This window comes from Neovison vison, chromosome 7, assembly GCF_020171115.1.
Source record: "Neovison vison isolate M4711 chromosome 7, ASM_NN_V1, whole genome shotgun sequence".
Lineage (NCBI taxonomy): Eukaryota > Metazoa > Chordata > Mammalia > Carnivora > Mustelidae > Neogale > Neogale vison.
The window spans coordinates 104,656,321-104,728,409 of record NC_058097.1 but is presented as its reverse complement, the minus strand read 5'-3'; the positions used below and the strand labels follow the sequence as shown (position 1 = coordinate 104,728,409).

At 40.4% G+C, this 72,089-nt stretch overlaps 4 protein-coding genes across 4 annotated transcripts; 2 read left to right on the top strand and 2 right to left on the bottom strand.

Annotated features, from left to right (window-relative positions):
* Positions 1-9,448: 9,448 nt before the first annotated feature.
* Positions 9,449-19,558, bottom strand: REXO2 (RNA exonuclease 2). The gene is made up of 7 exons (XM_044257885.1): positions 19,359-19,558; positions 18,301-18,384; positions 15,144-15,221; positions 14,439-14,550; positions 12,945-13,053; positions 11,567-11,620; positions 9,449-9,904 (listed from the first exon to the last, which is right to left on the bottom strand). Exons 1-7 carry the CDS (start codon positions 19,503-19,505, stop codon positions 9,775-9,777), a joined length of 714 nt encoding a protein of 237 aa, XP_044113820.1. The 5' UTR covers positions 19,506-19,558; the 3' UTR covers positions 9,449-9,774.
* An 8,053-nt stretch (positions 19,559-27,611) lies between these two features.
* On the top strand, positions 27,612-29,950 carry LOC122912303 (heat shock protein HSP 90-alpha-like). The gene has a single exon (XM_044257884.1). It carries the CDS (start codon positions 27,665-27,667, stop codon positions 29,864-29,866), a length of 2,202 nt encoding a protein of 733 aa, XP_044113819.1. The 5' UTR covers positions 27,612-27,664; the 3' UTR covers positions 29,867-29,950.
* Positions 29,951-40,975: 11,025 nt separating this feature from the next.
* RBM7 (RNA binding motif protein 7) lies at positions 40,976-58,993 on the bottom strand. The gene is made up of 5 exons (XM_044257881.1): positions 58,815-58,993; positions 57,581-57,743; positions 56,872-56,959; positions 53,154-53,244; positions 40,976-42,498 (listed from the first exon to the last, which is right to left on the bottom strand). The coding sequence occupies exons 1-5, from the start codon at positions 58,908-58,910 to the stop codon at positions 42,145-42,147; spliced, it is 792 nt and encodes a 263-aa protein (XP_044113816.1). The 5' UTR covers positions 58,911-58,993; the 3' UTR covers positions 40,976-42,144.
* Positions 58,994-59,037: 44 nt separating this feature from the next.
* On the top strand, positions 59,038-59,687 carry C7H11orf71 (chromosome 7 C11orf71 homolog). The gene has a single exon (XM_044257883.1). The coding sequence runs from the start codon at positions 59,243-59,245 to the stop codon at positions 59,636-59,638; it is 396 nt and encodes a 131-aa protein (XP_044113818.1). The 5' UTR covers positions 59,038-59,242; the 3' UTR covers positions 59,639-59,687.
* The last annotated feature ends 12,402 nt before the right edge of the window (positions 59,688-72,089 follow it).

The window sequence follows — 72,089 nt, the reverse complement described above, 5'->3', positions numbered from 1 at the left end:
AGGTGAATTCTAGCAAACTTTTAAAGAAGACTTCATGCTTATTCTTCTCAAACTAACCCCCCCCCCGAAAAAAAAGAAAGAAAAAGAAAAAGTAAAGGAAAACTTCCACATTCATTTCACAAGGCCAGCATTATTCTGATACCAAAACCAGACAAAGATACTATAAAAAGAAAGACTACAGGTCAATATCCCTGATGTAAATGGACACAAAAATCCTCAAAAAAATATCAGCAAACCACATTCAACAACATATTAAAAGGATCACTCACCGCGACCTAGCTGGATTTATTCCAGGGATGCATGGGCGGCTTCAATTTTGCAAATTGATATGATGTATCACACTAATGAGTAGAAGGACAAAAACCACAGGATCGTCTCAACAGATGCAGAAAAAGCTTTTGACAAAATACAAATCCATTCATGACAAAACACTCAACCAGGTGGGCTTAGAGGGAACATAACTCAAAATAATAAAGGCTACATATGAAAAACCCAGAGGTACCATCATACTCAATGGTGAAAAAGTGAAAGATAATCCTCTAAGATCGGGAACAAGAGAGGATGCCCACTCTCACCACTTTTATTCAGCATAGTACTGTAAGACATAGCTGCGGCTATTAGACAAGTAAAAAAGCAAAAGGAATCCAACTTGGTAAGCAAAAAGTAAAACTATCACTATTGAGGGCAGATGACATATTACTCACAGAACACCCTAAAGACCTCACCAAAGAAGAACTATTAAAATAAATAAGTACAGTAAAGTTCCAGGATACAAAATTAATATACAGAAATCTCTTGCATTCTATATACTCACCGCAAAGTAAAAGAGAGATAGAAATTAAGAAAACAATCCCATTTACAACTGCACCAAAAAAAAAAAAAAAAAAAAGTCATAGGAATAAATTTAACTAAGAAGGTCAAAGATCTATACTCTGAAAAGTCCAAGACAATGATGTTGAATACAACAAATAAATGGAAAGATATACCATGCTCATGGATTGGAAGAATGTCACTAAAATGTCCATACCCCCAAAACAATCCAAAGATGAAATGCAACCCCTACCAAAATATCAATAGCATTTTTCACAGAACTAGAATAATCCTAAAATTGGTATGAAACCACAGAAGACCTTGAACAGCCAAAGCAATCAAAAAGAACAAAGTGCTGAAGACAGCACAATCCCAGATTTAAAGATACACGGCAAAGCTGTAAAAATAAAAATAGTATAGTACTGGCATAAAAAATAAACAGATCAATGGAATAGGACAGAGAACCTAGAGATCAACTCACAGTCATATAGTTAAATGAGTCAAGAACAGACAATGGGCAAAAGACAGTCTTCAAAAACTGATGTTGGGAAAATTGGACAGCTACATACAAAAGAATGAAACTAGACCACTTTCTTACAACATGCACAAAAGTAAACTCAAAGTGAATTCAAGACCTAAATGTGAGATCTGTAACCATAAAACTCCTAAAAGAAAGCAGAGGCAGGAATTATCGGCCTTAGCAACTTATTTATGAATGTCTCTTCAGCAAGTGGACCAAAAGCAAAAAATATTAGGACTACACCAAAATAAAAAGCTTTTGCATAGCAAAGGAAACCAACAACAAACAAAAAGGCAAACTACTGCATGGGAGAAGGTATTTGCAAAAAAGATATCCAATTATGGGTTACCATCCAAAATATATAGACTTTATATACATGTACAACTCAACACCAAAAAAGGGAATAATCCAATTAAAATACGAACAGAGCACCTCAAAAGACATTTTCCCAAAGACATACTGGTGGCCAAGACACAAAAAGATACTCAACATCACTAATAAAGGAAACGCAAACCAAAACCACAATGAGACATCACCTTACATCTGTCAGAATGTCTAGCATCAAAAAGACAAGAAATAACAAGTATCAGCAAAGATGTAGAAAAAAGAGAACCCTCGTGCAGTGTTTGTGGGAATGAGAATTGGTACAACCACTGTGTAAAACAAAACAGAAGTTCCTCAAAAAATTACAAATAAAAATACCACATGATCCAGTAATTCTACTGGATCCCAAGGGAAATACCCACCCCCACCCCCACCCCCAGAAAAAGAAAATACTAATCTGAAAAGATACAGGCACCCTTATGTTTATTGCAACATTATTTACAATAGCCAAGATATGGAAGCAGTTCAAGTGTCCACTGACTGATGAATGGATAAAGCAGCTGTGGTATGTTTATACAATGGAAAACTAATCATAAAAAAGAATGAGATCTTGCCATCTGCAAAAACAAGGATGGACCTAGAGGGCATTATGCTAAGTGAAACAAGTCAGAGAAAGATAAATACCATGTGATTTCACTTATATGTGCAATCTAAACAACAAAATAACCCCCCAAAACAGACTCAAATACAGAGAACAAAGTAATGGTTGTCAGGTGACTTGGGTAGGGAGAAGGGAAAAAGAGAAAAAAGGGATTAAGAGGTACAAATTTCCAGGAAGTCTGGGAGATGATATGTACCCCATAGGGAATATAGTCAGCAATATTATAATACTACTATGTGGTCACAGATGACAACTGTACTTGTGGTGAGCACTGAGAAATGTATTGTGGAAACACTTATGTTGTACATAACACTGTATGTCAACTCTACTTCATAAGCAACCAGCATGATCAGAATCTTCAAAAAATGTATCAAAATAAGTGAAAATAAAGTTTTAGTCATAACACTGTTATTTTCTATCAACTAAATACTATCTAACTTAATTCTTCAAAACTATGGACATTAGCCATCACATTTAAGTAATTTATCTATTTTCAAAGAAGAAAATCCCAAAGCACAACCATTCTCCCACTTAATTTTAGAACCTTTTTTTATCATGATCTCTAACACTGCATTTCCAAGGGTCTTTCAGGAGCTCAGTATTTAAAAGTATGTCATTCTTTCCCCCCCAAAACCAGTATTAATTATAGGAAACGTACCTATATCCTTCAACCTTAAACTAGATTTGGGATTTAATTCAGGTGAAATTATTTTTTTTCCAATTTTCAGACTTTATCTGAAACTCTAAAATAATTTTAAAACTCGTGCCTGTCCCCTTTCCCCACCCATCCTCAGAAAGCTGGTGTTGGAACATCGACAACTTCATAGCTAAAAGTCACGCAAAACCAATTTCGGAATGTCCAAACTGGAAAAAGAGAGCTTCAAATAACCTAGGAACCCACAGCGTTCTTAGAAAGAACTCTGGAAAGACTGTACAGGGTCAACAATAGTGTGAAACACATGGACAAAGCATGTTGTTTTGACACTCTGGTCACTCGCACATCACACAATTGCATCTCAACCAGAACCACAAGGCTTTCATTACTTATCCTCCAGCTCCTCTCGTTGAGTAACTGTCAAGAAAGAATTACTTGGGTAGGAGAGAATGGATTTTCTTTCTCTCCTCTTCCAGGAGTGTTTTGGAGAGATGACCCACCCCAAGCATAAACATACCACAATGATTCCCGAACTCCAGTCTGGGGACTGATACAGGCCCAGGATGAAGATGATGTGTTTTTTTTTTTTTTTTTTTCAATGTGAAGTGCAATGAAAATCAGGACACAATTTTCTCACAGCGCTAAATGTATTCCACTTCAAGTACCTATCCCTTATTCTGAAACTACATACCTCTGTATAAGTTTTTGTTTTGCTTTTAAGATTTCATTTTCTTAGAGAGAGAGAGAGAGAGAGAGATCACAGAGGGAGAAAGAGAAGCAGACTCCTCGCTGGGCAGGGAGCCCGATGTGGGACTCAATCCCAGGTCCCTGGGATCGTGACCTGAGCCAAAGGCAGGCGCTTAACTGAGTTACCCAGGCACCGCCCCCCCCTTTGTTATGTTTAAAAATGTCTTTTATGAAATAATGGTGATAGAAGATGGTATTTTTAACATCTTTCTTTGGTAAAATAAACATTGGTAATCTCTAGAGAGTATCCAAATAACTCAGCATTTTTACTATTTATAAAAGGCAAAGCTGTGGAAAATGAACAGTGATAATCCGGGGTAGAAACAATTTTTCTAGTAATAGCAGGCCTGGAGCACATCATAAAAACCCCCATATTTCTGGAGACTTATGTTGAACATAGAGTCAAACAAGAGCCACCTTTCCTCCTACTCCACTCTAGGGACATCTACAAATGCCCTTCACGGTGTCTCTAGTATTGGTCCTGCTTTTCTTCCGACATGGTTTCTTTTCTGCTAGTTATCAAATGTGAACATAAAAATGATGGGGCGATCATGTCAACATATTTCGCGAAGTGCTCCAAGGACAGAATAAGAAGGTACAAGGTAGAATGAAATTATTTAGGACCACTAGAATAGTAAAGATGAGTGTATAAGAAAAATAAATGAATGACTCAGAGGAACTACAACCAAGGAGAGTGAAAGTATTTACTACATACGGTCTCTAACTTAACAATGGATCCTATTAACCGGTAAAGAGAGCGGGCGAAGTAGAATGGAAAATGGAGAGGTTTTCCCACAGAAGCAAAACAGGCCTGGATGGCAAGGCAGCCTTCCTGAGCCAGTTAACCTAGATTATGCAGGAAGTACACGTGATTCAGAAGTCAGAAGCATGTCTCCCCCACCTCCTAGAGCGAACTTTAAGGTAGGAAGAAGGCTGAATGCTCTCAAAGGATATTTGTTCAATTTCCTTTGTTAAAAAAAACAGCCATTCCTTACACCACTTTGATGCTGACGTAACAGAAAGCAGCTCTCTAAATTCTCCAAATTGGGAAACAGAAGTTCTTCTTCCCAAAGGCACAAGCAAGTGTCCCCAAGCTCAGCTCATCCAGGCCACCTTTCATTTACACATTCGTCCTAAGAGAGGATCATTCTGAAAATGGGTTGAGTCAAATTATGCATCCTTTTTATTTTGGTGGTAAAATATACCTAAAGTTTACCATTTTTTCCATTTTAAGTGAAGCAAGTTCAGTGGCACTAAGTACAGCTGACCTCTGAACAACATGTGTTTGAACTACGCGACTCCACATATATGTGGATTTTTTTCAATAAATACGTTGGAAAATTTTCGGAAATACGCGATAATTTGAAATAAGTCACAGACGAGCTGCACAGCCTGGAAATATGGAAAAAAATTAAGAAAAGGTTAGCTATGTCACATATGCATAAAATATATGTAGATACTATTTCAACATGACTACCGTAAAATATACACAAACCGACTGGAAGTTACAAATTTATCAAAACTTACCCAAACACTAATGGGCCATACAGGGCATCATCCACAGCTGAGAGAAATGGAAGCAAATATGAAGACGGAGTATTAAATCATAACTCCATAAACCATACTACTGTAATAATTTCAGAGCCACCACCTGTGCGAATATCCACTTAAAATGCTATGGGGCACTAATCATCCCTGCATGAGCACTGCAGGGAAAATGATCTCTAGAGAGTCTATTAGTAAAGTTTCGGGGCAGTAAAAATTTACACATGCAGATTTTGACGGGGTGGGGAGGCATGGCGCCCCAACCTCTGTGTTGTTCAAGGGTTAGCTGTACAATTCACATAGTTATGCACCCCAAATTATGCAAGTTCTCACGGGTCCTCGAAGATTCTGCAGGATGTTTATGGTACGTTTTCATTTGCACAAGAATGTATTTTTTTTTTTGCTCCCCAATCCTTCCATTTTCTAGAACTCATTCCTGAATCAGAGACTCCTGTTTTCTGTATCCTGGAATACCAGCGGTCTCACAACCCAGGCGCAAAATGAAACTGATTAAACTCCCCCGGACACCAGGTTAAAGCTCGGGTCTGATGCACTCGACTCGACAAGTCAGTTATGAAAGCAACGACTACATCGGTCTACAGGTTAGTGCCGTGAAGATTTATAATCCCTTCTTCTCAGCAGCCTTCAATTGAGATAGCGGACATACAGAAATTACATACTTAAGGGACACAACATAATGTTTTTACACATATGTACATATTGTGGGGAAAAAAACCATCAAGCTAAATAAGTGACCATATGTAGTTACCCCTTTGCATGTGTGTTGAGGAGATTTAAGACCTGTCCTCTGAGAACAGTTCAAGGACCCTTCTACTCAGTAGAAAAGACTCAACAAGAAGAAACTCTTCGTTTCTGCAAGCACCGTGGCTACGGTATAATCAGGAGCCGCATAAAATTAAAAGGCTTTGGTCAAATAACCCAAACTCAATACTCACAACAGATAGCGTGTAGCAAAAAACAGAGCATTAACAGCTTCTGCCTCATCAAAAGATACAGAACGAACAGCTTTCACTTTCATGAATCTGCTACAGACGGCTTATCCTAATAACCAATTTTCCACCATCCCAGCTGCTTATTAATGTCTCGAGATGTAAATGCCTGAGTGTACCTAGGACTGTCATGCACTGTAACAAGGCAATCAATATGTCAAAATGTATTTAATGACAGAACCGCACGTGAACATTACAACTAGCTATTCTTAACCTTTTTTAAGGCTTACACATACAAGAACACCACTTCTGCCAAAAGAAACCGATCAATTTCCCTGTGAATTTGTCCACTGCTTTATTAATACAGAGATCTATTGTTTTGTCAATGATAAAACACAGGGGACTCAGGCTCTGTCCTTATCTGTTATGGCTCAGCTACTGAAAAAAAGGGGTCTTTCTGGCCCACACACTCACTGTACCGGGAAGATGACAAAAAGCACTCGAGGAATGCTGACTGGGACTATCATCACTGTACTAATCTGTTCACCTTACGAGTTTAATTCAGGGGAAATTTACCTAGGTAATCCTGTGCATAGAGCTTGCAGGATAATTACAGCTCAGCCAGGAGAACTACCAACTGAAAAGCCCTCGGGAGCGCTGGAACAGCAAGTTCTGCTAAACAAACATACTGATCATTCTTAAGGCCGTGGTTATATTTAAACCAATTTGCATGGCAGCTCATTTCACAGAAATTACTTCATAGCTTCAGGAATCCCCTGTGAAATCCGTTACCAGAACTACCAATTTAAATTTCCCTTTTTTTTTTTTTTAAGCAGACTGATAAATAATGAACCGATCACCGAACCATCGTGCCTTTACACAGACCTGCCTTGGACCAGATTTGCTTATTTCACAGGTTGCCAATTATCTTGCTAAAAATTAACATGTGCTCCATCAGGAGATACTGCTCCCTTAGGAAGACACGGAATAGAGGATTAAATCAGTGAGAAGGTCGTTCATGGGACAGAAGACTTAAAATGAACACGAGGAGCTAAAATTCTTAAGAAAACCAAACGGCGGGGCAGGCTGGACAATTAACCTGATGACCACGTGGGCCAGCTGTGAGGGGGACCTCCTGCGCCACTAACAGCGGCATCCGCTTCCTTGGAACCTTTCTCAAGCCCAGTGTTCCCCTATCTATTCCCGTGTGAGAATTTGTAACATTCTTGAGAGCTGAGTAAGGACGAAGACTATTTTGCCAAATTTTAGTTGGAAGAACTAAGTCAACTCAAGGTCACACTGGCAGTGAGACAAGCCTCGGTAACACATGGTCCATCATAGGCCATTAAGTGAACGTGGATTTAAAATAATGCCCCAAACCCTCTTACACTGTTGTTGGGAATGCAAGTTCGTGCAGCCACTTTGGAGAACAGTGTGGAGATGCCTCAAGAAATTAAAAATAGAGCTTCCCTATGACCCTGCAATTGCACTCCTGGGTATTTACCCCAAAGATACAGATGTAGTGAAAAGAAGGGCCATCTGTACCCCAATGTTTATAGCAGCAATGGCCATGGTCACCAAACTGTGGAAAGAACCAAGATGCCCTTCAACGGACGAATGGATAAGGAAGATGTGGTCCATATTATGCCTCCATCAGAAAGGATGAACACCCAACTTTTGTAGCAACATGGACAGGACTGGAAGAGATTATGCTGAGTGAAGTAAGTCAAGCAGAGAAAGTCAATTATCATATGGTTTCACTTATTTGTGGAGCATAAGAAATAGCATGAAGGACAAGGGAGATGGAGAGGAGAAGGGAGTTGAGGGAAATTGGAAGAGGAGGTGAACCATGAGAGACTATGGGCTCTGAAAAACAATCTGAGGGTTTTGAAGGGGCAGGGAGTGGGAGGTTGGAGGATCCAGATGGTGGGTATTAGAGAGAGCACAGATTCCATGGAGCACTGGGTGTGATGCAAAAATAATGAATACTGTTACGCTGAAAAAATAAATAGATAAATAAATAAATAAAATCATGCCCCAGCCACCAGAGCTGATCGACAAAGGCACCATTTCCCAGAGATCCCGGACGAAACGAGTTCACTCTCACAGCACAACAAGGTGCTCACCGTGTATCAAGCCCTGAGCTCAGAACTGTATGGGAAGCATTTCATTCTAACATCATTCTTTAAGTCAGATACCATCATTCTCATCTTATAAGTAAGAAACTTGAGGCTTAGAGAAGTGAACTTGGCAGAGCCACTCAGTAGGTCTCAGAGCTCAAATCTGAACCCAGAGCTTGATTCAAGAGCGCTGTCCTCAACTGGGATACAGTCCTGTCTTCCAAACCACTGAAGCTGGCACATGAGCTAAACCCATTCTACTCCAGGCAGCAGAAAGAACAGTCCGAAGTCAGCAGACTAACATTTTCTCAGCTTACACCTAACTATACTTATAAATTTGAGCCTTGATTGACTCATCTGGAAAAAGTTCAAGTCTTTCTCCACTCACACTGTTGTTACAAAGCTAAAAAAAACTTAGTACATAAAATTATGCTAATCCTGATCCACAGGCTAGTGATTCCCGATCTGTAACTCTCACGCATTAGGATCACACCACTATGTCCACATAATGGCTGGAACAGGCTGCGGAATGCAATTTGAGATCCAGTGGTTCTCTAGGATAGGCAGAAGCCACCTATGGGCCTTCCCAATCCTGATTTCTTGCCTTAAGAAGACATATGTCAGAGTGAGTTGTGTTCTACAGAAAAGGGATTCTAATACACCCTCTGGCTAAGGATTCACCTTAACACTGTGCTGTAAAGTACACAAATTAGGAGTTAAGATAGACTGAAAACCTTTCTCAGATACTTACAGAGCATTACACCTGGGGCAGCCAATGTTTTATAAAACTAGCACAGTGACAGCATAAGACATAGTATCTCTTCAATAAACCTTCTTACTTACAGAATCCCTCTCATGATGGACTTGAATTTCTGGCGTGCAGTGAGAAGTAGCCATTCCGGAGCTCTGCCAGTTTGATAACCACAACAATGAGACCAAGTTTGCTTCAGTTATTCTATGCTTGACTTATAGAGCAGAACAGAACAAGTTCACCGGCTGTTTAACATATGAAGAGTTAACCCATCCCTGTGTCATCATGAGAATTTCAACATCAACCATACTGCTGAGAAAAAAGCCACCATTTCAAACTACTAAAGAACAGATGGTACAAAAACGTTTGCATTTCAATAGAACTAGCTTTATTATTATATTATTATTATTATTATTTTAAACAAAAGAAATGGTCTAAAAGCAAATGCAGATATGTACCGAGGGATGGACATGACCTGGTACTTACAGAGGAGTTGCTGTGTCATAAATGAAAACAGAATGTTAGGAGAAAAAGGGTATTTCAGGTGCTGTCTGCTTGAATAATCTGGAGACGCAAGTTAACTGAAAGAAGGTGCTGTGCCAAGCAATCAGCGGGAACAAAAAACAAAACCAAACGCAACCACCAGCAGCTGCTTCCCAAGAACTATGCGCTGACAGCATGAGCCCTGCCATCAACTCACAGTCTTCTCATTTTCCCCGTTTTCTATAATTTTCCTCTTCTTTTCATCTGTTTTCTTCTTGAAGATGTTATTTCGGTAAAACTGAAGTTCTCTGATGCTTTCGCTAATGTCATCGAGCGCCCTACAAGCAAACACATCACACTGAAGTGAAATGCCCACGGAGGAAGGAAGCCATCGACAACGTAACTTACGAGTAACAACAGGTACTACTGTAAATGCTGCTGACACGGTCTAGAAGAGGAACGTTTCAATCAAGCAAATGTAAGTGCTTTGTTTAAAAAAAAGAAAAAACTGTATTAAAAAAAATTTTTTCCCTAAAATGTATCAGATGATAAAGTCTCCTAGACTGTCCTTAAGATGGTGAAGGATTCCATGGAAAAAAAAGAATTCTAGGGTCAAGTGAGTTCGGGAAAAACTAGGGCCAGCACTCCTTTTCTGAACTTCTGTGCAAAGCATTTACTGTGCTAATGTGGGCTGTGAGTGTCCACGGGGAGGATCCACTACACACACAGTCTGTCTAAAACGTAATCAACCACGTGTGTGGGTGTGGAATAATTATTAACAGCTCTTGGAACGGAGTTTGGGGAACACTGTTTAAGATTTAATGACATCCCTGTACAAAATACACAGACCTGCTCAAACAGGACTCGTGACTCGGTCGTAATAAGCCTCAATCATCAGCCAGTACCTGGCCAGCATGGAGGCTGCGCCTCCGCTCTGAGGGAGAGGTGTGCTGCCGTCAGCTGCAACACAGTCTTCTCTAACCTGCTCGCTCATCTGTCGGGTCTGAGAAATCAGGTAAGCTCGATTCTGAGAACCGTGTGCAGGTCCATCAGTAAGCTCTGAACGAGAAGTCAAGGGCCTCTGTCCTTATGTTCCGCAGCAGAAACATCCATGTGGTTGGTCATGGGATGCGTTTTCAGAACTTGTAAGGCACGTTATAGAATGGTAAATACCACAGATACACTGTGACCTTTCTAAAGATTGAAAAATGCCGAAATCCAAAAGGCATCAAACCCTAATTGTTTCAGATGAGGTATTTGAAACCTGCATTCCTGCACTGGGGTCCATGCAATTCCAGCCCCCGCAAAGAAACACTAGCAGGCCGGGCTCTTTATAGCAGGGACTCAGTCTCTGTTTGCCTAGACTGTGCACGTAGGCACTCAGCAAACGGATGCACTAAATGCTGCCCTTAGAAGCCAGCAGTAAATCCCCAATGAAGTCTTACGTTCCTCCTGAAAGATGACCAAATTAAAAAACAAAAAAAACCCAACTTTTTTTTAAAGTAAAAGAGCCAGTACAGGACACTAGAAAAACAAAATCTTCAAATTTCTTGTGTACCTGTGGCTAAGTCTGCAGACTTAACAGAAAGGATCTGAAACACTCAAAAGTGCCAAAGGTAGGCTATGTTAACCCAACTGTTGACAAAGTATTCTAATTTTAAGTGGCTACAAGTATTCATATCCTTGCTGGGAAGAATATTAATACAGCTCATTACTAGAAAGATGAAAGACTGCTTCAACACACCTACAAACTAAGCTATCTTTTAGTGTTAAAACTGGAGTGAAGACATAAGATGCTACATATCTCAGAATGGAATATTAGAATCCTGACCAGAATTCCTAATAATCTTAGCAAAAGAAAGTTAACTTTATGCTAGCTGGCTTTTCCTTGTCCCCCCAAGAAAAAAAACAGTGGAGAACAGACACTATTTTAAGCAGTCAGGAACTGGAGGGTTACGTGTGTGTCAGATTGCCAAGCGCTTAGAAGGACCCAAACTTACCTGTGAGAAGCAGCCTTCTTTGGTGCAAATTCATATTCTTCTGGATACCAGCGTCTATACACAGCAAAAATGGAACTCTCAAAGGAAACTGTCTCAAATATACTGGATAATTACCTCCTTCAAGTCATTTATTAACACTGAAAAAGGCATTTTGGGTTGTGACTCCAGAAGCCTCCTTGCCTGGGACTGTGTCTTCACCCTAGCTCTTCTCGGTAAGCAAGCTCATGCTCGTCCACGATTCCTAAATTCACTCCACTCCAGCCCTCTCCTACCTTGTCACGGATGGCCAACCACCTGCTTCTCCGCCTACGAATCCATCAGACACTTCTAATGAACATATGTAACCTACACTTATCCTCAAGACCTCCCTTCTCCCGCCCACCCAATCTGCTTTTGTTCCTATTTTCCCCTTTATCTTTGAACAATACCATCCACTGCCTAAGTGCCGAAACCAGGAACCGTAGAATTGCTTAGAGCTCTTCCTTTCCCTCACTCCCCCATTCCAACACGGCATACCATGCCAAGTGACATCTCAAGATGCGACATTCTCCACACCCTTCTCCACCCAAACTCCATGTCCCTAGCTCATTCTTCTGTCTCCAAGACAAGGCAAAAGTGTCCCTTCTTATCGCCCTCTTTTCTGCCACCTTATGATCAGAATGACCTAATCGTATCACTGATTCTTCTACTTACACTTTTTTAAGGGAAACCGGCCCTCATGTTAACCATCTCAGCCCGCCATACAAGCCCTTCACAATTTGGTCTTACTTCCCACCTTTTCCAAGCCTCATGCCTGGCACTTTGGCACTGATGGACCATTTGTAATTCCCCTAGCTCCCTGAGCCCTCATTTCTTCATACTTCTGCTCGTTCTCTGGAATCCTCCCGCCTCATTTAAATGCCAGGAAAACATCCAACTCCTCTTCCAATCTCAACTTAAACTTCCTATGTGGAGCTTTCCCCGACTTCTCACTCCTTACTCCAACATCTCAGGGCTCCTTCCCCCCGGTGCCCCCAACAGTCAGTATGCACATTTCCATTACAGAAGTCATCATACAGTGTATGTGCAGCGCTGATTCTAGGCTATTTCAAGGCTTTTCATTTGTTAGGTTCCCAGGGCATAGGCCAATGCCTAGCACAGAATGGTGTTCAGTAAATTTTGTGAACTAATGAAATTTATACATAAGATTTTCGACATTGTTTTCCCCATTTCTCACCAGTCCAAAATCAACTAAGGACCTGTCCAAGTCAGAAAGGGAGGAAGTTACACACCCACTTGGCACCCTCAGTTCTAGCATTCTATTCAATTACTTTCCACAAATTCTCAATTAAAACATGCTAAATGAGGCAATTTAATGGATCCTAAATATAGCCCTTACCTGCACAGTTCTTTAACAGTGCTCACATCAATTATTCTATAATGAAGATGTTTCATGAACTGGGGCATGTATTTGTCAAGAAACTTCTTATCTGCATGAACTGAATTTCCTAGAAAGACACGAAGCATACCGCATCTGTGTATTTCTAGCAATATACAACAGGATATCAAAATTATTAACCGGTACTGAAATGGAGAGGATTTTTTTTTTTTTTTTATTCAAACAATTCCTAAAAGCATCTCGGAATTTCTAAATCAGGTTTGAGTGCATTTGATTAGGCTACAAATACAGACTTCTGAGTATTTATTCAGTCTAGCTCATAATAATTTTATAAATAGCCTCAATGGACAAAAGGATAAATTACACATACTTAAAATAATGCACAAATCCATTTGTTACTTTTTCAGATCATACCAGATGTGCACATTTTCTCCCAGTGTCATGAAAGCCACACTATTAACACTAAAAACTTAACCACATTAAGTAAATAAAACTTTATTCACATTCCAATTTTAACAAACTGTATCCATATTCATGTTTCCATACAGTAATTTATATTAAAAATTTTAAATAACTACTTTAAAATAAACAATAACTAAATTTTAAATAACTACTTTAAAATAAACAGCAGCCAAACTAGCTAGAGGGAAAATATACATACAACATATACTCTAGTACTTAATGTCAAAACTTTTAAAATGAAATTTAAGAAAAGTGTAAGTTATTGTATCAGTTTACATATACAAATGCAAATACACCTTCAGAGACCGTTAACTTTTCTCTGACAATGGCTGTACTTTCAAAATCCTAGTAGAACTGGCCCAGTTTAAGCAGTCACTGTCACACAGGAAAGAAAAGAAGGGAAAAACAAACAAACAAACAAAAAAAAAACAGGTGGACATTTTAGATTGAGACTCAAGAGACAAAATAACCAAATGAAATAGATGGGACTTGACGAAGTGCTGGTTCAAAAACAAGTAGACATTTGGCATGTGGACTAGATGTCAAACGGTATTAGTGAATTATTTTTAATTACCTTAAATGTGATAATGATACTGTGGCTACATGAGAAAATGTCCTTATTCTTAGGAAATACACGATGAAGTACTTAGAAATGAGGTGTCAAAATGCCTACAATTTACTTTCAAATGTCCGACAAAAAAAACAGACAAGTAAAACAAACATGGCGCAAGGTTAAACCATTACCAAATCCAACTTTCCTGTACATGTGAATTTTTTCCATAATAAAAATAAAAAGGAAAATTTCATTGAGTGAGTCTATGTACCCCAGATCCCATATCGGGTTTCAGGGAGGTTTCCCAATACTCCTGTTATAAATTACACAAGGAAACTTGAATGCAAAATTAAGATGTATAATCCAAGTGAGGGCAAGTGGAAGGCATGATGGTCTTAGTTGATCTTTCTGGAACTGCAGTCTCTCGAACCACTACAATGGAAGACTATCTACAAGGTATACATAGGATTGGATTTTACCTGCAAGTGGACAGAGCCCCGGAGGAGTCTGCTGTCGTACAAAGGACAGAAATTCATACTCTGCCTGCTGCAATGTCATTGTACTCTCCTTCACTGCCTTGGTTAGACCAGACTGCAAGAGAGAATCCCCAGCCCCCACCAGAAACACATCAAGTCAGTTTTCAAAGGCATCCAGAAATGAAACTTCACTGCTAAAATGGGCAAATATAACCACACATGGACCATTTATAAAGCTCAAGTTCAACTGAAACTGCCATCTTTGCACTGATTTTTTTCTTAAAGAATCCAGGTCAAATAAGCTATGTTCCTGATTGTTAATAGCATTTCCACACAGTCAGAAAAAGATGGTGCTCAAAGTCCAAGCTCTGGGAAGAAACCACTATTAACAGGAGAGCAGCATTCCCCCTTTTCTGAAAGTTGATGTCTAACCTTATCCAAAAGACTGATTTGAGCAATACTTGACAATCCATAATGCGTTCGCGATAGACTGAGTGCAGGAGAGGAAAAAAGAGAACATTCAGAAGATGATCTCGAGAGGTTCCAAAGATGACAGGTAAACAAGCAAGCAGTCTCCCAGGCTCGCCAAGCAATCTTCCTCTAACCCTTTTTAAAATCCCATCCAACAATGGTATAGGATTCAGATGTGGGAGCAACACGCTTGTTACTGATCCCCAAAGCAGCACTCCTGTTATTTGGTAATGTTACCTTCCCATGATGTTCCTTACACCAATCTGACATGCTGTCCAGTAACTCATCTGGCTGTTTTATAATCAGGTTAGGACCCTGTGGATGGGAAAAGCCATTAGTCATCCAGAATTGACAGGGATAACCGTGGTTTCTGTGTTAAAGTTTATGCTGCTGTCAGGATTCAATACACAGATAGCAGGAGAAAGAGATGAGGGGCCCTTTGTTATCTCTGTAAGTGGTTCTTATTCATTCTAGTGCTGTTTGCAACGGCAAAGAGGAATGCATGTGTACACACGCACACACCTACCTCTGAAAAGTGAAATGCCTATTAATAGAGAACATTGGTTGTCTGTCAAGGGTCAGCAAACTATAGCCCCAGTCTTTGGCTTTTTTTCCCCCCTCTATTACCAGCAAGCTAAGAACGATTTTTACATTTGTCAAGAGTTATAAAACTAACATGTGACAGGTATGTAGCACTCCAAGCTTAAAATATTTACTATTCAGTCTTTTTTTAACCAAGAGTTTGCCAACCTCTAATTATGAGTTCATTTTGGAAAGTGTCTATATTGCCAAGTGAAAAAAACAAATTGTAGGACAGTATATATGTGCATGTGATCTTGTGTACATGTGTTTAAAAAAACCACACACACACATTTATATATGCATGCAAAATACCAAGAAAATATACAAACTTTGGGGAGTAGGATGCAGCAGCAGAACAGGGCAAAAAACAGCTTACTCCACATACACGTTGGATAAAGTTATACGGTTTAATTTTAACAATATTTTTATATCAAAAGGTTAAAAAGGTAACTGGTAACACTTGAGGAAAACAAGAAAAAGTAACACATGGCTGTCAAATTCTCTGCTCCATTTAACAGAACACTAAGTGTCTCAGATGAGTCCCAGCTGTCAGAGAAGCCTGAATTGTGGATTTAAAACAAGTCATCGTGGGCATAGTATCTCCTTTACGATGGCGATAACAGACTGCTCCCTTCCCTCAATGGAATGTTTAACATAGGATAAAAGAAATTATAGATATCAAAGTTCTTTGAATTCTTGGAAGAAAAGTATTCTATGAATCCAAGGTATTATTGCTACTAAGTAATAAAAATAGTTCACAATCACTGAGAGGAATGGCTAGAATTTAACTACTGGACATCTAAAAACTAACAAGGAGCTTTAGCCAAATAAGAAAAACCAGTAAAGGCAATCTCTAAGACGCAAAAAATTGTTCTGATTACATATTTTTTTAAAAAACCAAAAAAAACTTGGGACGCCTGGGTGGCTCAGTTGGTTGGACGACTGCCTCCGGCTCAGGGCGTGATCCTGGAGTCCCGGGATCGAGTCCCGCATCAGGCTCCCAGCTCCATGGGGAGTCTGCTTTGCTCTCTGACCTTCTCCTCGCTCATGCTCTCTCTCACTGTCTCTCTCTCAAATAAATAAATAAAATCTTTAAAAAAAAAAAAAATAAATAAAAAAAATAAAAAACCAAAAAAACCTCATCCTGTTTAAAAAAAAATTTTTTTTAACAAACCATGATGGAAAAAGCAAACTATTTTTTTTAATTTATTTTTTTAATTTCTTTTCAGTGTTCCAGAATTCATTGTGGAAAAAGCAAACTATTAATCTAAGGCCATCTAACTTATTCTAGGTCCCAGTTTGGCACATGAAGCTACCTACAGAAAAATGTTCAGGCTAGGATATTTGCTCTTCTACCAGTATAAAACATCTTCCTCAGACTCATACACAAGAATAAAACATATTTTCCACAGAAAGGATACTTAAGAGTGCCAACAGCCCCTGAGCATTTTTTTTTTTTTTTTTTTAACATTCTTATCCTCATCTGACTGGGTCTATTCACAAATGCCACACTCATCTGCAGCTGTGTGAATACAGACCCAAATTTCCTCCAGGGTACATATTAACTAACTGGTCCATTAAACTGTCAGTATTTCACATTATATCAACAGTCTAAAGGAAAAACTCTTCTTCAGCCAAGGGTACGTAGGGCTCACAAAATAAAGACACTTCACTATTCATCCATACTAAATTCCAAGTGACACGGAAAAAACAACCAAAGCTAAAACGTAGAGGTTTATTTATATAACGTTTAAAAAAAAAAAGAGCTAGTTGTTATGATGAGAAACACAAAGTCTCAGGACTCTCCTCCAGCTGACGTATCCAGCGGTACTCCACAAAAGTCACAAATCATCTATAAATGCCTCCTCCCATCCCTTACCTACTTCTACTAAGTAGAAGTCTTACTGCGCATTAATGAAACCTACCAATGACAGTAGCACTCCTGCTCCCTGGGAACTGATTTTAATAGGACCACCTTTTCCACAAACATCCCTACCGTGTTCCTATTTTAGAATTTCTTATAGCCTCTGAAACTGCTAACAGTATGAGACCAGGGACCAATTCCAGACTAGGGTTTTCACCCACTACCAATCAGATGTCCTCACACACTTCTCAAATGCTTCATAAGTGGCCAAAAGGCAACAGGTGTGTTGCTTTAATATTTCAGCTAAAAGCAGCATGTTAAAACCTTAATCATGCCCAATATATCAACAAGAGAGTATTCTGATTCTGCATCAACAGAATTCTAAAATCTTAAAACAGATCTAGACAAGCACATACCCTAATTGAGAAGACAGAAATTGAGCATACAAAGAGTAGAGTTAAAATTAAGGTGGTGATAGAAAGATTAACTTTGGCCTGAGTCACTAATCCTGAAGAGACAATAGCTGGTTCTCATATTGGCTAGAAGTACTTCACTCAAACCAGCTGGGTTAAATTTCCGACTTCCCCAGTAACAAGCCAGTTGGCCTTGGGCAAATTACCCAGTATGTCTGAGCCAAAATGTCCTACTCTATGTGTGCAACTACCTACCTCATAGCTGTTGTAAGGACTAAAAGTAGATTCACGTAAAGCACTTAGAATTGTGTGAGGCACACAGTAAGGGCTCCGTAAACAAGGGCTCCGTAATTTTTGGCATGGATAACTGAAAAATAACTGGACTGTGAGACAGACTACTTTGGTTCCAGAACCAACCCTACCATGACCTAGCATATTCCTTTGGAACTTAACCTATGTGGACCTCAGTTTGAAAAATGCTTTAGATTTCTAATACGCTCTAAAGAGTATGACTGTATTACGTGGCATCACCTACTTCAGCCAAAATGTTGAGATCAGAGTCAGTTATCAGACAGGCCATCTCAATAATCTGGTCCTTCTCAATGTCCAATCCTGTCATCTGCAATCAAAAATAAATAGGTAACACACAAAATCATCTTTCTGGTCTATTTTACCCAATTTTTATGTGACAGTAATTCCCTCAAGCATATTCCATTTCTATCCCATAGCCTGAATAAGAGACAATAATGCTTCTCTGGCAAGCCCCCAAGACACTGAACATGAGTAACTTATTCGGTGAATATTTGCCAAGGGCCTGCTGTATGTCAGGCACCCTAGTTCTACTGTAGGACAGATGCAAAGTCAGCAAAATTGAGTGCTGACAGCATTCAATTTGGTAAGATACAACTCACATCACTACGTCTCCGCAGTTTACAAAGTTTTCCTATTAATTACACCTCTTGATCTTCCTTACAACCTATCGTATAAAGCACTGTTCTTACCCCCATTTCATGTATAAGAAAACTGAGGCCCAACCGAGGGGCAGTCTGCAACGTTAAGTATGGAAAACCTAAAGGGATCTGAACCGGGTTCTAGCCCCATCACGGAACCTAACAGCATGACCTTCAGTGAGCTAGTCCTCTCTCGGGGCCTCAGTTTTCTCGTTTGTGGAGAGGTAAGGCTGAGTCACGTCCGGAGTCCCGTCCAGCTAACAACCTAGGGTCCTGTAAGACTGCGGAAGGAGAGTCTGGAGTCTAGCACAGTCGCTGTCCCAACCCCCCCCCCGCCCCGCCCCGCAAGCGAGCCTAAACCCAGAAGAACCAAAGCGTTAGGGAGGGTCACGCTTGGGCAGAGGGGGTTGGGGAGCCATATGGATGACTCTTCCCTCTGGAAAAGAAACCCCACAGCCCAGCACAGTCCCCAACGCCTACAGGACTCCAGCCTGCCGACTTGCTCGCGCAGCCTACAGCCCGTCGGCGCTCACCTGCCACACCTGAAACCCAGAGACCCGCCGCTGTCCGCGGACAGGCTCAGCTATCCCGTCTACGCGCGGAACCTCACTTGTCCCCCCTCACCCTCGCCGACCGCACTCACCTCCAGGTCCACCCAAACCATCCGCTGAGCCATGCTCTCCCCTGCCGCCATGGCTGCGCCACCTTCGCGGACACCCCGCGACCTGAACTGCCCTCGACTCCCACCCACACCTCGCAACAGCCTGGAGCCCAGGGAGCCGCCTAGCATCACCCGGCACGAGCCGCCACGGCCCCAGCCTCTCAGCCGGCGCTGGCGCAGGCGCGATGGTCGCTAAACGTCGCAAACCCGCGGGGAGGCGCAGGAGGGAAAACCACAAGTCCCAGCAACCAGTGCGGCAGCTGGTCCTGAACAATCCGGCTTAGCTGCCGAATGGGACGACGGGAGTTGGAGTCTCGCCGGATGTTCCGACCGATTTCCCCACCCCCGCCACGTGTTTTCGGATGTTACTGGACGCGCATGTTTTTCAGAACTAAGTTTATTCGTCTTACAAGAGTTATTTCCTGAGTTTGGATTAGTTGCAAACCGCCTAGTTGAGAAAGAAGTCTCTTACTTTAGCCAAAAAAACCCTGGTTATTTATTCATAATTTTTTTCGAAATGTATCTTTCCTCTGTTTACCCCCCAGCTTTTTTTTTTTTTTTTTTAAACTTACCTGCCCCTCCACTCCTCACCTGGCATGTATTTTTCTCTTTGACGTAAGGCAGCAGTGCGGTGTGCTTCTTTCTCGGCCAGAAGGCCGGTTTGACTATCGTGAAATCCTTTAGAAATCCTTGAGATCTCGTGTGACACACGCTTAGCACGCACTAGGTGTTCAAGAAGACTTTGTTCGCCGGCGAACAGTTGCTCTTTATTATGGAGCGAGGAGGTTTGTTTCAGCTCAGCTGTGGGGTGTCAACGGTGACGACTTCCTGCTTAACCCTTACGAGTCCTCAAAGTTTAAATCTTGTCCTTTTATAACGAATCTATGCCGCAAATTAAAATGAATTAAAAACAGCTCTGCCTGCTCTGTAATCTTCTGTGGTTTTGATCGAAGTATGGGTAATCTCCGACGTAGCTATAGTTTCCATCATTTCCAGGAGTAGGGACAGCCGTCAACAGAACCTGTCGACCCGGTACTGTCAAATTGCATTAATCTCTTTCAATCTTGGCTATTCAGTAGCAAAGTCGTGTGCAGAGTGCAACTTTGTCACAAACATTGGCTTCAGCCTGGAATTATACCTTCTATATATATATATATATATATATATATATTTATTTGAAAGCCCTATTGCCACTAATTACAGAGCTTGTGGTCCATTACGTAGTAATTCGTACCTGGTGAGCTGGTTTTGTGACAGAGAAACTTGTTGCCTCATCAGAGCTGTAAGGACAGCGTAGTATACCGGATGTCAACTTTAACTCCTTTGGTGTACTCAACCCACCACCTGCCAGGGCACACAGAAGCTCTTTGAAGGGTCTTGAAATTGTGTGCACAGACTGCATACTTACAAAGACTTATATTGTGCACAAATGTGTATATATTATAACTGCATTGCCTGATGAGTCACATTGTTTTGCTATTGCTTTTGATTCATTGTAGCCTACTTTATAAGAAGTAGTCTACATTTCTTCTTGTCTCCCTTAGTTTTTAACTTGGTTCATACGAAGTAGAATCAGCTGAAATACAGAAACTTTTATCAATTGAGCTTTTTAACAACTTTTGTTTTCAAAGTTACTACTGAAACACTGTTCAGTTTTATTAGAAATTACAAATTAGAAAATATTATTTAGATTTAAGAACTTATATCCTGAAAACTTATGACCTTAATTTTAAAATACTGTGTAAACATTTTGTGTGGCCATTTTTGCAACTTTGGTTTTTGAATTAACTACTTTATAATGATACAGACACATTTTAGGTGAATGGTGCTATAATGTAAGGAGACTTCACAGTTGTTGGTTTTTGGTTGTAATATCATTACATTGGTGATCTTAAAGTTTAATGTCCCAAAGCAGAGGAATGTATGCACCACATTCACAAATCCCAACCATGTAAATGCGGACAGACACAAGAACATGGAACGTTAGAATCTGCAAGCAGCCTCATGCAATGGTGGGCTCAATCATTTCTTTGTCTATTCCACACCACTCTGCTCAGAGACTTTGCTTTTTCAATTCTGTTCAGATCCTATAAAAACTGCTTTTGTTCATTAACAACAAGGTTAAAGTGCTAAGAAATCTTGTTCTCTAATATCATAGACTGTGATAAACTTTGCTATTGGAAGTCATTTTAGTGAGAATAGAACACCTCCTCTTAAAGAATCTGAGCCTTGTGAGTCACTAACACAGAAAAGCTGCCTCAATTGTCAACCCAGGGGCAGAGCTTCAGATAAAAGGTTTTCAGACACAGCATTCCACATTTATCTTGACTTTTTTGTTTCTAAATAAACAGGGCTCTGAGTCAGCTTCTCAACACTGTGGGTAGTCAGACTATGATGTTTCTAACAGAATCAATGACAATGTTTCTAACAGAACATGGCCAAGGCCACACACTCCCCTAATTGAGAGATCACTAGTTCTTTTTTACATGTTTTTAAAAATTTTATCTTCTTAATTGTGGTAAAATATAATCTTATTGTCTTAATTATGATAAATTTTCCTACCTTAACCATTTTTTAAAAGATTTTATTTATTTATTTGACAGAGAGAAACAGCTAAAGAGGGAACACAAGTGGGGGAGTGGGAGGGGGAGAAACAAACTTCCCACTGAGCAGAAAGCCCGATGTGGGGTTCCATCCCAGGACCCTGGGATCATGACTTGAGCTGAAGGCTGATGCTTAACTACTGAGCCACCCAGGCACCCCCCCCAACCCACTTTAGCCATTTTTAAGCAGGCAGTTCAGTGACATGAAGTACATTCACACTGTTGTGCACCCATCACTGCCACCCATCTCCAGAATTTTCTCATCTTCCCGAACTGAAAATACATGTCCATTTAACACAAACTTCCCATTCCCACCCAGCCAACCCACTCACCCAGCCCTTGGCAAACACCACTCTACTTTCTGTCTCTCTGAATTTGACTACACTAAGTATCTCATACAAGTGGAATCATCCAATATTTGTCCTTTTGTGCCTGACTTATTTCACTTAGCACAATGCCCTCAGATTTCATCCATGTTATAACATGCACCAGAATTATTTTCCTTTTAAAGGCTGACTAATATTTCATTATATATACATGGCACATGGCATCTTGTTTATCCAGTCATCAGTGGATGAACATTTGGGTTGCTTCCACCCTTTGGCTGTTGTGCACTGACATGGTTTTTAATAACAATAATAATAATTATTATAATTATATATTTTTTTAAATTGAGCTTTCTTACCAGAACTTCCCCAGACCTGCTTTGCTCTCTCACTTCCTAAGCAAAGATTACTATGATAATCAATCCAGAGGTGATCCCCACTCTCCCTGGTTCCTCTTTAGAACCATTCCAAATGCTACCTTTTAAAATGCCCTTTACTACTACTCCCTCTTAGGAGAGGCCCTGGTTCCTCCTGTTAATGGTGACAGCAAGTTCATAAAACTAACACTGTTAAAATTGTGCTCTAGTGAACTTAACCTGATATGCTTATCTCCATCCTATTAAACTAGACTTTAATTTCCAAACACATTTATTTTTGTACTTTCATAGGAGTCACACAGAGCCATATAATAATGGTAGTAGTACTAGTCAATAGTCACTAAAGTAATGAAACTATTTCTGTCCTAGAATTCATAAAACATTTTTAAATAGGCAGTAGGTACTTCATGAATACTTACCAGTTGATGATAATATCTCTTCCTTTCAACTGCTTTGTGGAACTTAGTCTTGAGAAATGTTGACGTCAGGTTTACTAATAAATTTAGTAATGAGAAGTACTGATAACTGCTATTTACTTCCATCTAGTGGTCTGGGGGATAAAGGATGATAAATCTTTTGCCTTTTCCCTTTATCACTGTGAAAAAAAAAGTGGTAAAAATAGAAACCAAACATAATCTTCAAAATGCACCTTGTACAAAATGGACACTCTGTAAAGCCTGTCACGAAATTTCAATTGCATTTTATCTCGATTCAGGTTTAACAAACACTGACTCTTCAGAGTGTGTCAAACACTGTGCTAGAATATCAAAGTAAAAAATCACTTAGGAATATTTATTATATGAGACCCTGTAGGTATTTAAGATATTGATGGGTTTACCATCTAAGAATATGATGGTTCGTTTTTGGTTTAGAGTTCTTTCTTTGCAGATAAGGAAACAGCTTTAATTTTTCCATCTGTAAAATGGGTTGTATGATTAAACAAAAATATATAAAATGTTTAATACATTGCATAATATCTGATCATTTAATTTATTTCTGTAAGCAAATCAAAAGATATAAATTAAATAAAGTTGTGTCAATGCTTTAAATGATTAGAGAGTGCTGTGGGAATATAGGGGAAAGGGATTCATTTTGTCTGAAGAGACACAGGAGGATGGAAATTGAATTAGATCCTTAAAAAAGGTAACTTTCACAGCAGATATTATGGTAAGCCTATCCCAGATAGAAAGAATATCTTGAACCTAAGCAACTAGAATGATGAATCTTTAAGAGAGAAACCCAATGGAGAGAACAAATCCAAGGAGAACAGGTAAGAGGTCAGTTTGGGGAAGGTTGGAGTCACACTTGAAGAGGGACAACTACACAGAGGTCCAGCAGGCAGCTGGGAAGAGAGTACAGATGGAAACATGAACTTGGAAGTCATGTATATAGGATAAAGGGAGCAGTGGGAGAGAAGAAGATCACAAGCTGTCTAAAAAAATACAGCTACAGGCTCAGGCCAACCTTAAGAACTTCACTTTTTTGCACACCTAATTTTTAAAGCCAGTTCACGCATAAAGAAGATTTGCAGCTGGATTTATACATATTGGCAAATATTGAACAAAACGGTGAAGCAAGCCCACGAGAAGCCAATTTCTTGGAAGAGTAGGGAGTATTCTGGGAGAGAAATCAGCTAAAGTAAGGAGCAGCCAGAAACAAAGCGCACAGTGCAGCACAGAAGCTAAGTCAGAGGGAGGGAAAGGGCAGTTCTGACAGCACAGCAACTGGCATGTAGTAGATCTGTCTCCTGGCTCAGTCCCCACTGGATGTGTGTCTAAGGCTGCTGGAGAACAGAGAGGCCGCAGGTGTTCTAAAAGAGCCTTTTCGATAAAAAGCCCATATGATAATGGTATCACACAATATTGCTTGAATTCTCCACTAGCACAACAAAATAAAAAAGACAAAACTGAAGTGAGGCAGGGGCAGAGATGGGGAATGAGAGGGGCTAGTTCTTCTCACTCCTCATACTTACCTTCCATGTAGAGGAGGGTGCCGCCGCCATAACAGTCCTGGCCTCCTACACTTGGACTCTCTGATTTCTCCATGAAAACATGGAGTAACATTTCAAGATTTGGAACAGGAAATTAGATAAGGGCAACCCCGTCCAAAAGCAGTGTCCTAGGGGGTGGGCTTGTTTAGAAGTCCTTGCGCAAGAGGCTTTGCAGAGCTGAGGTCCTGTGTGGAGCTCAGGTGGAGGCCCCAGAGAACTCCCTGTGAGCCCTTCCTGTCACCGGCAGCCACAGCCTGTTCAGATCTAACCACCTCCGTGTGGTACCAAGCGTCCTGGTGATCTGTGGGTATCTTGATAACAACCTTGAACCAACTAGTAATTGGCACTGCAAACGAGTTTAGACAATTCTATAATTCTAAATAGTCCAATGAAAATGCTACTGGAAATTATGACACCAGGCGACAGCAGTCTAAATAATCATTGGACAAAAGAATATGTGCATGAATATTCAATGTGGGTCATGTATTTTTAAAAAAAAAAGGCTCTGGAGACAAACTAGCTGAATTCAAAGACGATCTCAGCTCCTTTCTACCTATATCTCCTTAAACAAGTTGACTCAAATCTCTCTGAGCCTCACTTTCCTCATCTTCAAAATACCGAGAATGCAATGGCATCTGAAGAATTATTGTAAGAGCTTCAGATACTTTGCATTAAGGCAGCACAATACCTGGCATGTGGTAGGTGCTATTATTAGTAGCACCTATTAATAGTCACTATTATTAATAGACCCACCCCACTCACCATTTATAAATACCAAATATTTCTGATCATACAGCCAGCATCTGAGAAAGCAGACTATGGCAGAGAGTGATCATTACCTACCAAATACCCCTCTTTCTTCATGCATGATATATTTCTGAGTTTTAGGCAAGATCCTTTGTCACCCCAATGGCTGGCTGTGGTCATATGACTAAGTTCTAGCCAATGATATTATTGGATTTCCGAAAGTTTTCTTGAAAGCAATTGATTTAATGGGTAAGTGTTCTCGTACCCTTCCTGGTGCCTGGAATTTTAGCACAGTGGCTAAAGCCTTAGTATTTATCCAGCACCATGATACCATCTTGAGCACAGAACTAGTGGTAAGGATGCTCAAGCAGAAAGATAGGAGTGATTTTGGTCTCTCTATGCATGGTGACTTAGGGGAGCTTCCATACGAGCTAGAAAATTGGCTGAGATGAAAGAAAACTCCCTACTTTGTGAAGCACTATTTTGAGCCTCTGTTTTTGATAACCTAACACAATTCCTACCCCCTACAGAACATGCTTTGGAGACTGCCTATATTTAAGTGGTGAGTGAAGAAAGGAAATCAGAAAGATAACTATTGGTCAAAGTGGTAGGAAGAGGAAAAGCTTCAAGAAAAGGGAGCAAATACAGAAACTAAAGGAGGAAAAAAATTTGAATGAAAATTTGAAGTCATTGGTATCAAACTCAGGATAAGCTCAGAAAGATGTCATTGTATTTGGTGATTAGAACCTAAAATTCAGGGTGGCTCAGTCGGTTGGGCATCCAACTCTTGGTTTTGGCTCAGGTTGTGATCTTGGGGTCATAGGATTGAGCCCCACACGGAATATGGAGTCTGCTTGTCCCTCTCCCTTCCCTTTTCTCCCCACTCCCTTCCCACTCACATACACACACACACTCTCTCTCTCTCAAATAAATAAATGAACAAAAGTCTTTAAAAGAAAAACAAAATTTTGCAACAGCTTGAGAAATAAATCTGAGAATTGCATGTTGACAAAGTGAGTAATAAAGGTTCTTTCTTGGCACCTTGGAGAAAATGAAGAGAAGCTGCACGGGGTAAACAAGCTTGTTAAGAGTAACAACTGCAATGCCACTGATAAGAATAGCTCAAGAAATAAGGGAAACAGGTAGAGAAGAATGAAATTGAGAAAAGGCATCTGCAAAAGATTCTGGGAGAACAAATCACGGAAGCACAGCTGCTGGGATAAGCCTTCGAATGAAAACTTGTGCAAATGAAATCTTCTCCTTTGAATGAACGCTGTTTTTTAAAATAATTATATTGTCCTGACAAAATATTCCAAATGTAAGTGCTGACAGCAGAAATTCTATTTCTACACAGTAAATTAAGTGCCACCTTCAAACACTTGCATTAAATTTTAAATGAGCGAAAGAGCACTCAGAATGTAATTCTGAAAGGGGAAAAATCTTGCAACACCAACAACAAAACATGCGGCAAAGTGATTGTTGGGAAAATCGCATAATTAGCTTTCCATATTTTTAAAACTGTCATTAACTGCAAATAGACGAAGAGTAAACTAATACATCAGAAGTAAGTTCATGAAACCAGACCCTCTGCAGAGCTTATCGTTCACCTTTGAATTTTAGTCAGCCTGTGCCACAACCGAAATTTTAATGACCTGTTTCTTTTTCATCTCATTGTATATATCTTCATTTTATTTCACAAAACTTATCACTGATATAGCCCAACGTAAAAGCCTTGCTTTAAAGGCAAACTCTACAAACTCCTTAGTACTACTTCATTCGTGGAATTTATTGCCTCTATTTTGCTTCCTGTAAAAAGCAGTAAGAAATATGTATTTCACCTTAGAGAACACTTGGATGACTAATCCTAACTATTCAAATAGGAAGACATCCGCTTCCTATCTTCTGATGCTGCACTGACCTCAGAGTAGCCTTTGAATTCCATGTTGAGAGGAAAAGGTGTGGATCTAAAAATTTACAGACATGGGGCACCTGGGTGGCTCAGTGGGTTAAGCCTCTGCCTTCAGCTCAAGTCATGATCTCAGGGTCCTGGGATGGAGCCCCATGTTGGGCTCTCTGCTCAGCGGGGAGCCTGCTTTCCCCTCTTTCTCTCCTGCCTCTCTGCCTACTTGTGATCTTTCTCTCTGTCAAATAAATAAATAAAATCTTTTTAAAAAATTTTACAGACAAGTTGCTCCTGCGTCCGGGTGCTGCGTCCTCTCGGAGCCCGTGCGGTCCTTTAGCCAAGATGCCTGAGGAAACCCAGACCCAAGACCAGCCGATGGAGGAGGAGGAGGTGGAGACGTTTGCCTTCCAGGCGGAGATCGCGCAGTTGATGTCGCTGATCATCAACACCTTCTACTCGAACAAGGAGATCTTCTTGCGGGAGCTGATCTCCAACTCGTCCGACGCTCTGGACAAAATCCGATATGAGAGCCTGACCGACCCCAGCAAGCTCGACTCGGGGAAGGAGCTGCACATTAACCTCATCCCGAACAAGCAGGACCGGACCCTCACCATCGTGGATACCGGGATCGGCATGACCAAGGCCGACCTGATCAACAACCTGGGCACCATCGCCAAGTCGGGGACCAAAGCGTTCATGGAAGCTCTGCAGGCGGGCGCAGATATTTCTATGATTGGCCAGTTCGGGGTCGGGTTCTATTCGGCCTACTTGGTGGCCGAGAAGGTGACGGTGATCACCAAGCACAACGATGACGAGCAGTACGCCTGGGAGTCCTCCGCAGGGGGCTCGTTCACGGTCCGCACTGACACAGGCGAACCTATGGGTCGGGGAACGAAAGTTATCCTGCACCTGAAAGAAGACCAGACGGAGTACCTGGAGGAGAGGAGGATAAAGGAGATCGTGAAGAAGCACTCCCGGTTCATCGGCTACCCCATCACTCTGTTCGTGGAGAAGGAACCTGATAAAGAGGTGAGCGATGATGAGGCTGAAGAAAAGGAAGAGAAAGAGGAGGAAAAAGAAAAGGAAGAGAAGGAATCTGATGACAAACCCGAGATAGAAGACGTTGGTTCCGATGAGGAGGAGGAGGAGAAGAAAGATGGGGACAAGAAGAAGAAAAAGAAGATCAAGGAGAAGTACATTGATCAGGAAGAATTGAACAAGACAAAGCCTATTTGGACCCGAAACCCCGACGATATTACCAACGAAGAGTATGGAGAATTCTACAAGAGTTTGACCAATGACTGGGAAGACCACCTGGCAGTGAAGCATTTTTCAGTGGAAGGACAGTTGGAGTTCCGAGCTCTTCTCTTTGTGCCAAGACGTGCTCCCTTTGACCTATTCGAGAACAGAAAGAAAAAGAACAACATTAAGTTGTATGTTCGCAGAGTTTTCATCATGGATAACTGTGAGGAGCTCATCCCAGAGTATCTGAATTTCATCAGAGGTGTGGTGGACTCTGAGGATCTTCCTCTAAATATTTCCCGTGAGATGCTGCAGCAAAGCAAAATTTTAAAGGTTATCAGAAAGAACTTGGTCAAAAAGTGCTTAGAACTCTTCACCGAACTGGCCGAAGACAAAGAGAACTACAAAAAGTTTTACGAACAGTTCTCCAAAAACATCAAGCTTGGCATCCACGAGGACTCCCAGAATCGGAAGAAGCTCTCGGAGCTGTTGCGCTATTACACGTCCGCCTCCGGCGACGAGATGGTGTCGCTCAAGGACTATTGCACCAGAATGAAGGAGAACCAGAAGCACATCTATTACATCACAGGTGAGACCAAGGACCAGGTAGCGAACTCGGCCTTCGTGGAGCATCTTCGGAAGCACGGCCTGGAAGTGATCTACATGATCGAGCCCATTGACGAGTACTGCGTCCAGCAGCTGAAGGAGTTTGAGGGGAAGACGTTGGTGTCTGTGACCAAAGAGGGCTTGGAACTTCCAGAAGATGAAGAAGAGAAAAAGAAACAGGAAGAGAAAAAGACAAAGTTTGAAAACCTGTGCAAGATCATGAAGGACATCTTAGAGAAGAAAGTAGAGAAGGTGGTCGTGTCAAACCGACTGGTGACCTCCCCGTGCTGCATCGTGACAAGCACGTACGGCTGGACAGCAAACATGGAGAGGATCATGAAGGCCCAGGCCTTGAGAGATAACTCCACCATGGGCTACATGGCCGCGAAGAAGCACCTGGAGATCAACCCCGACCACTCCATCATCGAGACCTTACGGCAGAAGGCCGAGGCCGACAAGAACGACAAGTCTGTGAAAGACCTGGTCATCCTGCTCTACGAGACGGCGCTCCTGTCCTCCGGCTTCAGTCTGGAAGATCCGCAGACGCATGCCAACAGGATCTACAGGATGATCAAGCTCGGTCTCGGTATTGATGAGGACGACCCCACCGCTGACGACAGCACCGCGGCCGTGAGTGAGGAGATGCCCCCCCTGGAAGGGGACGACGACACGCCGCGCATGGAGGAGGTTGACTAGGTGCGGCGAGAATGACTTGTACATGTATTCGATGCTTTATCTTCATTCCCTCTGATAATATATTTTCAAGGATGTTTTTCTTTATTTTTGTTAACATTTTAAGGATCTGTATGGCATGATAATAACTACTTAAGGGGAAGATAAGATTTCTTTCTGTTCGAGTGTGATACTGTGACGTGCAGCAGCTAAAGCCCAGCTAGTTTTCTTCCCTAGCGCCACGCCGGCTCGTAACCGGACAAGGTGACCTTTGTTGTGAGGTGTGCGTAACCTAACGTTAACTGTGGTCTCCAGTGTTTAGCTACCAAGCGGATTCCTTAGTAAGACCAAATTTTGTCTGTCACTGAAGTGTTCCGAGTTATACCTTGATGTTTTAAAGAGAAATGTTGGTTAAAACAGCTCTCACCCTCTAGGATCTACTTTTTAAAATCTTCTGTCCCCTGTAGTTCCAGATGCCTGTACCAGGCCTCTAGAAACTAGTAGTTCAGCCAACCGGAAGGGAGTAGCCGTGTATAGGGCTTGTTTCCCAAAGAGGAGCGTTGTTTAGAGTAGCGACATTCTGCGCCGACCGAGGCGTGTGGTAAAGCTGTTGGAGGAGTGACTCCACACGTTCCGTGAGTGGAAATGTAGTGCTCAAGTCACATTCTACAATAAAAGGTTGTAACAAAAAAAAAAAAAAAAAAAAATTTTACAGACATAAAAAAAATCTAATAAATTATTTTCACTTTTTTTGCCCCATCTCTACAGTTGTTTCCCAAGCAAAACACTTCATCTTGGGAGAGCAGGAGAATGGGGGTAACATGTGGTACTAGGGTATTCAGGAGTGTGAGTCTGGAAGTCAGAAAGACCTACATTCAAGTTCTGATGCTACCTGTGTGACCTTGGGCTAGTAATGGAAACCGTCTAAATTTCTTATCCTTCATTCATAAAATACTAGTAACCACTTCCTACAATTACTCTTTTCATTATGATAAATGAAATAAGCCAGACACAGAAGGTCAAATAATTCATGCTTTCACCCATATAATATATATATATATATATATATATATATATATATATATATCTAGAAAAGGTAAATTCATTGAGGCAGAAAGTCTGTGGGCTGAAATGTTGGGGGTGGGAAGGGCAGTAGAACGGGAAGTTACTATGTAACAGGTACTGGGTATGTTTGGGGGGGACAAGAAAACTTTGGAAATACACAGTACACACACAATACACAATACAAACTTTGGAAAGCCACAGATGGCTACACAGTGGGAATGTACTAAATGCCACTGAACTATACAATTTAAGATGGTTAAAATGCCAAATTTTGTATATTTTATCTCAATAAAAATTTTTAATAAAAATCATTTCTTTATGAATAGGAATTAAAATTTTTAATTTAAAATTTACACATCACAAAATTTGGGAGGAGGCCCATCATAAAATAGAAACTAGAGGACCTCAAATCTGTGACTTGGTGTATTTATACTCTAGCAACGAGTCATTTCACAATCAGGCCTGAACACCTGTTAAGTCTATAGGCTTCATACAGTTACAGTCAAAATCACAATTGGGATTTTTCTTTCAACCTGAAAAATAACATTTTCTTGATTATGTCTTGAATTCTGAAAAAAACAGTTAAATAAAGGTATTTGTTGAATACTTTTGGGAGAAATAGACTGGCAAAAAAAACTGTTTCGATCAGAGCCTCACAGAATACACTGAAATAAATTTTAAATGGATTAAACACTTAAATATAAACACAAGGTCATAAAAAATCCTGAAAATATATGACTAATTTATTTTGGGATTGGGAAAGAATGCATAAATCTCAAAATAGCAGAAGAAATCACCCAAGAAAAGATAGCTTTCATCCCCTGCTTACACATGCGCACACACAGGTATTTACTATTTATCTCAATACTTAAAAAAAAAAAATCAGAACCAAAAGAAACTACAGCAGTCCCCCTTATCTGCAAGATAGTTCCAAGACCCCCAGTGGATGCACCCCCCATGTTTTTTCTTATACATACATACATACCTATGATAGTTTAATTTATAAATTAGGCACAGTAAGAGATTAACAACATTAATAAAAGAGAACTATAATAACAATATATACTGTAATAAAGGTTATGTGCATGTGGTGGTCTCTCTCCCTCTCAAAATATCGTATTGTAACTATATTCACCCTTCTTGTGATGATGTAAAATGATAAGCGATCTAGTGCCGAGAAGAAGGGAGGGGAATGAGTCGTCATAGAATGAGGCTACCACTGACAGACTGTCATTGGAGGAGCATCTGCTTTCTGAACACAGCTGACTGACAATGGGTAACTCAAAGCACAAAAAGCAAAACCAAAGATAGGGGAGGACTCCTTAACTGGGGAAAATTTTTACAAGAAACATTTCAAACAAAGTCTGGTATCTCCAAATACAAAGAGCTTTCACAGATGAATAAGAATCAAAACCCTAGCAGAAAAATAGCCAAAGATTATTAATGATTCATGAGAAAATGGAATTGGCGGATATAAAGCAGCCAAAGCCCCCAATTTCATTAATGATAAAAGTGATTTGAATTAATAACCACTATTTTGATGGAAATACCAACAGACTGGTTGAAAAGTAGACAGGCTAAATTGACACAGAAAAATTCACATAGAAAAATAAGCATGCAAGAATTTCTTGAAAAAGACGACCAGTGGGGTGGGTGAGAGAGAAACTACTCCTGGAATAATTAGGTTCTGGGGCAGGAACAGACAGACATTTATAAATTACAAAGCTCAGAAATAGACAATACAAAGGGGGGCAGATTTAGACACCATCTCACGCAAGTGAAGAAAGATGGATTGATAAAAAATTTTGTTAGCAACTAGGAAGTTATCTGGAGAAAAAAATTAGATTGGCTCCTGACTTCAAAATTTACACCAAAATAAAACCTAAATGGATTAAGCATTTAAGTGGGAACAATTAAACATGAAATTGCTAGAAGAAAACAACAGGAATTGGTTTTAGCTGTGCTGTCTGCAGAATCTAGGTCCTGGAAGAATGGTCATAACCATAGTTCCTGTCCCATATTCTCTTAAAACTACTCTCATTAATCATTGGACTCTGTGTCCCCTCTCCATGAACTGGGGTGGACCACTGTGACTTGTTTGACCAAAAGAATACAGTGGAAGTGACTTCCTGGGCTGATTAGAAAATGCCATGTACTCCCACCTCTGAGCTCTCAGCCAAGAGCCAGAATCTACTTGACAGTCACGTGAGTAATCCATCTTAACAATGGACCAGCCAGCCAGCCACAAGCTGAGCCACTGAGTGATGCGAAGCAGAGAAGAGAAATTCCTGTTGAGACCCAGCCAAATGACTATTTTGTTTTTTGGTTTTTGTTTTTTTTAAACACGGAGCTTTAGGGTGTGTTAGGGTTAGGGATTAGGGTTAGAGGTTAGGGGTTAGGAGAGGGAGAGAGAGAGAATCTCACGCATGCTGCCAACTCAGCATGGAGCCCAACATGGGGCTCTAGCTCATGACCCTGAGATCATGTCCTGAGCCAAAATCTAGAGTCATATGCTTACTAACCAACTGAGCCACTCTGGTACCTCAAGGAGATAAAATGTTTAAATATTAATGGCAATCTGAAACTAAAATCCCAGTAATTGTGATAAAGCATTGAAGGGGGTGCTGTGTGCTTGTGGGAGAGGAGCGGCAAGGAGAGTGAAGACATGGTAAAGGGATCTTCTTGGTGGAGCAAGGGTGTCAGACATAATCCAGCTGTGCTGGTTTCGCACTGCGTCAGCTTAGCTAAGGTGGAACTTTGGTCCCCAGAATTCCAGCCCGTCCCCTTCCCCACCTAGTTCCATTTACAGTTGGTGTTCTATAGTAAAGGTTTTGACTGGCCTTTGTTCCTGCTCCTCTCTAAATCCTTGGAATTTCCCACGTGAGAGGAGTGTCTTTGAGATTCTTAGATATCCTCCATCGTTTCAGGATTGGGGCTGGCTGTGCTGGGAAGATCAGCCATGTGATTAGAGTTGAGGCTTTGAGCCACTTGATAGCTGTCCAAACTCCTGGGAGAGTTCAATCTCATGGCCAAGGTTCAATCAATCATACCTCTATAATGAAACCCCAGTAAAAACTCTGGACAAAAAGCTTGGATAAGCTTCCTGCCTGGGAACACACACTGATGTGCCAGGTGGGTGAGGCATTCTGACTCCATGGGGAAGAGGACACAGAAGCCTTGCATTTGAGACCCTCCCAGACCTCACCCTGTGCGTCTCCTCTTTTGTCTCACTGTAGTTGTATCCTTTTGCTGTAATTAAATGTAGTCACAAATAGAGCTCTTAGCTGAGTTCTGTGAGTCATTCTAGTGAATTATCAAACCTGAGAGAGTAGTGGGAACCCCTGAATTTGTAGCCAATTGGTCAGAAGTGTGGGTGGTCTAGGAACCACTGACCTTGCAGCTGGTGTCTGAAGTGAGGGCAGCATCTACCGGGGCAAGCCCTGGAGCTGTGACGTTTGGCCCAACTCCGGGTAGTTAGTGTTCAGATCACAAGGCAATCTTGACCACAACAGAAATGCCCTTGAGATCTGGACCTCACGAGGGAAGCAGCGGTCATGTTTTTTTACAGGGCAGATCTGCGGGGGTGCCAAGCACTGTGGTACCTCATGCATGTTGCTGAGCCCCAGGCTCACCTGCTGGCATGGGGCAGCATCCAGCCTGTGGCTCCTCCAGGTCCTGCCACATGTCCTCCAGTCCTGAGCCAATGATACGTGCAGTTCTGTAGCCAGGAGTGCCGGTTACACCTGCAGGCATCGTCGGAGTCATCCAGGGCCGAGTGATGAGAGACAGATGCAAGCTCTTGGTTTGTTTTCTAGCGGTTTCCGGTTTGTCCCTGCTCCTGTTCTTGTTCAGCTTTTCTTCCCAGCTGTGGATCTGGCGAACTTATCATGACTTCAGGCCATACACCAAATGTAGGGCAGATTTTTCCACCTGCAATCACAACTGCGTAAGGTTAAATTCCCATAATAAGTCCCTTATATGTTCTCACTCTCATTCTACCTTGACTACTACAACTGTTTCAGTCTGTCTGATAAAAAAAACTATTAACTTTAGTATGATGGATGAGAATTTAAAGGAATACACTATAGGAACAGAAACAGTATGACACTAGGGTTTTTGATCCTGACTGCATACCAGACTCTTTTAAAAAATACTGATACCATTGTCCTCCCCTGAGATTCTGGGGTAAAGTTTAGGCATTAAGCTGATTTTTGAAAAGTGATTCCAGTCTGCTTCCAGGGTGATTAAATGCTGCCCTAGAAGAAAGGAGAAAAACAAAACAAAAGAAAGGAAAGGTGATCAACCCTATAAGCCTACATGTGCAAGGAAGTAAAGCAGCAATAAATTAAAACATACCTTCCTATAAGAGGTATTCCTAAAATCAAGCGACATAAAGGTTTTAAAAATAAACAAATAGACAAAGACAAATCAAGCCAATATTAACAATAACAAAAATAGTGTGTGAAACAGCAATATAAAACAGAATAGAGACCAAAGTTAGTAGTTGGGTCAAGGATATTTCCACTGATAACCCACCACAGGACACATGGAAGGAGCGTCATATGTTTTTTTGCGTCCAGCGGAGTTTTGGGATATACACTAACTGCAAGATGTATTTATTACTCAGAGAAAAGGATAAATCCAAAATCATCTCTTTCAGAACTAAGAGATCAAGAAGAGAAAAACATATAGAACTTAAAACATAATAGAACTTATCTACCACATTAGCACATTTAACTACCTGAATGCCACATAACTGATTTGTTGGATTAACTGACCTTCGCTATTCTTTCTGTAATAAAATGTCTTTGTCCTTGAAATACTGCGGCTAGGTGCTGGTCAGACCCTCCTCTATGTTCACCAGCTCCTGGTCTCACCAGGTAAGTGGTTCCAAACCTGCTTATGCTAGTTCTCATTAATCCAAGTTTTTAACTTAAATATTATGTAAGCAAGTGAATAAGAATGTGAATGTGAAATATGAATGTGAATTTGAAAAATAATAATTTCTGGAAAACTAGTTGAATGCTCTGCAAATATTCAGTAAAGATAAATCATTCTAAGAATTTGCTGTCAGATTAAATGTAAGCAAGATGACTATAAAAAAAAAGATATGAATCCTAGAAAACTTGAGTCCTTCACAAGTTTCTCTACATTTACATTTCACTATAAAGAAACCCCAAATGGAAATTATAGGCAACGCAGTCTGGCAGTGATTTATACAAGAAAGGCCAACTAAACTCCAACTGGTGTAGCTAGATGTAAGGGAAAGGACTTGGCCCCACATCAAAAGATTGGCAAATGAATGGATATTTATGTGTATTAAATTAAAATGCACACATTTTCATTTTTTAAAATGACTCCTCATTCTGACAATTTTGACTTACAAATCTTGCCCTGTAAGAGGTAATTTGTAAGGACGTAATTTTGAAACAGAGAAAATAAATGTTTTTTAAATGTGGATGGAACCATTATAAAAATTGGGAAAAGAAACCTTTAGGTAAACACCTTGCAGGCATCACACAGTGCAGGATGGAACTCACAGGCAGGAGGGTCAGGCGAGGAGGATAGGCGTGGCTCCAGGTTCTCCCGGGCAGTCCCGGAGCAGGTGTGCAGGCCATGGGTCAGCACAGGTAGCTGACGGCCAGGAAACCTAGAGAAAGCCTGTGATCATCTGGCCAGTCATCTGGTTTGTATCTCTCCAAGTTTACATCACCTTGGCCACATTCTCTGTCCATAGGCTATAAAACTACAAGTCACAGTAGAAGAAAAAACAGTCACTTAGAAATAAAAAAAGATATAAAATAACCCAACTTAGAAAAATCAAACATAAAAATACAGACCCTTTAAAGGAAGGATGGTGGGTACATTACATGTCAAAACCCAGGAATCACCTTCAACCTCCAGTCAAGATGGAGTAACAAGGACTGGATTTACCCTCCTGCCCGAAACAATTGATACACATAAAAAAAAAGCACAAAACAAAACAATGGGCACCAGGTAGAAAGGGCAGGGATCCTGAGAAGCAGGAGACAAATGAGGTGAACTTTACGATTGCCTCAGCTTGCTGCCTCGAGATTTCCAGGCTGCCGTGTGGTTGAGGCAGGGGAGGCAGAGTCTGGCAAACTCATGGGTGAGGAGCTAAAACTGAGAATCTAGGGAAACCAAGCCAGCTAGAATGTCCAGGACACAGGACTGAAGAAGGTTAAGTTGCCCAGGAGAAAACTCTCTGAGATCTGCAAGTTTCTTCCAGTATCCATGAGAGTAATGAGCGGCATATAGGTTTGAAGAAATGACCTAAGGTGGAGAAAAGAATTGCTCCCAAGAATCAGAGGGATACTACTCAGCACTGACATAGGACCAGGAACAGTATCTGTTCCCACTAGTCAGACTGAAAGTCTTGGTAATTCATGAGGCACCTGTTACAGTATTCAAGACTTTTGCCTCAGTAATGGGGTGAGTTAATCCTAACTAGTTCTCAAATTCTGCCTAACAAATCTTTAATCATGTCCTGGATACAATGGTTTACAAGTAACATATGTGTGTCCCAGAACAAAGCTCAAGAATATTTACAGAAGTACAAACTATCAAGTATCCAATAAGGTAAAATTCATATGGCCTAGCAATCAATCGAAATGACAAGGCAAAGAAGCAGGAAAGTACACCTAATAATGACAGTGAACCAACAGAGACCAACTGAGAACTGAAGAAAATATTAGAATTAGCAGGCAAGAACATTAACAATTACTGTAACTTTATTCCATTTGTTGAAAATTTAAATGAAGATAGTCGGGGGGGGGGGCGTCTGGGTGGCTCAGCGGGTTGAGCCTCTGTGTTCAGTACAGGTCCCGATCTCAAGGTCCTGGAATCGAGCCCCACATAGGGGCTCTCTGCTTGGCAGGGAGCCTGCTTCTCCCTCTCTGCCTGCCTCTCTGCCTACTTGTGATCTCTTTCTCTGTGTCAAATAAATAAAATCTTTAAAAAAAAAAAGAAAATTTAAGTAAAGATAGTGAAGATATAAAAAAATAGTCCAAGTCATATGTTAATTAACTCGGGGCAGGGTTGGGGGGTAAGAACCCTCTCACAAGCATGGTGAATCATGTTGTATACTTTAAATAGCTTACAGTTTTGTCAACTGTACCTCACTAGAGCTGAAGAAAAAATGAGGAGCAATCAGAAGTGATGTCAATCAAACTTGCAGAGAGAAAAACTACAATGTCTAAGATGAAGATTCTATTGGAAGTAATTGCTGACTAGACACTGCAGGGAAAAAAAACACAAGGAAGCTTGAAGACCTAGTAATACAACTGTCCAAAATGAAACAGAGGAAAAATGATTTAAAAAATAAACAGTGTATCCATGAGCTATGGGATCACATCAAACAGTCTCATATAACTGTAGCTGGAGTTTCCCAAGAGGAAAGTGAGGACAAAACATTTTTTTTTAATAATGGCCAAAATGTTTCCAATTTTGATGAAAACTATAAACCTGCAGATCCATGAAGCTCAATGAACTCCAAGCAAAAGGGACATGAAAAAAAAAACCGTATTAAGACACATTTTTCATCCAATTGCTCAAAGCCAGTCAGAGAAAAATGACACATTATATACCTGACAGCATATTTCTTACAGGAAAAAATAAAAGCAGGACGACATTGGAGCCACATTTTTAAAGTACTGAAAGGAATATAAATAAATAAATAAATAAATAAAGCCTGTCAAGTTAGAGTTCTGTACCCAACAAAAAGATATTTCAGAAACAGGGGTGGAAAAATACTTCTTCTGACATGAAAGCTAAAAGAATTCATCACCAGCAAGCCCGCACTGTAAGAGATATCCAGAACACTTCAGGTAGAATAGCAGACGGATAAACGGATGCACACAGAGGAACAAAGAGCTCCAGAAATGATAAGTATTGGAATAATATCTATGATTTTTATTTAAATATCTTTAAAAGAGAATGTCTCAAAAACAAAAACAGGGCACCTGTTTGGCTCCATCAGTTAAGTGTCTGCCTTTAGCTCAGGTCATGATCCCAGGGTCCTGGGATCAAGCCCCTCCCCCTGCTCTCTCTCTGTGTCAAGTAAATACATAAATCTTAAAAAAAAAAAAAAAAAGAAAAAATGCAGTGAGGGGCTTTTATATATATATAAATGTAAACTATGTAAACTGTGTAACAGCACAGCCTCTAATAAGTCTGACCAGGTTGTAGGAGGGAAAGTAAAATAGATCAGGAACTAAAACTGGACTCTAACTGGAGGAAGAGTTTAACAAAAATTGTATGAAATACCATGTGCAACTGTCTATCAATTAATTTGGAAAGATAATGGTTGATTTTTTTTTTTTTTTTTAGAAAGGTAGAAATTATTCAAATTGATTTCTGAGAAAGGAGGAAACAAACAGTTTCCCCCATGGTTAATAAAGGAAAATGGGGTGGGAAATCATTTACTTCTAAGACTGTTTTAGGAGTTCAAGTCTTAAATTAACACAATTCCTATATCATTCAATTTTCTCACCAGGACATAGAAAAAGATAAGCTTACCAACTCATTCCATAAAACTAACAGAACTATAATTCCCAAACCAAACTAATAAACAATTTTTAAAAGAAAACCTGAGTACATATCTAAATCTTAACATTTTTGAAAGATAGAATTCTAGAGTATATTAAAGGCATAATATATTTATAACAGGACACAATGACGGTTCAGGATTAGGAAACTGATTAAAAAAACACTACTATGCTGAAGCCTCCCTTTTTTATTCAATTATTTGACATATGTTCATTTATTCATCAAAAATTTACCAAGTATTACTGTAGTGCCAGGCACTGGATACTGAGAATTCAGTGGTAAGGTACGCTCTCTGCCTTCATGGAGTTACCTAAAGAGATACAGATAAAAAGAAAATTATAACACAGTATAAGGCTATGACAAGAGAAACACAGGGTACTATTGTAATACATAAACTGGCACACTGGATGCTGTTGGAATAATCCTATTGAGGTTACCCCTTCTCGGATCATGGCAACTGGTGTGAGGAATATGGACCTACATGGCATGATTACAAAGTAGTATAAAAAATGTTGGTTGATTGGATGGAGAAGGGTTGAGTCAGATTCTTTGGAAGTCTTAGTACCTTAATATGTATTTAGGTACAAAAGGGTCAAATAAGGGTCAAGTAAGTTTGGAAAATACTACGGTAAGCCTAAGGATTTCTTTACTGCAGTACTTGTCAGAAGCTTTATGGTGTTGTCACTAAAGAAAGCCACCCAAAGTTATAGTCCCCAACATTTACCAAAACACTTGATTACTTACTCTACAGAACATTGTAAGAACGGTTGCTCGTGAACATCTGGGGAGAAACTGCTCCCACAAAAACCACTCCTTTCTACTGCAGCTCCCAAACCCGCATGAATCATCTAACATACTCAGTTTGTTGAGGCTGTCTTGTTTGATCCTCTTACACAGGACATTTATTAGTTTGATTACCCTCACCTGGCTGAGGTTGAAGTGAAAAAGATTCACTGGAACCTCAAAAGGGGTGCGACCCAAGTCATTAAAACATAAAAGGATCATTCTGAAGCAGGATTACCTATGAATCAATATGAAAAGATCTGACCCACAGATAAACTACAATAAACCAGAATTAATCTTTGTGAATCTCTGTAAAAGCTACTGAATATTCATAAAGGTAAAATACCTGAGAATAACTCATTTGAAACAAATCCTTCTATTAAAATGCTAAAGCAAAGAGAAATTTTTGATCCTAACACTCTCTAGGTTGAGTAAATGGCTCCATTTACCTAAAACTCCATGCATTTTATTTACAAATAGGAAGACCTGAGAGTATGTGAACTCTCAAGGAGGGTAACAGTTCATAATGCTCTATAATCCATGTCACTGAAGATCTGATTGTAAAACATTAAGTTCTATATGTACAAAAGGAGTATTTCAGGGTGCTCTAAGAACAGACGTTCTTAACTTTAGGCAATCACTGAACTGAAGCATCCTGCTAATGTTGTATACAGTGTCTTCAAAGTTAGTGATGTCAAAAAAAATAAGGCACACTCCTTTTTATGTTTTCAATATATTAAAAAGCAACAGAGTACAAATGCTGTGATTAATACTAAAAAGGATCAAAAATTTTCAAGGAATAACATTTTTATAAACAAGTTCTACAACAAAGAGGAAACAGCATCTTGATACACGACAGTTCTGCTAAACAAGATTTTTAAAATTTTTAAATCAGAAAATGTTTAAGACTAAATTTTTTCAAATGTGCAAACAAAAAAGCAAGCTGTACAATCTCCATAATAAAGCATATCCTTATAACACGTCCTGGGCACTTTGAAAATGTTAAAATTTTTAAAATTTGAGTGACAGAGGCAGCTCTTAAAGGCTTCAGGAACTTTTTTTTTCCCCCAAAAAAGCATACTTTCAGTAAAACATTTCACCATTTTTATCTGACTATGCATTTACATTTGTGTTCTTCCTGAAAAGGGGGAGTTATATTAACACTGTATTTTAATGTAAAAAAATACATTTAGAAATATTTAACTTCCTGAGTGTCTTCAGTTATACATCAAACTTGATTTAATGAGCAAATTCTAAAATTTTAGAATGAGATAGCATGTATAAATTTACAATTTTATGTTTAATTAGAGTAAAACTCAAAAGATCATGTCACAGAACTTACACTAAAAATTCTCTTACGAAGTCAAATGATTTATCCCCAAACTTTACCAATATGCTTTCTATGTAAAATGGTAGTAAAATGAATCACTGTAATTACATTTTCTCATTTAACAAAATACTGCTAGTCAATTCAGACTATCAGAACTTGAATGTTTTCTATTATACACACCAAAATCTGACTAACAAGAAACTTCTTGCAATACAAAAAGATTAACAGATAATTAAAATATTTGCTTTATAATACAACCAACCCATATAATACATCCCTTCCTCATTTATCTAAAATGATTAGGAATTGTGGCACTTTCTTTTGCAAAAAACCCTTTCCTCTTCATAAAACCCTGAGGTGAAAGGTTACTAAAATGTAATAAAACGGGAACCACAACTCTTATTTCTGTATTAGACTGTAGCTATAGGTTTTTAAAAATTTATAAAGAAACGTGGCAACTTGTAAAGCTGCTCTGCACAGTTTAACAAAACATTTCCAGGTCAATTTAGCCAAAGGGACCTAGAATGACCCTATAACATCGTCCTTTTAGTACTTGTTAATGTCGAGATGAACGCCATTTTCCATCTCGACTACTGTCTCTTCTGTTATCATAGTCATGGCTCCAGCCATCAGGATTCCTATCTTCATAGAAGTAGTCATCTCTGTTTCCTCGGTAATGATGGTCAGACCCATGATCAGCGTAACGTTGTTCACGGCCATGATGTCTATCCGGTATGTAAGGATGAGAATTCTGTCTGACTTTACGCTGTGATGATGGCGTATCTTGGCGCCACTGGGAGCTTGAAGACTGATTAAAACTGTGACTATGTGATGGGGAAAATCCTGATGGATCCAGATGTGGAGAACCAAATTTCCCACCATAGGACATCTGTCTCAGAACATTGTTCATCTAAGAGAAGAGAAAAAGAAAGAAATGTTAACTGCCAAGTATTTCTAAGTATCAAAGCAATATATATACTTGGCCACAGTGAACCAAACAGGTAATGATGGGAAAGCAAAATTATTCTAGCCCAGAAGGATCTTAGGTTAAACAGAACTTGAAGTAAAAAAACACATGATGGCTTTGTTTGCTCCAGTGTATACCTGCATGATATCTGTACATAACTACTCCTTGCCCTCAAGAATACAACTTAGAAGAGGCCATACAAATGATTATAATGTGAATAATTGTCTGGTGGACACATAAAGAGCCAAGAGCTCAGGATCATTAGGAAAGGCTTCATGAAGGTGGCATATTATCTAAGTATTAAAGTATGGATGGAGGGGCACCTGGGTGGCTCAGTGGGTTAAAGCCTCTGCCTTCAGCTCAGGTCATGATCCCAGGGTCCTGGGATCGAGCCCTGCATCGGGCTCTCTGCTCAGCGGGGAGCCTGCTTCCTCCTCTCTCTGACTGCCTCTCTGCCTACTTGTAATCTCTGTCAAATAAATAAATAAAATTTAAAAAAAAAAAAGTATGGATGGAGTATTTTCAGGGGGAAATATACCAAGGAAGGGAAATTGCATGAAGAAAATAAGAAAACAGAATGAGTTTGTAGAATAGCAAGAATTCTGACTGATTAGAGATCTCATATGCAGTGAATAATGGACAGTTAGGCTGGAAAGCTTTACTGGCGCCAGATGACGGCAGTGCCTCATAACTAGGCTAGGGAATTCAGACTTTATCTTGCAAAGGAGGGAAAATCAAATTAGCAGGAAGGTAAGCGAAACAAGGTTATTAACATTCATTTAGAAACAGTGTGTGAGATGGGCTAGCAAGAAGAAAATGGAGACAAGTACAAACTGACCAGACCAGTGGTCCCCAAATTCTGCCCATGGTAAGTATTAGCCAGCGACGGTTTTGTTTTTTTTTTTTTTTTTTTTTTTAAAAAGCCTACACCACAATATGTGGTATGTACATAAAAGTTGACATCCCAGGGACGCCTGGGTGGCTCAGTTGGTTGGACGACTGCCTTCGGCTCAGGGCGTGATCCTGGAGTCCTGTGATCGAGTTCCGCATCAGGCTCCCAGCTCCATGGGGAGTCTGCTTCGCTCTCTGACCTTCTCCTCGCTCGTGCTCTCTCTCACTGTCTCTCTCTCTCAAATAAATAAATAAAATCTTTAAAAAAAAAAAAAAGTTGACATCCCTTTATATTGGTTCCTCAAGCTTACTTTACTTATATTTATATTTTGCAGACCTGCAAAAGGTTGAAGGGTCACAAGCCAACACTGTGATTTGGGCAAAGAGAAAAGAAGAAATGAACTCAAGAAAAAGAAAAAATAAAGGACTTCGTGACAAAATGAAAAAAACTGAAAGACTGGAGACAAAGATGGAATCGTAAAACACACCAAAGATTTTAAGCCTAGTCGCACAGTCTCATTATTACAAAAAAAAAAAAAAATGGAAATCAAGAGGAAACTGGTTAAAGACTCCAATCAATGTATTTAAGCACTGTTTTTAAGCATTAAGGACAATGTATTGTAAGAAGCCTTTGAGCACAGCTTCCAAGAATATCAGGGAATACATCTCCATTCCCTGAAACACACACATACAACCCTCCATAACGGCTCAAGAAAAATACAAATGTGAAATGCAGTTGTTCTACTTATCTTCAATCTGTTAAATATGTTCTTCAGCTCAGTGAAAATCAAAATGGGTGATCAACCTACGGAGATCACGCTAGTCTAACTAAAACCTAGGAAATTACCCAAGAATCATTTGAACATTTTTTTTTGTTAAAGATTTTACTTATTTATTTGACAGAGAGAGAGAGATCACAAGTAAGCAGAGAGGCAGGCGGGGGGGTGGGAGCAGGCTCCCCGCCGAGCAGAAAGCCCGATGCATGGCTCGATCCCAGGACCCTGAGACCAGGATCCAAGCCGAAGGCAGAGGCTTTAACCCACTGAGCCACCCAGGCACCCCTAAACAATTCTTTAAACATTTATTTTAGAGAAAGAGAGCATGAGCGAGCAAACATGCATGTGTGAGTGCACACATGTGCCAGTAAGGACAGGGCAGGAGAGAGAGAATCTCATGCAGACTCCCCAGTGAGTGCAGAGCCGAACATGGGGCTTGATCTCATGACCCTGAGATCCTGATCTGAGCTGAAATTAAAAGTCAGATGCTTAACCAAGTGAGCCACCCAGGCACCCCTCTTTGAACATTCTAAGTTTTGGGGGGTTTTAGAAGTTCAAGTTGAAGATGTCTGAGTTTTATTTCTGCGCAACCTCTAGAAACATTATTTAACTTCAGTTATAAGTCACATTTAGGCCAAAAAAGCATGTCTCAAGAAGTACCTTTTAGTTTATTTGTAGTGGAAAGTAAATGAGGCATAAATTTTATTTTTCAGCCGTGAGAGAGAGATGAAAGTGCGTAGCATGATGTTAATAGGCTGGTAAAAATCTAGACTGCATGTTGAAAGAATGAATGTTTCAGCAAGCATTCAATATATCAAATGTGACTATTTTTGAGAAGCTGAGTTTAGGGTGCCTGGGTGGCTCATTGGGTTGGGGCCTCTGCCTTCAGCTCAGGTCATGGTCCCAGGGTCCTGGGATCCAGCCCCACATCGGGCTCTCTGCTCAGCAGGGAGCCTGCTTCCTCTTCTCTCTCTGCCTGCCTCTCTGCCTACTTGTGATCTCTGTCTGTCAAAAAAATAAATAAAATCTTTAAAAAAAAAAAAAAAAGAGAGAAGCTGAGTTTAAAACCCTCCAGGTCCACAAATTACTGGTAAAAGCAATTATGAACTTCTCCTTTTGTCTTTTTAAGATGAAAGACCTCTGACAATTTTCAAAACTTCATAAGCTAAATTGTATTTGCAAGTGTACATCAGAGTCTGTTGCACTAAACAGTTACCAAATCTATTTAATTTCTGAAATGTGATATTTTATTCAGTAACTTAATTATGATTTTCTGGGTTTTCTACTTTAATTATTTTTATTGTGTTGCTTTTCCTCATTAAATTTTCTGGGTAGCACTTCGAAACATGGTTTCAAATTTTAGCAGGCTACAATTGTAATCTCAATCCTGCTACTTGCTAATTTATGACCTTCCTCACCCTTAATTTTCCTATGTCTTACAATAGGATACATCTCAGTTACCCTAAAGAATATGTATTAATAGGAGGAGTCAAGATGGCGGAGAAGTAGCAGGCTGAGACTACCTCAGCTAGCAGGAGATCAGCTAGAGAGCTTATCTAAAGATTGCAAACACCTGCAAATCCATCGGCAGATCGAAGAGAAGAAGAACAGCAATTCTAGAAACAGAAAAACAACCACTTTCTGAAAGGTAGGACTGGCGGAGAAGTGAATCCAAAGCGACGGGAAGAGAGACCCCAGGGGGGAGGGGCCGGCTCCCGGCAAGCGGCGGAGCAACGGAGCACAAAATCAGGACTTTTAAAAGTCTGTTCCGCTGAGGGACATCGCTCCGGAGGCTAAACCGGGGCGAAGCCCACACGGGGTCGGCGTGACCTCAGGTCCCGCGGGGTCACAGAAGGATCGGGGGTGTCTGAGTGTCGCAGAGCTTGCGGATATTGGAACAGGAAAGCGGCTGCAGAGACAGAGCCAACAGTAAGCTCGCAGCTCGGAGTTGCCTTGAACCGGTCGCAAGCTTGGTGAGCTCGGAGCGCGGCCGGAGGTTAGGCAGACGCGAGTTACCAGGAGCAGTTCGCTGAGGGCGCACAGGGGAGCGGGGCCCTGGGCTCTCGGCTCCTCCGGGCCGGAGACCAGGAGGCCGCCATTTGTATTCCCGTCCTCCGGAACTCTACGGAAAGCGCTCAGGGAACAAAAGCTCCTGAAAGCAAAGCCGAGCAGATCACTCAGCCCCGGCCCCTGGTAAGGGCGGTGTAATTCCGCCTGGGGCAAAGACACTTGAGAATCACTACACCAGGCCCCTCCCCCAGAAGATCAACAAGAAATCCAGGCAAGACCAAGTTCACCTACCAAGGAGTGCAGTTTCAATACCAAGGAGAGAGCAGCAGAATTCCAGAGGAGGAGAAAACAAACCACGGAACTCATGGCTTTCTGCCGGTGATTTTTTAGTCTTGCAGTTAATTTATTTTTTTTTCTTTTTCATTTTTTTTCTCTTCTTCTGCTAAAATTTTTTATAATTTTACCCTTTTCTTTTTTAACGTTTTTTAACTAGATTATCTAATATATATATATTTTGCTTTTTTATACTTTTCTTTATTCATTTTCTTTTTTTTTTAATTCTTTTTTTTTCTTTCTTTCTTTTTGAACCTCTTTTTATCCCCAAATCAGAAGAGATCCTAATCTCTTCAATCTTTTTTTTTCTTAACTCTTTTTTAAATTGTTGATTGAATTTTTAATTCAATCTCTTTTTTTTAATTCTTTTTTTCTTTTTTTCTTTCTTTCTTTTTGAACCTCTTTTTATCCCCAAATCAGAAGAGATCCCAAACAGAAGAGATTGGGAGATCCCAATCAGAAGAGATTGGGAGATCCCAATCAGAGGAGATCCCTCACCCAATCGTGAGGGGCGAGAAATCCCCCCACATGATTTGGGATCTCTTCTGATTTGGTTAAAGCATATTTTCCTGGGATTGTTGCCACCCTTTTAGTATTTTACTTGCTCCCTCATATACTCTTAGCTGGACAAAATGACAAGGCGGAAAAATTCACAACAAAAAAAAGAACAAGAGGCAGTACCGAAGGCTAGGGACCTAATCAATACAGACATTGGTAATATGTCAGATCTAGAGTTCAAAATGACAATTCTCAAGGTTATAGCCGGGCTTGAAAAAGGCATGGAAGATATTAGAGAAACCCTCTCCAGAGATATAAAAGCACTTTCTGGAGAAATAAAAGAACTAAAATCTAACCAAGTTGAAATCAAAAAGGCTATTAATGAAGTTCAATCAAAAATGGAGGCTCTCACTGCTAGGATAAATGAGGCAGAAGAAAGAATTAGCGATATAGAAGACCAAATGACAGAGAATAAAGAAGCTGAGCAAAAGAGGGACAAACAGCTACTGGACCATGAGGGGAGAATTCGAGAGATAAGTGACACCATAAGACGAAACAACATTAGAATAATTGGGATTCCAGAAGAAGAAGAAAGAGAGAGGGGAGCAGAAGGTATACTGGAGAGAATTATTGGGGAGAATTTCCCCAATATGGCAAAGGGAACGAGCATCAAAATTCAGGAGGTTCAGAGAACGCCCCTCAAAATCAATAAGAATAGGCCCACACCCCGTCACCTAATAGTAAAACTTACAAGCCTTAGTGACAAAGAGAAAATCTTGAAAGCAGCCCGGGAAAAGAAGTCTGTAACATACAATGGTAAAAGTATTAGATTGGCAGCTGACTTATCCACAGAGACCTGGCAGGCCAGAAAGAGCTGGCATGACATTTTCAGAGCACTAAACGAGAAAAACATGCAGCCAAGAATACTATATCCAGCTAGGCTATCATTGAAAATAGAAGGAGAGATTAAAAGCTTCCAGGACAAACAAAAACTGAAAGAATTTGCAAACACCAAACCAGCTCTACAGGAAATACTGAAAGGGGTCCTCTAAGCAAAGAGAGAGCCTACAAGTGGTAGATCAGAAAGGAACAGAGACAATATACAGTAACAGTCACCTTACAGGCAATACAATGGCACTAAAATCATATCTCTCAATAGTTACCCTGAATGTTAATGGGCTAAATGCCCCAATCAAAAGACACAGGGTATCAGAATGGATAAAAAAACAAAACCCATCTATATGTTGCCTCCAAGAAACTCATTTTAAACCCGAAGACACCTCCAGACTTAAAGTGAGGGGGTGGAAAAGAATTTACCATGCTAATGGACATCAGAAAAAAGCAGGAGTGGCAATCCTTATATCAGATCAATTAGATTTTAAGCCAAAGACTATAATAAGAGATGAGGAAGGACACTATATCATACTCAAAGGGTCTGTCCAACAAGAAGATCTAACAATTTTAAATATCTATGCCCCCAACGTGGGCGCAGCAAACTATATAAACCAATTAATAACAAAATCAAAGAAACACATCAACAATAATACAATAATAGTAGGGGACTTTAACACTCCCCTCACTGAAATGGACAGATCATCCAAGCAAAAGAGCAACAGGGAAATAAAGGCCTTAAATGATACACTGGATGAGATGGACATCACAGATATATTCAGAACATTTCATCCCAAAGCAACAGAATACACATTCTTCTCTAGTGCACATGGAACATTCTCCAGAATAGATCACATCCTCGGTCCTAAATCAGGACTCAACCGGTATCAAAAGATTGGGATCATTCCCTGCATATTTTCAGACCACAATGCTCTGAAGCTAGAACTCAACCACAAGAGGAAGTTTGGAAAGAACACAAATACATGGAGACTAAACAGCATCCTTCTAAAGAATGAATGGGTCAACCGGGAAATTAAAGAAGAATTGAAAAAAATCATGGAAACAAATGATAATGAAAATACAACGGTTCAAAATCTGTGGGACACAACAAAGGCAGTCCTGAGAGGAAAATATATAGCGGTACAAGCTTTTCTCAAGAAACAAGAAAGGTCTCAGGTACACAACCTAACCCTACACCTAAAGGAGCTGGAGAAAGAACAAGAAAGAAACCCTAAGCCCAGCAGGAGAAGAGAAATCATAAAGATCAGAGCAGAAATCAATGAAATAGAAACCAAAAAAACAATAGAACAAATCAACCAAACTAGGAGCTGGTTCTTTGAAAGAATTAATAAAATTGATAAACCCTTGGCCAGACTTATCAAAAAGAAAAGAGAAAGGACCCAAATAAATAAAATCATGAATGAAAGAGGAGAGATCACAACTAACACCAAAGAAATACAAACTATTATAAGAACATACTATGAGCAACTCTACGCCAACAAATTTGACAATCTGGAAGAAATGGATGCATTCCTAGAAACATATAAACTACCAAAATTGAACCAGGAAGAAATAGAAAGCCTGAACAGACCCATAACCAGTAAGGAGATTGAAACAGTCATTAAAAATCTCCAAACAAACAAAAGCCCAGGGCCAGACGGCTTCCCAGGGGAATTCTACCAAACATTTAAAGAAGAACTAATTCCTGTTCTCCTGAAACTGTTCCAAAAAATAGAAATGGAAGGAAAACTCCCAAACCCATTTATGAGGCCAGCATCACCTTGATCCCAAAACCAGACAAGGATCCCATCAAAAAAGAGAGCTATAGACCAATATCCTTGATGAACACAGATGCAAAAATTCTCACCAAAATACCACCAATAGGATTCAACAGTACATTAAAAGGATTATTCACCACGACCAAGTGGGATTTATCCCAGGGCTGCAAGGTTGGTTCAACATCCACAAATCAGTCAATGTGATACAACACATCAATAAAAGAAAGAACAAGAACCATATGATACTCTCAATAGATGCTGAAAAAGCATTTGACAAAGTACAGCATCCCTTCCTGATCAAAACCCTTCAAAGTGTAGGGATAGAGGGCACATACCTCAATATCATCAAAGCCATCTATGAAAAACCCACTGCAAATATCGTTCTCAATGGAGAAAAACTGAAAGTTTTTCCACTAAGGTCAGGAACACGGCAGGGATGTCCATTATCACCACTGCTATTCAACATAGTACTAGAAGTCCTAGCCTCAGCAATCAGACAACAAAAGGAAATTAAAGGCATCCAAATCGGCAAAGAAGAAGTCAAATTATCACTCTTCGCAGATGATATGATACTCTATGTGGAAAACCCAAAAGACTCCACTCCAAAACTGCTAGAACTTATACAGGAATTCAGTAAAGTGTCAGGATATAAGATCAATGCACAGAAATCAGTTGCATTTCTCTACACCAACAACAAGACAGAAGAAAGAGAAATTAAGGAGTCAATCCCATTTACAATTGCACCCCAAACCATAAGATACCTAGGAATAAACCTAACCAAAGAGGCTAAGAATCTATACTCAGAAAACTATAAAGTACTCATGAAAGAAATTGAGGAAGACACAAAGAAATGGAAAAATGTTCCATGCTCCTGGATTGGAAGAATAAATATTGTGAAAATGTCTATGTTACCTAGAGCAATCTACACATTTAATGCAATTCCTATCAAAGTACCATCCATCTTCTTCAAAGAAATGGAACAAATAATTTTAAAATTTATATGGAACCAGAAAAGACCTCGAATAGCCAAAGGGATATTGAAAAACAAAGCCAAAGTTGGTGGCATCACAATTCCGGACTTCAAGCTTTATTACAAAGCTGTCATCATCAAGACAGCATGGTACTGGCACAAAAACAGACACATAGACCAATGGAATAGAATAGAGAGCCCAGAAATAGACCCTCAACTCTATGGTCAACTAATCTTCGACAAAGCAGGAAAGAATGTCCAATGGAAAAAAGACAGCCTCTTCAATAAATGGTGTTGGGAAAATTGGACAGCCACGTGCAGAAAAATGAAATTGGACCATTTCCTTACACCACACACAAAAATAGATTCAAAATGGATTAAGGACCTCAATGTGAGAAAGGAATCCATCAAAATCCTTGAGGAGAACACAGGCAGCAACCTCTTCGACCTCAGCCGCAGCAACATCTTCCTAGGAACATCGCCAAAGGCAAGGGAAGCAAGGGCAAAAATGAACTTTTGGGATTTCATCAAAATCAAAAGCTTTTGCACAGCAAAGGAAACAGTTAACAAAACCAAAAGACAACTGACAGAATGGGAGAAGATATTTGCAAACGACATATCAGATAAAGGACTAGTGTCCAAAATCTATAAAGAACTTAACAAACTCAACACCCAAAGAACAAATAATCCAATCAAGAAATGGGCAGAGGACATGAACAGACGTTTCTGCAAAGAAGACATCCAGATGGCCAACAGACACATGAAAAAGTGCTCCATATCACTCGGCATCAGGGAAATACAAATCAAAACCACAATGAGATATCACCTCACACCAGTCAGAATGGCTAAAATCAACAAGTCAGGAAATGACAGATGCTGGCGAGGATGCGGAGAAAGGGGAACCCTCCTACACTGTTGGTGGGAATGCAAGCTGGTGCAACCACTCTGGAAAACAGCATGGAGGTTCCTCAAAATGTTGAAAATAGAACTGCCCTATGACCCAGCAATTGCACTACTGGGAATTTACCCTAAAGATACAAACGTAGTGATCCAAAGGGGCACGTGCACCCGAATGTTTATAGCAGCAATGTCCACAATAGCCAAACTATGGAAAGAACCTAGATGTCCATCAACAGATGAATGGATCAAGAAGATGTGGTATATATACACAATGGAATACTATGCAGCCATCAAAAGAAACAAAATCTTGCCATTTGCGACAACATGGATGGAACTAGAGCGTATCATGCTTAGCGAAATAAGTCAAGCGGAGAAAGACAACTATCATATGATCTCCCTGATATGAGGGAGTGGTGATGCAACATGGGGGCTTAAGTGGGTAGGAGAAGAATCCATGAAACAAGATGGGATAGGGAGGGAGAGAAACCATAAGTGACTCTTAATCTCCCGAAACAAACTGTGGGTTGCTGGGGGGAGGGGGGTTGGGAGAAGGGGGGTAGGGTTATGGACATTGGGGAGGGTATGTGCTTTTGGGTAAATTGGAAGGGGAGATGAACCATGAGAGACTATGAACTCTGAAAAACAATCTGAGGGGTTTGAAGTGGCGGGGGTGTGGGAGGTTGGGGTACCAGGTGGTGGGTATTATAGAGGGCACAGCTTGCATGGAGCACTGGGTGTGGTGAAAAAATAATGAATACTGTTTTTCTGAAAATAAATAAATTGGAAAAAAAAAAAAAAAAACAAACATTAAAAAAAAAAAAAAAGAAAAAAAAAAAAAAGAATATGTATTAATATGTAATACTTTTGGGTGGTACTGCCTGACACATATTACATAATCAATACATTGTAACTATTTTTTTTTCCCTAGGGGTTTCATTTGTGTGTATGTGAGTGAGTATGTGAGTGTGTGTATGTGTAAGCTACTTAAAGGCTTAGTCTAGACATGTGAGTAACCCCAATTCTAGCACAAGTAGATGCTAATCAAGGCCTAATCTGCTTTAAATTCAAGAATTTGGTAATTTACTCCTCATGAAACTAACATTTTAGGTAATATCTTAGAAATTACTCTATTTGTAGAAGACTGCATGGTGTTTTTCATGGCTACTAAGAGAATGTTTGTACCTGTAAGTAAAGAGTAAAACAAAGATTTGTGCTAGTTTTGCGTCTGTGGGTGTGTGCTAGTTTTTTTAAAAATAAAAGGAATTACTACTTTATTAAGAAAAAGAAAAAGAGGAAAGGGAAAGGAAAGAAGGGGCACCTGGGTGGCTCAGTTGGTTAAGCGTCTGCCTTCAGCTCAGGTGATGATCTCCAGGTCCTGGGATCAAGCACCACATTGGGCTCCCAACTCAGCAGGGAGTCTTTGCTTCTCCTTCTCCCTCTGCCCTTCCCCCCGCTTATATTCTCTCTATCTCTCTCAAATGAATAAATGAAATATTTAAAAAAAAAAAAAAGTAGAGAAAAAAATAAGAGAAAAGAAGAAAATCAACCTACCACTGCTTGTCTCTGAAAATTTTCTGGAGAAGAGAAAGATCTCTGAATTATCTGTACTGATGGACTCATGCTATCCACACTCCTTTCATATCTGTGAAGAGTAAAAAAAACAACATATAATCATCCATTTAACAAATATTTACGATATACCAATCATGAGCAAGACTGTGTCAAAGGTAGGAATGAACAAGAAAGACCACGTATCTATTTGCTCTCATGGATAAGAGTAAGGATTCAGATAGTAAAACAACTTCACCTTGTAACAGTGATATAATAATTGATGTTCTGTTTTAGCTCGGTGGGTCAGGGATTGTCTTTCTAAAAAGGAGGCACATTTGAAGTAAAAATGGAGTAACAAGATTACTTGGAAGCTAAACATTGCAGCTGAGGGAAGAATTAGCACGGGGGGGGGGAGCAAGCTATATAGCCTGTGGTCCAAATCCCACTTCTTTAACACTCCTGTCTCTATTTTATCTATGTAGTGTTACAAGGACCTGCAACCTCCCCACTCCCACCCCAAACGGACAACACAACACACATTTGTCTTCCTGTAGACTTTACGCCTTCACTAGGCAGTCTATTACAGTGGCTGGGCCTGCAAAGTCTCAAACATTAACTGTTTGGCCCTTCACAGAAAAAAAAAAACACAAACCCATCAATCCCAGGGCTAGTGCAGAGGCCTAGCTTGAAAACTAAGATGAAAAGGATTTGTTCTACTAGATATGACAGATGAGGGGAAAAAGAAAAATAAAGGATAAAATCTAGATTTGGGCCTTTAGCAATTATATATTTACTGTGATAGGGAGGAAGAACAGGTCTGAGGGAGCAAGGAATGAAGAGTTCTTTAACATAAACTAGATATTAGTTTTAAGAAATTATACCTTATTCCTCAATTCCTAAAAAAGTAGCTTGCTCTACAGAAAGCCACTTTATCAAATGCTTTAAATTTTACAATACTTAGAATCAAATCACTAACTGATTTGTCTCATAGTTTAGATCTTGTCATTTTGGGTTTTCTTAAATCAGGTTAGACCTGTATATGTTAAAGGAGTAAAAAGTATAAATTTCCTTACAAAAATGATGGGCACTCTAACCTTAAACTAAAAACAACTTATTTACTTGTATATATTTTTCCAAAGAAATTCTCAGGGAGGTAAACTTTTTTCTTCCACCTGAGATATCTTAGAAGAGTCTACAAAAGTGGTTGGATGTTATGCTGAAAAGAAAAGAAAAGAAAAAAAAATTCCAAAAAAAAAGGGAGTTGGAAATGCTTCAAGTTCCAAATGTGCTGAGAAGCATTTAAACACAATTTCAGTTGGCAAGAAAGGATGCTAAGAGGATACCCTTCTTACACTATTCTTTCTTGCAATTTTACTTGCCAGTTATCTTCTCATACCAAAGCCACTTCACTGCAGCTCTTGGCACCACCCTAATCCAAACCCACAACCTCACCCTAATAACTTCCTTGCTGTCTTGCTACTAATACCAATACTCTGCTACCAATAGCTTCTCAACTGGTCTATTTTCAGCCTTGTCCCCTCCAATCCATTCTCCCACAGCAAACAACTTGTTAAAATATAAACGCGTTCCTATTACTATCCTACTGAAAACATTTTGGTGTCTTTCTTCTGTTTTTAGGAGAAAATTCCCAAATTGTAACTATGGCCTATAAGAAAGACCCTCCTTCGGTCTAGATGTCCATCAACAGATGAATGGATAAAGATGTGGGGGGGTGGTGTGTATGTGTGTATACATATATATACACATATACATACATACAATGAAATACTATGCAGCCATCAAAAGAAATGAAATCTTGCCTTTTGCAACGAGGTGGATGGAACTAGAGGGTATTATGCTGAGCGAGAGAAGTCAATCGAGAAAGACAAATTATCATATGATCTCCCTGATATGAAAAATTTGAGAGGCAACATGGGGGTTTGGGGAGTAAGGAAGGAAAAAATGAAAGAAGATTGGATTGGGTGGAGACAAACATTAAGAGACTCTTAATCTCACAAAACAAACTGAGGGTTGCTGGGGGGAGGGGTTTGGGAGAGGGTGGTTTGGTGATGGACACTTGGGAGGGTATGTGCTATGGTGAGTGCTGTGAAGTGTGTAAACCTGGCAATTCACAGACCTGTACCCCCTGGGGCTAATAATACATTATAAATTAATAAAAAATTAAAAAACTTAAAAAAAAAAAAAAAAGACCCGGGGCACCTGAGTGGCTGAGTGGGTTAAAGCCTCTGCCTTCGGCTCAGGTCATAATCCCAGGGTCCTGGGATCGAGCCCCGCATCGGGCTCTCTGCTCGGCAGGAAGCCTGCTCTCTCTGCCGACTTGTGATCTCTCTGTCAAATAAATAAATAAAATCCAAAAAAAAAAAAAAAAAGACCCCCATTCTACTTCACCAACATAACCTACTACTCTATTTTTCCTTCATTATGATCCAGATATATTGGCCTCTTTTAGTTCCTCATTCATTTATATCATCTCTCCCTGTCAAACCTTTCTACAACCACATTCTATGCTCTCTTTACAGAACTTATTAAAGGTAGTCACAAAATCCATGTATCTTCCTGCAGACTTTACACCTTCACTAGGTAGCCTATCACAGTGGCTGGGGCTCAGTCACAATGCCTGGGTTTCTGTCCCAGCCCACTGCTCACAAGCAATTCAAACTCAAGCAAGTTAATATCCAATCCTCACTTTCCTCACAGGCGAGGCAGAACTAACAATAATCCCTACCTCCTAAGAGCGCTGTGAGAAACAAGACCATAAATGCAAACGACTCAGTGAAGAACCTGACACAGGACAGATATTTCTTTCTTTCTTTTTTTTTTTTTAAAGATTTTATTTATTTATTTGACAGAGAGAGATCACAAGTAGGCAGAGAGGCAGGCAGAGAGAGAGAGAGGAGGAAGCAGGCTCCCTGCTGAGCAGAGAGCCCGATGCGGGACTCGATCCCAGGACCCCAAGATCATGACCTGAGCCGAAGGCAGCTAACCCACTGAGCCACCCAGGCACCCCAGATATTTCTTTCTTGAATGAAGCCCATTATAACTGATAAATAGCTCCACTGATAAACCAGGAAAAAAACGTCTCTGGTAAAAAATCGCACTTCCCAAAGCAAATAAAATTATTTAGTATAAATGGTGTACCTTTTCTAACCCTCAGGAGCTAGAAGAGACTCTGGAGAGCATTCAATTCAGCTTTTCCTTACAATTGGGAAGACAAGACCAGAGAAATGAGACTACTTCAAAATTCCACAATCGGAGAGGCAGATCTAGAATCCAACTCTATAAACTCTTAGTCCACTAGTCTGTTTACTGATAGCTATTTTTAAAATGCAAATAAAAACCAATCAGTGGTGAAAACTAATTTAAATTTTTAAAAGAAAATAGAATAGAAAATAGAGTAAACTGAGAGTAGAAAGAGTAATGTTCCGGGAAATTTTCAGTTACATGTTAAATATGTGGCTGTGGGTATACATCTTCATAAATGAACCTAATTATAGGTACATATGTATCAATTTTAGGGGTACTATATAAGTTTATAGTCCCCTTAAATAGATATCTAATTATAATCCAAAATATGAATAATTCAGCAGAAAAATAAAGAGGTGGGAGCTTAAAAAAAGAAACAAATCCCTCAGTATGTTTTGAGATAATACCTAAAAAAAATTTCCAATAAATGATTTTAATAGGTCCAAAATGTTACCTGCTAGGAGATGTAGAGGTGGGGCTTGAGTTTCCAACATGATGCTGGGGATATGACAAACTGACATCCTGTGAGGCATGGCTACTTCCTAAAATGAAGTAATTTGAGAAATTATCCTTGATAGAAAACTCAAGTTAAATTTTATCCCTCCCCTAAATTATGTCAAATGGTAGACAGAAGCTACAAGAGAAAAGCTCAAATTTCAGAAAACCGCTTCCTAGTTTCATCAGAGTGAAAATTTTAAGTGTCCAAAACAGAGGGTTCCAAATAAGTACTATGTAATGTACAAACATCCAATCTGGCCATAATATTCTGATGCCCACACTAAATTTTAACTGGATACATGGAAAGTTTCATCCTCACATCACCCAGAACCAAAATTTGTAAATGCCAATCACAAAGCAGTCAGGAAAAGTATTTTTAAAAAAACAATCCTCGCTCCTTTCAGAGCACGAACCCAAACCCAAGTCTTTCTAACAACAAAGTTTATGCTCTTTTCAGTAACCCAAACTTAATTTTAAAATGACGACTTTCAAAATCCATATTGTCGACGTTATCAGTACTAAACTGGGATACGTAAAGCTTACTATCCACAAAGCTTAAGGTATTTTCATCCAACAAGCGGCTCTTTAAAACTGAATAATAAAATTTAAAAACGAACAAAGCAGCAAAGAAAACCTCTCCCCAAACAATAACACTGAACAGTTACCTGATCTAAACTGAATTTTGATGGGCCTCCCGAAAAGTTTGATTCCATTAAGTAGATTCATCGCATAAGGAACAGACACTTCATGTTTGAAGTTCACAAATGCAAACTGTTTTGGTTTACCATCCTTATCTTTTGGAATTTTCACTTTTACTACCGGCCCCGCCTACAAACAAAACAAAAAAAAAGAAGAAGAAGAAGAAAAAAAAGTCTTCGGAATTTAAATGAGGCAATTTCAAGGAAATACGCAAATTTTACGACCTTTAAAAACAACAGAAATGTTGGACATTGGGGAAGGTATGTGCTATGGTGAGTGCTGTGGAGTGTGTAAACCTGGCGGTTCACAGACCTGTACCCTGGGGCTAATAATATAATATATGTTAATAAATAGTAAAAAATTAATTAAAAAAAAACAACAGAAACGTAACCAGGAAAAATCTAAAAAAAGGACAAACAAGGATTTCCACCTCAGTTAAAGATTCTGTCATACGACTCAACACCTGATTAATTTATTTGGGGGAAGGAAGCCCATAAGGAACTGAAAACAGTTACTCAGTTACGTTTCGTGATGCTTTATGACTTTTTAACAAGGTGACCAACATCCATCACTTTCCCACTCGGAGTAACGTTTATCAAGAGCTAGAGAAAGTGGCTTCCTTGTACTAAAAATTCACTTTTGTACTGACTAACCAAGTATTACCAGTTGTTAGAGACTAGAACTGGAGAGAACCAGATACTCTGAATCACCAACACATTTCAATGCAGGTGTGAATACCGAAACACTACAAGTCTGCTTTTCTACGGAGTATTTAGTGTACTTTAAAAATCTTAATGTTGCAATTAATTAAAAAAAAACACGTAAGTGGAAAACATACTCTGACCAAGCAACTGAAATCTAATTAGCCAGATAAACCGAAAACGAGCAAAGGGATAGGAAAAAGTCCGGCTCCACGAAGAACCCACACATACCGTCCCCTTAGGATCCCTGAATCTTTACCTCGGGAACGCTTCACTGAGGAAGCCCCCACCAACCTGGAGCGCACTGACTAGGGTTCTTCCCTTCAAGCGACACCCAGCGAGAGCCTCGCTCTCCCGGTGCACCTCCAGCCCCAAGCGGCCCACCCGTCGGGCGCCCCGACCCACAGCCCCGCTTTCCCCAGGAAGGCGGGCACGGCCGTCGGGCCGGGCCCTATGGGAGCCGCACAGCGAAAGGAAAAGTCCGCTCTCGGCCGCTGACCTGGTGGAAAAGCTCGAAAAGAAGCTCCTCGGTCACTTTAGTTTCAAGGTTGCCGACAAAGAGGGTACGATCCGCTTCCGCTGCCGCCGCCCCCATCTCAGCGGAGCCCCCTCCCTAAAAAGGCCGAAGGGTCGTCACCGTCGCACTCACTGCGCACGCTCGGAAACCCCACGTACTCTCCCTCCCCGGCGTCACGGACGTAAACGTCAATCTCGCTCGCGCCGGCCCGCGTCGCCGTGCGCGGACGCGCTGCGCATGCTCGCGAGGAGCGCGCCGGTGAGAGGCGGTTCTCTGGTCGGCCGCGGCTGTAGTTATGGCCTAACATGTAGGGAGTGGCGGCGCTCGAGACGGCCGGGACTGATCTGTGGAGCCGCGAAGGGCCCACCTTGACCGAGGGACGTAACAGACATTGCGGGCAGTGTTTGAAGATGGCGCTGAACAACGTGTCCCTGTCCGCCGGCGATCAAAGGACCCGGCGGGCCTACCGCGCGTCCCTCAGCGCCCTCAGCTCGTCGGCCTTAGAGCTGGCGATGGTCTCCGGAGACAGCTTCCTCGTCGCCAGGCCCGAGGATGTTCTTCCAGGACTCGCTCCTCGGCAGGCCGTGCGGCCGAGCGTTCGTGCCGAGAGCCGGCGGGCGAGCGCGGGCGGCCGGAGCCCGATCCGCTTGATAAAAGGAAGGGAGCCCGACGGGCGGAACCGGAGCCGCCAGGCCAGATTCTCGCCGTACCCGGCCCCCGGGGTGAAGCTGGATCTCCTGAGGAGCTTGCTGCAGCAGCGGCTGGTTGCCATTGGAAGTGTGATCGCAGCCCGCCTCTCGGCCTAACACCTCCCCGGCCCCTCGGTTCGCTCGTAAACAAGGCCTCTCTAACGTCCTTGGCGCCTCCGCAGTCTTATTTTCAGGGGGGATGTATGCTCATCGTCACGTAAAACACGTCGGGGGGCTGCGAAAACGGCCTATTCCCACGGTTTGAGGCAGCCAGAGTAGTTAGATCAGGAAGGGGGTAGAAGGGATTTTACGCTTAAGTCACAAAATTGAACCACCCTTCCCAGAGGCCAGCATTTTTCCACGCCTGGTGCACTCCATCCCGACAACGGACCCAAATTTCTCTCCCAAAATCTTTTCTCCCACCCTGGCAGATTTTCTCACTTTGAGACTTGTAATTAGAGCTTGCTTGACTGCCTACCTCTCTACCCCAGTCTATTGCCATTACAGTTACTTTAGTTGGTGAAAAGGAAATGTTTTCTTTTTCCATAGGGCCCAAGGCTTATTCTGTCATTTTGTCTTTTTTTTTTTTTTAAGATTTTATTTTATTTGACAGAGAGAGAGAGATCACAAGTAGGCAGAGAGGCAGGCAGAGAGAGAGGAGGAAGCAGGCTCCCTGTTGAACAGAGAGCCCCATACGGGGCTCGATCCCAGGACTTTGGGATCATGGCCTGAGCTGAAGGTAGAGGCTTGAACCCACTGAGCCACCCAGGTGCCCCTGTTATTTTGTCTTTAACTCTTTAACATCTCCGTCCACTTTTTCTTCATGAATACCTAACAAACTCCAATCTCAGTCATACTAAAAACCAAACCTAAAATTTGCTGTTTCTTCACATGATTAAACCAGTTTCATTTCTTTTTTTTCTTTTTTCTTTTTTTTTTTTTTTTTGCCAAAGTCTCCAAATGAGCTTTACATTTCTATTTGTCATTTTATTACTAGCATTCAGTCCCGGTTTCCTTAATCTGAGTCTGTTGTCCTGAAATACAAGGATAATTTAGGCTCACACTCTCCTGTTAGGAAGCTGTTCATCAATACACTGTAGCGTCTTCCTAAAACTTTATTTTTACTCATTCAACAGTTAAACAATATTTTTTTTTAAAGATTTTATTTATTTATTTGGCAGACAGAGATCACAAGTAGGCAGAGAGGCAGGCAGAGAGAGGAGGAAGCAGGCTCCCCGCTGAGCAGAGAGCCCGATGTGGGGCTCGATCCCAGGACCCTGGGATCATGACCTGAGCTGAAGGCAGAGGCTTTAACCCACTGAGCCACCCAGGCGCCCCAACAGTTAAACAATATTTAAAGATCTTCCTAGTAGTGAGCACTGTAGATAAACTGCAGACAAGGAATATGTTGTAGATAGGCTAATAAATAGGTAATCACCACACCCTGTTCATTAGGTACCGTGATAACAATAGCATTGGTTGCAGTGGCTTTCCATAATGGACTGTCCTGCTTCTCTTTCCTGGCTGATCACTCCTTATTTTCTGATCTTTTTATTCACTTAACCATATATTTCCTAAAGTTTACAGGATGGTATTGGGAGAAAATTAGTGGGTTTTTAAAGTGCCAATTCTGTGTAAGCAGGTAGACTAGCTTTTTCCCAGTGGACTCTTGTGTCTAATTATGATCAGATAAAGCAAAGTTACCACACACCACACAGTATTGAATTGTTAGAACCACATCTGAAGAGGAATGTTGGTAAATCAGAGAATTTACATAAGAGAGTGATGAATATGGGGAGCGATCTGGAAATCAGATCATAGGAAAAATGGTTGAAAGGACAGAAACAACTATGTGCTAGGCATAAGGCAATGTCCTAGAGGCTTTTATTCATTATTTACTCAGATATTTACTGAGAACTTATTCTGTGCCTGATATGACCTGTATTAAGCAGTTGGAATAGTGTCGAGCAAGATCAATAATGTCTCTGCTTTGGTGGAGCTTTATATATGTCATTGAATTCTCACAATGGCCCATAAGACAGAGGTCATACTTCATTTTATTGCCCAGAAACCGAGGCACAAAGAGATGAAGTAAACTTTCCAAGGTCATACAGCTAGTCAATGATAGAGCCTTGCAGCCTTGAAATCTAGTTTCATTTGAACCATGTCATACAAAAAGTTATTTGAGTAACTATTTTCTCAATTCTCCCAAGGATAGTATATATCTAATACTCCTCTATATATCTAAAAGGTTAATGCATAATACACAAGGGATGCCTTAGACTGGGCGTTATAAAAACCTGCCATTGACAAAGGAATCCCAAATCTACATGTTGAGTTTCAGACTGGGAAGGATAATAAAATTAAGGCTGGAGGTAAGAAGTGTTTTCATAAAAGTTAGAGATGCCTAATAGTGAAAAATAACACCTCATAAGGTATGATATGTTCAGCCAAAAAATTCAGACGGAGGCTGAATACTATCAAGTATGAAATCGGGTTAGAGGTCTAATTAGATCTTCCCCCCCATTTAACCTATAATTCTGTGCCTTAAAAATTAAACTTGTTAGAATTGGAGGTGGAGAACGGGATGAGAAGAGGAAAATGAGGTATGATCTACAGGATGACCATATTTCCTGTACAAACCAGAACACTTGAGGGTGAGAGAGGATGTTATTCACTCTGCTGAGGCAACAGGCATAACTAGAGGCTGTTCAGGCCATCTAACCCTTGGAGATGATACAGCATTAAATATGCCTTTAAAACGTATTTCCTAGCTTCAGGGAAAGGCTGAGATTTGTAAGCAAGAAACAAAAGTCTGGCATTAAAGTGCACGTGAGAGGAGCACCTGGGTGGCTCAGTGGGTTAAAACCTCTGCCTTTGGCTGAGGTCATGATCTCAGGGTCCTGGGATGGAGCCCCCATCGGGCTCTCTGCTCAGGAGGGAGCCTGCTTTCCCCTCTCTGCCTGCCTTTCTGCCTGCTTGTGATCTCTGCCTGTCAAATAAATAAATAAAGTCTTAGGGGGGAAAAAAAAAGTGCATGTGAGAAAAGGAAGACCCAAAGGGAATGACTTCATTTCTGTTTGTTCAGATGTGAGATTTTCAGGAGTGGGGTTTTTGATTGACTAATAGTGTACATGTGCAAGAGGGGAAGAAAGAAAATACTGTGGTTTATTGTGCCTTGTTTGACAGGAGGAGACCCTTGTTCACATAAATGTTCCATCATTTTAAATCTGAGCCAATGAATATCTAAATTTCCCTTATTCTTAGCATCTGTGCTAATGTTCAAGTAACAATGTGTTCCTTTACAAAGACTGTATCATGGAAGCAAGAACCAACATAAACCTCTGTCAATGAAATTAGCTTGAAGCAGGGACAAAGTTTTCCCAAGAGGAACCCATGTTATTAAAAATGTTAGTGTACAAAACAAATTTTTGTTTAATATCAGCAGTTAAGTATAGCATGTTGGCATTCTAAAACAGATGCATTTTCTAAGGGTAATACAAAAAATAGTCCAAAAAAGTCAATACTTAATATCAGTTTTTTTTAAAGACATTGTAAATTCCTGTTTGTTTTTTATTGTCTCTTACTTACCATATCATACTAAGTAACGGACTAGCATATGTTAAAGTGGAGTCCTATTAGAATATTTACTTCCTCTATTCATCAACACTAAAACTCTTAAAAAGAATGTGCATTAGGAGTATAGAAAAAAGAGGCCATGGAGACTTTCCCTCAGTAACCAATAAGCCTTACCTCTAAGAGGGGTAACTTGGACGGGGAAGGAAAAGAGGGAGGAAAGTCCTATTGGAAGGATGAGTAAATGAACCTCTGATGGTCAGAGGCTCAGCTACCTTGTGAGCTAAATTGGTTGTCTTTCATTCCTTTAGTGAATCTACCCATATGTCCCTAAAGTACAGCTTAGTCTACCGATTTCCATGAAAAGTACTCTCATTTTCCTATCAACCAAATGTATGCCTGAACACCTATGACTTCATACCACCGATTTCTTGTCCTTATTACCTATGCTCATTCAAATACAAAGTCCTGTTCATTTTATCTTCACAGGGTATGTTTCTACATTCACTTTCATCACCTGGCTTTTATTTACCTGGATATTTAACCTATTTTCTTTGCCTCTGTCTCCCTTCTTCATCCTAAATGTATATAGCCTCCAGACCGATGAGCCTAAAGCATATCTCTGATCGCATAGTTACTACTTCAGTGTTCCCCATAGTCTACTCCACAAAACCTCCACTAGAAATAGAAGCTATTTCTTATAGGAAACAAACAGGGTTGCTGGGAGGGAGCGGGGTGGGAGGATGGGGTCACGGGGTGAGGAGCATGAAGGAGGGCACTTGGTGGAATGAGCACTGGGCATTGTATGCAACTGATGAATCACTAGATTCTACCTCTGAAACTAATAATACAGTATATGTTAATTAAACTGAATTTAAATAAATTTGTTTTTAAAAAATAAAAAACTACTTTGTAAAAAGACAAGAGAGAAATAAATTTGACAAGTGGTACCTGTTTTATCACCTTGTTAGGAAGTCATGATGTATAATAATATGTTAAATGTTCTGATCATTCCTTTAGAAAAAGAAAACTGTTTAACTTCATTTTCACCAGGGTTTCACAAATTTATTCGTCCATAAGTTGAAAATTTTTGCATACTATCTCTCTTCCCAAGGAGCCTTAGTTCTTCAGAAACATAATTCTATATGCTGCTTTACCTAAGAAGCTTCTTGGGCTTCCCATGTCAGGTATAGAAATGTGGCAGAATTTGGGAAGTTTCCAGAATGTTATTAGGAAAATTGGTTGGTTTCCTCACTTGTGGTTTGATCAGATTCAATCCCATCTTTATTCCACATGATGACTGGTACCTATCACTGTCTTTGACGAGTGGAGGGGAGGAGGGAGTCAAGCATGCGCCTGAAGATTCCCCAGCCACTGAGGATCAAGACTGGCCTAATCACTAAGGGAAAGCATTAGGCACAGGCCCTGATGAAAACAGGTAGGAGGGATTATGTCTTAAGTATGCTAATAACGTAATATTTTTTTATGTAATGATTTGTTTAGTTGTTACCTTCAGTGGAATATCTGAGGGCAGCCCTTCTTCAGGATACAATTCTAAATCAGAAGAGGAAAATACTGCCTTCAGCTTCCCAAAGACCTAAGAGTAACTGAAGCAATGCAACTCTTAAAAATTGCAGACTGCATAAACAGACTCCTAAGACTTTCCATAGTCTGGCTACACTACATCGCTAGCCTTCTTGTTCATAACATGCCCAGGTGGTTGCTGTTTTTCCTGCCGTTGTGCCCATGCCTATTGTAGTCCCCTTAACTAAATTGTTTGTACATCTCGGGGTACCTGGGTGCCTCAGTTGGTCAAGAAGCTGCCTTCGGCCGGGGTCATGATCTCAGGGTTCTGGGATTGAGACCCATCTCAGGCTCCCTGCTCAGCGGTGAGTCTGCTTCCTCCTCCCTCATCCCTTCCTCCTGCTTGGGCTCTCTTGTGCTCTCTCTTTCTGTCAAATAAATAAATCAAAAAAATCAATAAAAATTATATGTGTCTTTGTCTGCCAATTAAGCTTTTATCCTTCCAGAATGGTCCAGTTTCTTTACATTACAAAGGACACACCCATTTTAACCAGGTTAAGCAAAAAATGGACTGGACTAATGCCAAGACCTGGAAAAGTGTGGTGAATATTGGATGTTCTGTCTGTCTAGCTACTATTTATCCTCCATCAAATAGCTCCTTGGTTTTTCTTTCCTGAGGAGCCCTCTCCCTCACCCTCCATTCATGTATTTGGGGAGAAGCTTCACACCTACCTCCAGGGACAGAGTCATAATCCGTGTCTTACCTCCTCTACTACATTGAAGCTCCCCGAGAGCAGAACACATGTCTAAGTTTATTTTTTTAAGACTTTATTAATTTATTTGAAAGAGAGAATACAAACTTGGGGGAGAGGCAGAGGAAGAGGGAGAAGTGGGCTCCCTGCTCAGCTGTAGAGCTCGATCCCAGGACCCTGGGATCACGACCTGAGCTGAAGGCAGACACTAAGCTGACTGAGCCACCCAGGTGCCCCTTTAAATTTATTTTTATATTTACTAGTACTTATTACCCAAAAAGTAGATATTCAGTGAATGCCTGTTACATGAATGAATGAACTTCAGGTAAGCTATCTCTTCTTGGAATCAAAATCCAAAAGTGGAGCATTCGAAGAAGGCAAGGGCAGAAATTGTAGACCCTTCAGTCTAAAATTATCTAGCTATCTGGGCAGATAAGAGTAATATGGTAAGACAAGTTTTTTTTTTTTTTTTAAGATTTTATTTATTTATTTGTCAGAGAGCGAGTGAAGAGTGAGCACAGGCAGACAGAGTGGAAGGCAGAGTCAGAGGGAGAAGCAGGCTCCCTGCAGAGCAAGGAGCCCGATGTGGGACTCGATCCCGTGACGCTGGGATCATGACCTGAGCCGAAGGCAGCTGCTCAACCAACTGAGCCACCCAGGCGTCCCAAGACAAGTTTTGTTTAAAGGTTTTATTCAGTTTAGAGTCAATCTGCCTCTAAGAAAATAATGTAAAGATAAATCCTAATCCAAGATGTGCACAAATATTTATGCACATAAAAATTTATGTACTTTAAAATGCCCCTATTCACAATTTTTAAAATGTGGAAAAAGGGGCGCCTGGGTGGTTCAGTCATTAAGCATCTGCCTTCGGCTCAGGTCATGATCTCAGGGTCCTGGGATTGAGCCCCGCATCAGGCTCCTTGCTCAGCAGAGAACCTGCTTCTCCCTCTCCCTCTGCCTGCCTCTCTGCCTTACATGTGCTCTCTCTCTCTGTGTCAAATAAATAAATCTTTAAAAGAAAAATAAGAATGTGGAAATGGCTTCTTTGTCCAAAATAGATGAGTAAAGAAAAAAGAATGAGTGTTTAGTGTATACCAAGTTGCCACTAACTACTTTCCCAAGGATTATTTTATTTAATCCTTACAATCCTTCTATGCCAGGAGGTGGCAAACTTTTTTCTGTCAAGACCCAGGTAGTAAATATCTTAGACTTTGCAGACCAAGGGGCAAAACTGAGGCTATTAGGTAGGCATTTATATAACAAGACAAAAAAATTTCTACAAAATTTGTATTGATGAATTTCAAAATCTAATAGTCAGTACATTCTTTTGGTGATGCTTATACAATTAAGGCGAAGATGGAATTCTTTTTGGCGGGGGTGGGGAAACATTTCATTCCACTGGAGTTCAAAGTTCGTGTTCCCTATCATCAAAATCATTAGCAAATCCTCATTTGTTAATGCTGATTTTTAGCATGATTTTATATATTCCATCTTTGAAAATTTCTTTTCATAGGTACTGCCAAATCCTGGCATCAGTCCATGAGTATATGGTTTTGATTGAACATATTCACTGCTTGGAAGGCATTTATGCAATTCTGTTAAATTCTTCTCTCGATATTTGCCTTTTAGTATGTCATTATGTTGCAGATTAATTGCTTCCAATTGAAGGTGGAAGCTGTGCAATTGCACAGTTGAATGGATTTTCAAGTATGGAAATTTTTTTGCACTCACATCCAGGTCCAAAAGACACTGTTGGAACTGTGGTTTGAACTCAGAAAATGTATCTACTACAAATTCGTCTGGGTATGGAGATCTCGCTTCTTAACTTTTTAACAGCACAGGAAGTATATAAAACAGCTTGAAATCGCTTGTGATTCAAAAGCTGTAGAGATTGCCACAGTATAAATTTGGTGCGTAAGTGCTGTTTTGCCTTATAGCTTTAGACTTAATTCATTGAGAAACATTATCAAGCCTGTAGCAAAAGCTAATTTCCAAAGCCATTCCACGTTCTCTCACTGGGGGCAGGTCTTCCAACCACTTAAAAATGTACATGGGCCACCTGGGTGGCTCTGTGGGTTAACCGTCCAGCTCTTGATCTCAGGGTCCTGAGATTAACCCTTGCTTCCAGCCCCAAACTCCGCTGGGAGTCTGCTTCAAATTCTCTCTCTCTCCTTCTCCTTCTACACCTCCCCACCCCCACAATCTCTTCCTCTCAAATAAATAAATAAATCGTTTTTTTAAATGTGTAAACCATTTGTAGCTAAAAGGCTATGCAAAAAGTTGGCAAAAGTCTGGTTTGATCTGTGTGCCTTAGTTTGCAGAGAATTTTAGTATCTGCTCAAGGGCACAAAACTATCTAGTGGTGGAATAGGGATTCAAATTTGATCAGGCAACCTGGCCTCACCCATAACTATGCTACACTACTTACCATGCTAGGGTAGCCCAACTGGTAGCCAGTGGGAAAATCCAGCATGGGGTTTTCTTTGGCTAACAGTTGGGGTTTTCTTCTTAACAAGATGCATTATACAATATTCAATACGTACAAAACAGAATAAGTAAAATGCAACCAATGCCCATGTATTTACCATCCAACTTAAATAAGATATTGCCCTACGTTTAAAATCCCTAATGCTTACCTCGTTTGATAACCTTGTGTTCATACCACTTCCTAGGGAATCACTGTCCTGAATTTGGTATTTTGCATTCCCTCCTTTATTTTCAAAAATGACTTTTATTGCACACCTACCCCTCGTGTATCTCTGAGTGGTACACAGAATTGTTTTACAATGGTTATTATATGAAACAGGTTCTGCGGCTTATTTTCTTCACTTGATTTTGCCAGCACATTTAAAAATAAAACTGGGGCACCTGGGTGGCTCAGCTGGTTCAGCATCTGACTCTTAATTTCAGCTCAAGTCACGATCTCCAGGTCCTGGGCGGGAGCCCTGCGTTGTCCGGCTTCCATGCTCAGCATGGAGTCTGCTGGTCCCTCCCCGTCTGCACCTCTCCCGGCTCTCACACACGCTCCCTCTCTCTCAAAATAAAATCTTAAGAAAAAAAATTTTTAAAATAACAATAAAATTAGATTTGAAGCCTTTTGGTGAATCTACATTTTCAGTTTCCATCACCCCCCTATGTCTTATACCATGCATTTCACGTATTTTAATAACCCACCAAGCAGAGGTCATTTGAGTTTGTTATGCCTGATTTAGGAAGGCATCTCATGTAGTCATTCAAAAGAAAGTTTTTTGGTTTTTTTTTTAATATTTTCTTTTTTTTTAAGATTTTATTTATTTATTTGACAGAGAGAGAGATTGCAAGTAGGCAGAGAGGCAGGCAGAGAGAGAGGGAGGGAAGCAGGCTCCCTGCTGAGCATAGAGCCAGATGCCGAGCTCGATCCCAGGACCCTGGGATCATGACCTGAGCCCAAGGCAGAGGCTTAACCCACTGAGCCACCCAGGCGCTCCAAAAGACAGTTTTAATAACATGGAAATTTATTTATCTTAAATTGTGTTATAATGACATTTATGTTATACCTGGCAAAAATGATATAAAATTGTATATATTATATGCTCTAACTTATATGAACAAAATATGCATAGAAAAGTCTACAAGTCATTTTGCCAAAATGTTACATTTGGGTGGTGGCATTTTGTGTGATTTGTAATATGTGCTTATTATGTTTTTCTGAACTTACAAGATAATTTTTAAAATGGTTCATTTTTATAAAAAATTTTTAAATGTAAATCACCTGTAAGATATTTTAATAATGTCATTATTGCTTCTCTTTATTCTTCAATCATATTAGCTTCAATTAGGTTATGTTGATTTTTTTAAGAGATTTTATTTATTTCTTTATTTGCAAGACAGGGCAGGAGATTGAGAGAGCGTGCACACATGAACTTGAGCAGGGGGAGGAGCAGAGCAGGAAGGAGGAGAGGCAAAGAATCTCCAGGAAACCCCACACAGAGCGCAGAGCCAGTGTGAAGTTCAATCTCATGACCCTGAGATCATGACTTGAGCAGAAACCAAGCGTCCAATGCTTAACCAACTGAGCCACCCAGGCACGCAGCTATGTTGACATTGTTCACTACTTAACATCAATCAATCATGGGGCGCCTGGGTGGCTCAGTGGGTTAAGCCGCTGCCTTCGGCTCAGGTCATGATCTCAGGGTCCTGGGATCGAGTCCCGCATTGGGCTCTCTGCTTGGCAGGGAGCCTGCTTCCTCCTCTCTCTCTCTCTGCCTGCCTCTCTGCCTACTTGTGATCTCTCTCTGTCAAATAAATAAATAAAATCTTTAAAAAAACAACAACAACAACAAAAAAAAAACATCAATCAATCAGTTCTTGCATTGTCCTTTTGGTAGATCATTTCACAATATCGCAATAATCGTAGATGACATATGGAGGTACTAGCCTCTATAGGCCCAAGATATAGTCTAGATTAAAAAACAAATATATTCACTCTGCTGAATCATTTGTCTTAGACGCTATCAAAGGAAGACTACATTAACAGAAGGCATAACTTACATGCTATTCCTAAGTAAGGTATCCAATAGGTAAGAATTCTCTCCTATTGAAAGAAGAGTTCGTTCCAGTGTGAGAACACCAACAGGTAATCTGTAGAGACGGGGACACAGTCAGATAAAACTGACAAGGGAGGTCCATCAGCCCTCCTGGCTCTGGCTCCAAGCTGACCAAGCAAACATCTATCTAGCTTGTCACAAGGGAAAGAGTACACCGTCGACCCACCAGAGCATTCAAAGCCCAATGATTGTTGGCATTTTGGCTATATGTGTAGCTTCTTGTGAGTTTGGTTAGCAAGGAAAAGCATCCCAGAGAATCTGATTACATTGGGAGGCCCCTACAAACAACTTCTTGGCGTGTGAAGCCTAAAGATTAGATCCTGGAACGCAGGGTCCCTATCAACATACTGCTACTCTAGAAAGTCTTATCTAGACAGTCCTCTGGCTCAGCATCTCTTAGTTCACATTCCCTTCACATCCCCTGGGCTTCACAGGTGCACTGATAATATGTTAATTCCATTTCAGTTTTTTCAACTGACTCACAAAGCCTCTATGGCCAAAGTGAAGAGTTGGCCATCACAGTTGCCAATTTAATTATTTTCCAGTAGAATCCTAACTTTCTCTCCATTACCTGGTAAATGAACACAATATACAGGTTTTTGGGTTTTTTTGTTTTTGTTTTTTTTTGGCCTGGGTTATCTGGTTACATTGGACAGTATTTCACATATAAGTTATTTTCATAGTTTACTTCATTTTAGGCAAAGCAAAAGATATTGCCACCCCACAGAGGATTTCAAGATTGTTGTGGGGGAATTCTGTAGAACTTGCCAAATTAGGACATACCGGCGCTTTTGAAAATAATCCAATATGTTGATGTGGGAAGACTGTGCATATGAATTCTTTAATTATCTCTCCTTTTGGCTAAATTTTAGCTGTGCGATGTGAGAGTGGGTCTGCATCTGGCCCTGCTGCCATCACATTGGATGGCAGTTCCACTTGGCTCCTTTCTCGGCCTGAGTTCAGAGCAATATGGCAGTTCTGTGATGTGGACACAGTTTCTGTGCTAAAGCCATCCATTTTAATAAAGTAAAGGTCTAGCCCATTGAGCCTCGTTGAATACAGCTCTTGCATTGATCTCTTCTGATGCTACCGCCGTTGAGTTCATTTCCTTAATCACATTTTCCATACGGGTGAAAGCATGAAGCTGCTTGGTATCTTCCAGAGTGCATGCATTCTAATTTCAGAATTTAATCAAATGGAACTGGCTTCCTGACAGAGTAAACAGAGCAAAATACTGTATCCAGACCAGCTGCCAAGCTAGCAGCCTGAATTTATTTTTCCTTGCTTTGCTAAATGCATCTTGAATTTTTGAAAACATAGTCCAGGTTCAGGAAATTTAGCATTTTTGAACCAAGACCAGTCAGCTCTGATATTCTTCCATAAATACATCCATTAAATTTCAAAAGTCAGGTAGCTGAGTTCATCTTTTCTCACATGTCTGTGGCCAGAGAAGAAAACATATCCCTCCTTTCTGCTGAACGCAGGGACTGTGTTTATAGCCCTTGCCATCTGGCCTAATCTAATAATAGGGAGTGCCTGTAAATATCTATACATGGTTGTTGTTTTTTTTTCCTGATTGCCACCTCTGTACTTCTTATTTGATTCTTGTAACGTAACTCATATCTGAAATCTTTCCCGGTATTTTTGGTGCCACTTTTTATACATCATCCCATATATAAATATCAAAGCTTTATTTATCCCACAAACTCAACGTAGCCACCAGGACACAGACATAAAAAAGAGTCAGTTGGGTAGACTGCTATTGCTCAAGCCGTTTGCCTTGTGAAAAAGAGGGCTCAAGGAGGCACAGAACATATTACCAACTCCTTGGTTATTGCTAACGCAAATTTATCCATCTGCAAAACAGACCCTTTTGCGGTACGTGTGTCTTTTATTGATCGCGGATATTTTGTGTATGTTTCAGCATCCTTTAACACCCTACCAGGGAATGGTCTTCACCATTTACTCAGGAGACACTTGGAAATGCACACGGCCTCCAATCAAATGGATACCACTGTCCACAAGAAGTTTTTTACACCCTAACTTCCTACAGGCTCCAGAGTTCCCTGCCACCCCTCTGCCAGGTCAGACGCTCAGTCCCTTTTCCAGGCTGACTCCTGGTCCTGTGTC

Excerpts from the sequence above, each read along its gene's own strand:
- LOC122912303 (XM_044257884.1), top strand. The coding sequence starts at position 27,665 with ATGCCTGAGGAAACCCAGACCCAAGACCAGCCGATGGAGGAGGAGGAG.
- RBM7 (XM_044257881.1), bottom strand. The coding sequence starts at position 58,910 with ATGGGGGCGGCGGCAGCGGAAGCGGATCGTACCCTCTTTGTCGGCAAC. Across the intron at positions 57,744-58,814 it reads TTTTCGAGCTTTTCCACCAG|GCGGGGCCGGTAGTAAAAGT; the intron begins GTCAGCGGCCGA and ends TTTTGTTTGTAG. Across the intron at positions 42,499-53,153 it reads ATTTTCAGAGACAAGCAGTG|ATGAACAATGTTCTGAGACA; the intron begins GTAGGTTGATTT and ends CTCTTCTCTTAG.
- REXO2 (XM_044257885.1), bottom strand. The coding sequence starts at position 19,505 with ATGCTAGGCGGCTCCCTGGGCTCCAGGCTGTTGCGAGGTGTGGGTGGG. Across the intron at positions 15,222-18,300 it reads ATCTCAACATTTTGGCTGAA|GGTCCTAACCTGATTATAAA; the intron begins GTAGGTGATGCC and ends TCCCATCCACAG. Across the intron at positions 9,905-11,566 it reads AAGAAGGCTGCTTCTCACAG|GGCGCTCGATGACATTAGCG; the intron begins GTAAGTTTGGGT and ends GTTTGCTTGTAG.
- C7H11orf71 (XM_044257883.1), top strand. The coding sequence starts at position 59,243 with ATGGCGCTGAACAACGTGTCCCTGTCCGCCGGCGATCAAAGGACCCGG.